We start from the raw sequence: 72089 nt of genomic DNA on the forward strand, positions 1-72089 counted from the left end.
AATAAATCATTTATCTTCAGTAGATCTAGAACTCTTTCTAGATCTAATCTATTATCACAAAACAAATTGTCAGCTTAGATCCTAGGCCCAACGTCATAAGAGTTAAGACTGACAAGTTAAGAGTTTACAGAAGTCTAACGATAAACCTAGTTTCTAGAAAGATTCTAACATTAATAGAACCTAGTGACAGGCGTGATTGTTGTGGACCCTACTACTAACGTTAGTACTAGAATGTCTAGAAAAACTAGTAGTAGTAGAGTGACCCTTCGCTAGCGGTCTAGACAGTCTATTCATTCAGTGTTGTAGAAACAAAAAAAAAAATAAATAAATAAATACCCGTAGTTATGGGTAAACTCGGCCTAGCGGGTACAGTCGGCCGCCAGCGCGCACAGTACTGTGCGCGCTGGCGGCTGACTTTACCCGCTAGGCCGAGTTTACCCATAACTACGGTAAATGAAATGCCACAGCAGTCCCACTCCCAGTGCTAATGACGAACCTTTTAAGCTGTCAAACATTAGACTAAAACATTAGAACTCCCAAGATCTAGAATTAACACTTATTGTCTATAACAGTTAGTATTAAGACCCAACTACGTTGGAACGTCAGAGCAAGCCCCTAACTAACGTTAGGGCTAGAGTAGAAGTAGAACAAGGTCTAACATATTAACTAGGGGGTCTAGACTATACACAGCCCAGTCGCCGTCTCGCACAGCGTCTGGTTGGGCTAAACAAGGTCTAATGGTTTATAGTCTAACGTTAGATCTAACCCACACACATTTTAACAATATTAACGTTAGACCTAACTTTTGAGATCTAGAGTTTCTACACTCTAGTCTACGTTAGGTTTAGTTTTCTTACACAACACTAACACTCAACAGTATTCACACTAACACTAGACTAGTAACAGTAACGACCGTTATAGAGTAACGGACCCAGTCTGTGGCATGTTTGAAGGCCTTTTCAAGGGTATTCAGATTCTAGTAGTATTCTGGTAAAACGGGAAACAGAAATTAAATATATATTTTTTTTTTATTGGAAGAGGTACCATATTGGAAGAGGTACCAAAGGCCTCTTGACACTGCATCAAAATTTTATGGTGGACAATTACCCTAGTCAATCAATTCAATGCAGAAAATTTGCAACCAAGAGGACCCGGTTTGCAGCACCCCACACAAAAATGTCCCCTGATTTCTTCACGAACATTAAAATTTCGCAAAAACAAAATATTTTTTGATGGTCCAACTAGTTTTCAGCTTGTTACAACACTTTATTTGGATTCATTATCTCGATCCTTCACGATTTCATAGTTTTTCAAGATCGCATGTAGACCTATTTCATCAATTTCCACCCATTTTGACATGTAAAATAGTCCCCGCTAGATCTATGTGTGTATGGTTGGGTGTTCATAATACCGGACACCTAACGTTTTTCTATCAATAGAAACGTGAAAAATCTCACAATTTGCCTGAAATTTTACTCACGTGTGGAGAAAATACTCCGGATTCACAAGCGCGCACTGAAAATGCGATCTGAGGTACGCGCTCTAGATGGCGGCTTCGAACGCGTGGGGTGTCATTTTTTCCGCACTCAGTTGCCCTGTTCATTTCAGCCGACCACCCTGACAATACGTATAAAGGGCACTTAAATGCGTTTTTTTTTCGACAGGCCGCTGTTTTTTTCTAGCCGTCATTTTTTCCCCAATAATATTTGAATATATTTTGAATCCTTCGATATTACTTTTGAAGGACTGTTTGATGAATTTGTATTGATTTTCATTAGGAAACTTTTCATCGTAATTGAAATGAATTAGATGAGTCGGTTTGTTTTTTCACATTCATTTCTCATTTCTGCTTCAACTCGTACGGTCGTAGCGGGCGACAAAATGTTTATGTCATGTGTATGTAACGTGTGTGCACTATCGTACAAGCGGCGGTGACAATTTTGCGGTCAAAATCGTCAAATTTATTACGGAAGGATACTCTACATCTATAACAACGAGTCAGCAAAGGTAGGCCTAGTTATATGTAGTTACACGATAAACCTTATTCGATTTTGCTAAATTTCGGTAATTTAGAGGGAATACTTAGTTGTTTTCGCCACATTTTACTCGGTAGCGTAGCCCAGTGAAGAATCGAACACCGTTGCGCGTAGTCCCATGCGTACATTTTCTTTCTGTACGCGCAATGCCATTATAATGCGCGGTCGGTCGTTATGGACCCGGTCGGTGGGTTGAACACCTACCATACATCCCACAGGGGTGCCGGAAACCGGACCCATCCCCAACATTTTGGTCACTGTTGCAATCCTCAAAACTGACAAAGGAAATGAATTTTAGAATATTTAACACAGTTACACGAGGAATCCTTAGTACCATGCCAAGCCTCTTTTCATAGTAATATTTTGTATAAAGATACAAACAAGGGATGATGGTGGTTGCCTAGCAACAGAACAAAATCTTAACGTTTTGTTAACTCAGTTAAGAAAGTCATACTTTTACAGCATGACACAGACGGTTTAACTTAGAATTATGAAGGCCATCATCCGAGTTAGTTCATGATTCTGGTAGGCCTATCAAAAGAAAGCTCTTCAGTTGCTCTTCAAATAAAACAATTTAACGTTAGAAAAAAAAATACCCTTCATCTACTTTTGAAGATATTATGGTTAGATATTCCTAGGGGTGCCGCAAACTGGACCCCTGCAGCAAACTGGTGCCCCGACTCTATGATCTTGGTTCTTGGTCTAACGTTAGATCTTAGTTAAAACGCTAACGTTAGGCCTATTGTATTAACGTCAATAGTGTTACTGTAACGGTGTTAGAGCTTCTAGATAACAACTGTCTATGTCTAACACTTAGTCTAGATCTAGAGTCTAACCTTAGTTGCGAATGTTAGAACCTAGTGTTTATAGAATTCTAGTCACTGTTTTTAAAAGTGTCGAGCCCTAAATAATTGCCTATTTTGCTACCCTAACGCTGTTAAACGTGTTAGCGTTAGATAAGATCTGACGTTATTGTCATGCCGTTGCGGCGTTATAAAAATGGTGCGAATGCAACTGTTATTTAACCATGTTCGTTAGAAATCTAACGTTATAACTTAGTGTTGGTGATCTAACGTTAACTGTAATGTTAGGTCTACATTCGTGTTAGAAAAGAAGGTGCTGTCAATCCGAATAGAAATTAGAATTAGAACACTGAATAGAAATTAGAATTAGACACATGATGTACGTCTAGGGGCTTAGCTACCCTGTTTGCAAAATGCGTTAGACTAGTGTTATTTAGATCTAGATTCTAGCTCTATTCTAACTAATTAGAATAGACCTTAACCAACATGTAGAATCTAACGGTTAACGGTTAACGTTAGACCATAAACGTTGTTAGAATTGAAATAGAAACTTGTCTAAAAAAAGTCAGAGCCCCATCTAACACAGTCAGTCTCTCTAACCTTATATTTTTTAGAAACAAACATAGATACCCTAGATAACAATTAACAAACATGTTATTGCTAGAACCTACGTAAAAAAATATTGTTAATAATAACGTTGTCGGGGTACCTGTAACCTGCTAAAGTGCGATGGTTTTCACAGCCACATTTGCGAAGGATCGATCCACGAGATGGCCGCACTGCCTCGCACGTCACATACGATTTGGGGATTTTGGAGCCGCCGGCGTCGTCGGCTAGCTGTCTGCTGTCGTCGTCAAAAAGTCGATGTGGTTTTTCAACACTTTTGACACGCGCGCACGTCCACAGACAGGTTAGCCGCCAGTCGTTGCAGTGAGCACACGATGAAAATAACACAGCTATCTAGGGCGGCCCACTTGAAACACGCACAGACGACATCCCCCAGCTGAATTCCCTTTCGCGCTCGTGGGCTAGGCTCGGCTGCACGCTTTATGCACTCAGCGCTAGCGCTGGTAAACAAAGCAAGAGACGCACCCGATGTCGCGTCGCACGCGATATCACACGCGCGCTCTGGCTTTATGATAGCGCGTATGATGCTAAAAATAAAACTGATACTGGTACGAACACCGAAGATCCTTAGGAGGTCATTAGAGGTTATTCACCTTGCATGACTGTATGTAAACATACCGTTAGTAGTGTAGGCCCTAGGCTAATGTAGACCTTGTAGGCAACACACGGAAACACACGTTCAACACACGGAAATGATAAATATGATATATCCTGTTTAAGCCTGAAAATTACACAGTGCGTATCGATACTAGTACCACAGAATTGAGCTCGGATAGGGTGCACCTTGCGGGGGATGGGGGGGGGGGGGGGGAGTGAAGGGGCGCAGATCAGGGGAGGGGGAGTCCCCGCCCCACACACAGTTTTCGGTCTTGCAAAAATTTAGGCCTATTATAAGTATCAACTGCCCCCCCCCCCCCAAAAAAAAAAAAAAAAAAAAAAAAAAACTACAAACAAACAAACAAACAAACAAACCCAACAACAACAACAACAACAACAAATCTTTCGAGGCACAAAATATAGTTCCATTCGAAGCCTGAGCTGCAAGCATTAGGCCAAAGTTGCAGTTTATGGTGCACGGTGGCGGACGGTGAGTTATTGGCTCCCGTCTAAATTATACTTTTTACTTTTGTCCCTGACCCGGGGGCCCGTTTCATAAAACTTGTCATCAGTGACAAGTTGTCATAGATGTGACAAGCTACTGAAATCCTTGCATCTGATTGGCTGAGAGCAAACTTGTCGAAATGTGGCAGTTGTCACTGATGACAAGTTTTATGAAACGCCGCATGGTGGGTAAGGCCATCTTTATACTGTTGGGACAACTTTTTTGGTACTTTTGCAATGGTCAGCGCGGTCACGGAATGCGCTCGGTGACTATAGGGAAGGGGGGGGGGTTCGGGGGGGGGGCATTTCAGCAAGCATTTCATCAGATATTCTCAATCTGAATAATTTGCTCTAAGCCAATCAGATGCAAAGATTTTAGGAGCTTATACAACAGAGTCAGGAAAAAAAAAATCTGGACAAGCGCTCGTTTGATATGAAATGCCCCCTCTCCCGGCCCTGATTGTATGCAGTACTTCGTAATTTTGATGAAAAAAAAAATCCGTGATTTGTGTTTGTATTTGGCTAATGTAGTCTACATAAATAGGCTAGTTTAGTCCCACATAGGACACCTATAGGACCTTGAGGAAATTAGCGTAATACAAATCTTAAGATTGGCATCGCGATCGTTTACTTTTCCCGCTACTTTGTATTCTAATACATACAGGGCCTAAATTGTCATACGTGTGAATCCCGCTACCAGTAAGTATCTGACCAGTGTCATCTAATCTGTTAACGCTGTAATTCACTTTAAAGTGAAAACTAAGTTTCGGTTAGTGCTTGAGAACCCGTCTAGCACCATTTCATTTTTGCTTGCAATATATCGAAAGAGTCCACTAAGAAACTTACCTGGCTGACGCGGTTTGCCGGAATGATGAGTCGGTTTGGAGTATTTTGAGAAAAATAATAATAGTAGGAAAACCGACTTTTATTCCAGAAGGCTCCAGACTAACTCGGTCTCGGGAAAAATTCGACCCTACTTCAGACAATTCACACGCAGTTCGTGATCGCTACATTCTACTGGCCCACTGCATAATACCAAATGAGGCCTAACTGAATGGACAGGAAAGTGCGTGCTAACGTAATCCTGTACAAAACAAAACAAAAATGACAGCGCGCGGTCCTCAGTTGCTGAGACGCGCGGTCTTTGGAGTTTTTGTTGTTGTTTATCAAGCGCCTATGTTTTAGAGGTGCTTGATAGGCGCACACTAATTTTGCATGCGCGCAAAAAAGGTTTTTGATGCGCGCGTTGTAACAACTCGGACCATTACTGCGAGTAGCCAGAACACGAAGCGCTAGTTTATACAGGCCGCTCCCATAGGACAACACTGTACAATCAGAGGGACAACCATTACAGCTCATCCCGCCGTCAAAGCGAAGCCGAGTTATCCCCGAGTCCGAGTTTAGCCTGACCCCGTTCGGGTAAGTACCGAGACTGAACCTTTTTGGTTAATATTTCGCATTTTCGTCGTTACCCATCGAATATCTTGTTATAACATCGTTATCCTGCACATTTCCTAAGCATACGTTCACATTTGGGAGCGAAATTTGACAACTTTTTAGGCGTACCAGAACTTAGTTTGGGCTTTAAGCCCTAAACGACTTCTGAGATAAACCACGGTGTTTTCTCGTCCAAAGAGTTAAAAGTGCCCCCCATGTGCCTACAAAACCCACATTGACTGCCATTTCCAAAAAAGACGGTCTAATCTGGTACGAATGGAATCAATAGGTCTTTCCGCCAAGGGAGGAGGTTATGTTTTCGTTAATACAGGTACCACTGTACCTCTACCGTTGGTTTGTTTGTTAGTTGTTTGTTTGTTTGTCTGTGTGCAAAATAACTCAAAAAATTGCGCACGGATTTGGATGAAACTTGCAGGAAAGGTTGAGAATGACAAAAGGAACAGATAATTAGATTTCTGTAGTGATCCGGAAATTTTTATGGATCTTATGAAGGATTTTCGATATTTTGGCAGGTAGGGTCAATGACCTTGGGAGTTCAAGATGCGCATTTTTTAGGTTTTCATGCGCGCGCTAAAGTGCGTGCTCTAGTTTCTGCTAGGGCGAGGTGCGACGCGCAGATGAGGATTTATGACGTAACAAAGGCTTCTATATTGGGATATCGGGCTATTTTTCAACATGCGTATGTATTGATGAAAATCACTGATCACAATCGAAGAGAAAGATCATCGGTGGAATTATAAAGCCAAAACATAGTCATCGTCGTCATCGTGAGTACAGCTGCTTGGCGGAGATCTGCACTCTCAGAGTGCTTTTCTCGTTTATCACTATAGTAGGCCTGAATGGATTTGCCGAAATCTTCTCACAGCTTCAAGTTGTTCAAGTTCAAGTTGATTTATTTCACTTCCAACTAACAAATAATAAGAAATACAAAGAAACGCTCATATACACAGACGTCATGAAATCAGTACCACAATGCGATGAACAGAATAACATTGTAAAAGAGATACAGGTAAATTATCAACAGAGATACAAATAACTGTTACGTCACTGTGGTAAATGCATAAACAATATTGCTGGAAATGGAGGGGACTGCTAAAAAGCAGAGCTTGTAGAATGCAGTCCCCTCATAGAGAAAAAATATAATTGCAAAAAACAACAACAACAAACAAAAACAAACAAAAACAAACAACAACAAACAAAACAACAACAACAACAAACAAGCTTGTTATTTTGATCACCCTTGCATTTGTATAACTTGTCTTCTTTCTGTCAAGTGTCTGTTGTAGACATGAATGAACTGCTCATCTTTCGGCACAGGACTATCATTATGAAACAAATTACTCAGTTGACGAGAGCCACTCAACCACGTTCATATCAAATACCATACACTGTACTCGCATACTCGATTACTGGATCGCGCGCATCGCCATTCGTTCTTTCCGAGAACGGGATTGTGATTATTGTGATTATTATTGTGATTATTGTATATTTTGATGTACAAAATACACAATAATCTACTGGTACTCATCTTTCGGCACAGGACTATAGTATCATACAGGTTACTCAGTTGACGAGAGCCATGCAACTACATGATCAAATACCATACTCGAGAACTGAATTGCATCGGCATTCGTTCTTCCGGGAATAGTAAGGAGATGGAAAAGAATTCCCTGTCGTCGGAAATTCTCAGCGCCAATTGTGGGAGCATTCCGTTACCGGTAACGGTTGATCAGTGGCTATAGTCTTGTTTCTTCATAATTATTTGTTATGTGCATTGTTGTAAATATCTGTAAATAAATTGTTTAATAATGTAAATAACACAGTCTGCAAGAATCTTCAGCTTATTGAAGGAGGCAGACTTAAAGGGGCATAGTCCCGGTAGTGTAGATGGCGCTGTTGATGCTACTGCCGATCACCGTTAGCATTGATACGAAGATTGCCGAAATTGAGCTGTTGCTAAGTAACGTTGCCTTCGTTGTCTTCTCTGCGCATCACGCAGTCTGTAGTAATGCCAGGGTGCGTGCATATGTGCTTCTTATTATGACATCACAAAAGAAATTTGCTAAAGCTGTCATCGCCATGAGCCGAATCATGAGCCGAACTGTGATCGGACCACTGACACAGTGGATCGGACTTCTTCGGACTCGGGAAAGTGGGCCAAAGCGTAAGCGCCCAAGAGAAGTAGATAGCATAGGTCTCTATAGGAAACTTGCGCCGTGCGCCCGCGTACGCATTTGACTAAAACACCGGGACCATGCACCTTTAAAGGGGCATAGTCCTGGTAGTGTAGATGGCGCTGTTGATGATACTGCCGATCACCGTTAGCATTGATACGAAGATTACCGAAGTAGAGCTGTCATCAAGAGTAAAGTGCGTAGGTGTTGCTAAGTAACGTTGCCTTTGTTGTCTTCTCTGCGCATCGCGCAGTCTGTAGTAATGCCAGGGTGCGTGCATATGTGCTTCTTATTATGACATCACAAAAGAAGTTTGCTAAAGCTGTCATCCCCCTCAGCCGAACTGTGATCGGACCACTGACTACAGTGAATCGGACTTCTTCGGACTCGGGAAAGTGGGCCAAAGCGTAAGCGCCATAGAGGAGTCGATAGCGTAGGTCTCTATAGGAAACTTGCGCCGTGCGCCCGCGTACGCATTTGACTAAAACAAGGGGACCATGCACCTTTAACCAGATTAAAGTGAAAACTAAGTTTCGGTAAGTGCTTGAGAACCCGTCTAGCACCATTTCATTTTTGCTTGCAATATATCGAAAGAGTCCACTAAGAAACTTACCTGGCTGACGCGGTTTGCCGGAATGATGAGTCGGTTTGGAGTATTTTGAGAAAAATAATAATAGTAGGAAAACCGACTTTTATTCCAGAAGGCTCCAGACTAACTCGGTCTCGGGAAGAATTCGACCCTACTTCAAACAATTCACACGCAGTAAGTGATCGCTACATACTGGCCACTGCATAATACCAAATGAGGCCTAACTGAATGGACAGGAAAGTGCGTGCTAACGTAATCCTGTACAAAACAAAACAAAAATGACAGCGCGCAGTCCTCAGTTGCTGAGACGCGCGGTCTTTGGAGTTTTTGTTGTTGTTTATCAAGCGCCTTTGGTTGTTTTAGAGGTGCTTGATAGGCGCACACTAATTTTGCATGCGCGCAAAAGAGGTTTTTGATGCGCGCGTTGTAACAACTCGGACCATTACTGCGAGTAGCCAGAACACGAAGCGCTAGTTTGTACAGGCCGCTCCCATAGGACAACACTGTACAATCAGAGGGACAACCATTACAACTCATCCCGCCGTCAAAGCGAAGCGCCGAGTAATCCCCGAGTCCGAGTTTAGCCTGACCCCTTTCGGGTAAGTTCTGAGACTGAACCTTTTTGGTTAATATTTGGCATTTTCGTCGTTACCCATCGAATATCTTGTAATAACATCGTTATCCTGCACATTTCCTAAGCATACCTTCACCTTTGGGAGCGAAATTTGACAACTTTTGCAGGCGTACCAGAACTTTGTTTGGGCTTTAAAGCAAACAAACAAAGTTCTGGTACGCCTGCAAAAGTTGTCAAATTTCGCTCCCAAATGTGAACGTATGCTTAGGAAATGTGCAGGATAACGCTGTAATAACAAGACATTTGATGGGTAACGACGAAAATGCGAAATATCAACCAAAAAGGTTCAGTCTCAGAACCAAAGAGATTATACCACAAGAGGGCGTAGTCCAGTGGGGAGGCAGCCGCGCGAGGGAGCTGCCATTTCGCGTTGTGGGAGCCGCCATTGCACAGATCCTGTACAGTTATTAATCAGTAGATGGCAGCGCACTGTTTTATGCGCTCGACTTGAATATTCGGCGCAGTGACCGTGCGTTGTTTTATTGTGACGTCACAATGGTCATGTTTAAGCGTCATAATGGTGCTGATGTTGTTTGATTTTATGGCATGAGTGGGAATGTACGCGAAACAAACGTCATAATGCTCAAGTACTGTCTAGTCTACACCCAAGTTTCCACTATTTATTTTGCGAACAACAAAAAGGTCTGGACTCTACCAAATGGTTCAAATGATATGATATCATCGTAGAAACTAATATCTAAATAATTAACCACATTGTGATTCTGAAAATGAAAATGTGTAATAAAGAATAACAAATCATTCCAGATATGATATGAGAAGATATGACTTGAACGGAGACTTAGATCCAGTGCCAGGAGCTGAGTGTGCGCTCCCTCTTCAATTTTGGACGCACTATTTGTACGCACGCGTATGGCGACTACTTACTCTATAGGTATAATCTCTTTGCTCAGAACTTACCCGAACGGGGTCAGGCTAAACTCGGACTCGGGGATAACTCGGCTTCGCTTTCTTGACGGCGGGATGAGTTGTAATGGTTGTCCCTCTGATTGTACAGTGTTGTCCTATGGGAGCGGCCTGTATAAACTAGCGCTTCGTGTTCTGGCTACTCGCAGTACTAATGGTCCGAGTTGTTACAACGCGCGCATCAAAAACCTCTTTTGCGCGCATGCAAAATTAGTGTGCGCCTATCAAGCACCTCTAAGGGTGCGTTTATAAGATTTTGCGTGCCTAGAATCACTGTTTTGAAACACTGTTTTGAAACACTGATTCAAATCACACTTTCGTCAGGAGAGCGTTTATAAGATTTTTTCTCCGAGCGTGTTGGGGCTCTCGCTCACACTGTGCCATTGCGCAACTCACTCTGCGTAGTTTTTCATCGGCAAAAGATCAAACAGGGTGCGCGCAAGGCATTGTGACGTCATTATAAACAGTGTTTGCGATCGCGGTTGCGTTTATAAGATTTTTGAAACACTGATTCTACAGAAACACTGTTTGTAAACGCACTATTTTGTGCGTTTACAAACAGTATTTCAAAACACTGTTTCAAATCACGGCGAGCGTTTATAAGATTTTTTTTTTTTGAGCTAGAATCACTGTTTGGCTATAAACAGTGTTTCAAAACACTGTTTCTGGCCAGAAGAAAAATCTTATAAACGCACCCTAAAACAATCAAAGGCGCTTGATCTTCTTCTTCTCGAGTCACTACGCAGAAAGGAACGTTAGATTCGTCCAGTCCAATGTTGGATGCACTGCCTGGCACAGGGCGTTAGAGCTGCCAGATCCTCCTTTGTGCAAGGCTCTGGTAGAAGTGGACAGACCAGGAGATGTTGCATAGTCTGCTCCTCTCCACACAGGCAGGTGGTGTCATCATTCTCACTATACCCCCACTTTGCTAGGTTAGATTTGCAGCGGCCGACAGCACTTCTTAGGCGATTGCAGCAAGACCAGAAAGGCCATGCCTCACTGGCACCTGATGGTGTAGTTTCCTTAGGGCCGGTAGTAGACACTGTATGCGGTGTATGGGTAAGACGTTCAATCCACATGGATACACGCTGCTTGTCAGGGCTTTTGTTCAGGGCCTTTACAGAATGCATGAAGCTGCGCCTGGATTTTAGCCTCTTTCTTGAATGATCATGATTGAAGAGAGGATGGCGAGGGTCATTTTCTTGCTTCAGCTTTTCCTTCTGGGATGCAACGGTCCTACGGATGCTTGGAGGAGCAATCCCACTCAGTAGGTAGAGGTCTTCAACCTTTGTGGGCTTTAGGCAACCAGTAATAGCACGACATGAAGATTTTAGAACAGTGTCAATCTTAGTGGCATGAGCTGATCTACTCCAGACAGGTGACGCATACTCAGCTGTAGGGTAGCATAAAGCCAGTGCTGTTGTACGTACCGTCTTCCCGTCAGCACCCCACTTCGTATAAGTGAGCTTTCGGAGGATACTATTCCTTGATGCCACCTTTGCCTTGGTCTTAATGATGTGATCCTTGAAAGTGAGGGACCTGTCAAGTGTCACCCCCAGGTAGACTGGCTTGGATACATGTTGCAGGCGTTTCCCATACCAACTAATCCGTAGTTGACGGCTGGCTTCCCTATTCTTAAGATGAAACACACTGATTTGTGTTTTGTCTGGGTTAGCTCTTAGATGGTTGTTGGCATAGTAGGGAATGAGTAAGTCCAGTGCACTGGAGAGGGAGTCCTCTACTTCTTCGAAGGTGTCCTTTTGAGATGCAATGCAAAGGTCATCAGCATAGAGGAAGCGTCTAGTGTCTGGTTGAGTAGGTTGATCGTTTGTGTAGATGTTAAACAACAAAGGGGCAAGCACACTCCCTTGAGGAAGTCCGTTCTTCTGTGTCCTCCATCTACTCTTTCTACCACCGAGGTCTACGAAGAATCTGCGGTTTGATAGCATGTTGCAGATCAACTTTGTGAGTCTAACATCTGAGGTCATCTCATACAGTTTCTTGGCAAGGATACGGTGATTGACTGTGTCGTATGCTGCAGAAAGATCGACAAAGGCAGCACCAGTGATTTTTCTGTTCTCAAAACCATCCTCGATGTACTGCGTGAGGTTCAGTAGTTGTCCTGTACATGATTTTCCCGGTCTGAAACCCGCCTGCTCCGGGATAAGGTGATCATCAACGAACAATGCTATGCGGTTCAGGAGGAGGCGTTCAAACAGCTTGTACATGTGGCAGAGTAGGGATATCGGCCTATAGCTCTTAGGGATGGCAGGGTCTTTGCCAGGTTTCAGTAGAGCAATGACTTTTGCTTTCCTCCACATCTTTGGGATCTTGTTGGACTTAACACATTCGTTGACCATATCAAGAAGCCATCTGCGTGCACCTGGCCCGAAGTGTTTGATCTGTTCCACTAGGACATCATCAAGACCTGCAGCCTTGTTGTTTTTCATAGACTTCATTGCAGATTCCAGTTCACTCCTTGTGAATGGCCTTGTGAAACTTGTGGCGTCTTGTGAGGATGCATTAGCAGCTCTGGGAAGTTTAGCCCTCTGAGGACGGTGATTTGGATTTCCCCGGCTATTCAAGAGGAGTTGGTGGGCAACCTGGTCAGCGGTGACTTGCGGCCTTGGCTGCGGCTTTGTGTAGTCATTTCCTAGGATGCGGATGGTCTTCCAGGCTTTCCTGCTACTATGAGTCATATCTGTGCTTTCAATGAGCTCTTGCCATTTCTTCCGCCTTTCTTCAGTGATGGAATTAGCTAAGGCTTCACCAAGCTCAATGGTGTCATCACTAAAAGGGTCATCCTCAAAACGCAAGATGTAGTCATCATATAATGCTTTAGAGTCATCAGTCAAGCCCTGGATGTACCTTGTGCGGCAGCCACGAGGAATGTTATGGCGCGATGATGATTTAACTGATTCTACAAAAGCATCATAATTGTCAGGGGTAGCGGGAAGATCTAGAATAGCAGAGTCTAGGTCATCAGAGAAGCCCTTCCAGTCGGCTTTCTTGAGATTGAAACGTCGCCTGAAGGGAACAGCACGGGGAGAGATGACTGCAGTGATCTTGAGACCTATTGGCCGATGTTGTGTGTGGGGAATGGGATCCAGAACAATCTTCTCACACTGATTGGCAACAATACTGGATGTGAAAATCAGATCTGGGTTGTACCCCCGCCTCCATCGTGAGCTGTTGAATGAATGGGGGAGCTTGGCATCATGAATGAGAGACAGTTGGTTGGAGTCTGCCCAGCTCTCGACTAGCTCACCATCTTCATTAGTTTCAGCATAACCCCAATTGACATGATGGCTGTTAAAGTCTCCGATGACAACATTGATGCGACCGCTGGTGACATCAGGGGGAATGTCAAATATGATGGAAGGAGGTTTATACACCGAACTGACAGATACTCCCTTGGTGTTGATGGTAATGATTTCAATGTTATCCGTATCAGAAATAGATATCTTGTCAGCAGACAGCCCATTACGTAAGAATACTGCACTTCCATACTGGTCATGTGGCCTCTCAGCAATGAGGGTCATACCCGAGATGCGAGGACGTACCCGTGAAGGTCCGCGATGAGTCTCTTGGAGACAGAGGATATCACAACTATGCTTGGTGCATAGATCTGCCAAAAGATCTTGTTTGGCGCCAGTTAGACCTTCGATGTTCGATGATATTATACTCAAGGCCGGCCCTGACAAGGGCCCATGCTTGATAAAACGCTTGATAAAACTCCAAAGACCGCGCGTCTCAGCAACTGAGGACCGCGCGCTGTCATTTTTGTTTTGTTTGTACAGGATTACGTTAGCACGCACTTTCCTGTCCATTCAGTTAGGCCTCATTTGGTATTATGCAGTGGCCAGTAGAATGTGGCGATCACGAACTGCGTGTGAATTGTCTGAATTAGGGTCGAATTTTTCCCGAGACCGAGTTAGTCTGGAGCCTTCTGGAATAAAAGTCGGTTTTCCTACTATTATTATTTTTCTCAAAATACTCCAAACCGACTCATCATTCCGGCAAACCGCGTCAGCCAGGTAAGTTTCTTAGTGGACTCTTTCGATATAGGGTGCCTATTGCAAGAAAAAATGAAATGGTGCTAGATGGGTTCTCAAGCACTTACCGAAACTTAGTTTTCACTTTAAAGAAGAAGAAGAAGAAGAAGAAGAAGAAGAACAGCAAAGAGGCGTTGCAGCGCCATCTGTGCAACATGTGATCACAGTGGCTAGTCTTTGTTCTTCATATTTTATGTGCTTAAATATATATGTAAATAAACTGTACAATGAAATAACACAGTCTTCAAGAATCTTCCGCTATTTAAGGAGACATACTTTTAATAACCAGACGAAGAATAAGAAGAAGAAGAAAAAGAAGAAAATCATCACTCGGAGAGCGGTATAAGGACCTCCGCCAAGCCAGCAACTTGCACCGGCGGCACCCATACACGCAGGTACGCATGCAGTTTCCCAGTTTTGAAAAGAAGTCTTTTGTTTACGTCATCAGCTTACAGCCTCTACTACTCTCTTACAACAGCCGGGTTCACACGTACAAATTAGCGGGATGACGATCGCGATGCTCATCCCGAGTTTTTTTTTTTTTTTTTTTGCGAGCGTCCACACGTACCAAATTAGCAAGATAGCGATCGCGATCGGTATCCCGCTAATTTGGCGAGCGTCCACACGTACCGAATTATCCCGCTAATTGCCGATAGAGATAACAGCAAAGCCTGCAAACTGGGTCACACAGCGCCCTTTTCTATCACTGCCTGCGCGCACTTACCTTTGTCCATTGTCTTTTACGCGTCAGTGGTGTGGTTCGCGCGCTGTTGTTGTTGTGCTCCAAAGAGGTGAAGGACCTCTTCGCAGAGGCCTCGCTGTTGTGATGTGCGCATTGCATGATGGGATGTAAAAACTCGAGATTGTAATCCCGACCGTTCACACGTACCAGCGTGGGGCCAATTATCCCGCTAATAGGCGAACCAGCGCAAGATTTCTTGGGATTAGCATCGCGATGCTTATCCCGCTAATTTTCGGGTTTTTTTCTGTCCACACGTGCAAAAAACTTGGGATGACGATCGCGATGCAAATCTCGAGATTTGTATTCCGCTAATTACTGCACGTGTGAACCCGGCTAACATGTCAGAGCACGCGCTTTAGTGCGCGTGCGCGTATTTAAACCTCCAGTGTGCGCAGCTCTTTGAAATCCAGATTCATTGACCATCTATATGCCAAAAGATAGAAAATCCTTTAAAAATCCCAGGATCACTACCAAATTTTAATTATTGTTCTGTGTCACCAGCGACTTTTCCTGTAAGTACCATTTAAATCTGTTCACAACTTTTTGAGTTATTTTTGCAAACAGCCAATCCAACACCGATGATCACTATGATAACCTCTTTCATTTAGCTACGTCGTGCGGAGTTACACTCTTGTAATTTGCTCTTCTTCATTTTCTGTATGTCTCTATTTCTTGGCTTTCTAATATAGGTATCTGCTTTGGTCTTCTCTTCCCCTCAGCTTCTTCATCTTGATAATGGTATGCTGTTTCTCCTACAGTCGACATAATTTTGTCTCTCTTGAATCGCCTCATGGTAGACATGTTTGGTCGGAAGAGAACCGAGGGCATTTAGGCTACACCCAGCCAACATTTCCAACGGGGTAAAATGCGGGTTGTTCAGCGGGCTGCCTATGCATGATGGGCACATGTGGGCAATCTATTATGGGCAACTTCATTGGCCCCACCTCCATACGATGCATTAGGCATCAGATTATTACTGGTGAAAATACTGTTATGATTTAGCAAGTCACACTGTCTCTGCTGAATATTCATTTTTCGTATATACTTGCATGGGATTACGATTTTTTTCAAATATTTCGCCAAAACTGTGCACCTGGGGCCCGTTGTCATCTGTGACAAGTTGTCATAGATGTGATAAGCTACTGAAATCCTTGCATCTGATTGGCTGAGAGCAAATTTGTCATAGAAATGTGGCTGTCACTGATGACAAGTTTTATGAAACGAGCCCCAGATCGCTGAATTTCAATTTCTCTAGTTCGGATGACGGAGATTCTTAAAAACTTCTGAAATAGGGGTTGCGGACCCCTTACCCCCGTTTCCTCCAACCCGCCCTCCCCCTCCCCTCCCCCCACTATAGGCATCCCGTCGACCGCCATAGCGAAATTAGAAACAGTTTACTAATGTACTTAGGCCTATACTATTTATTATATTAACTATATCACTTCCACTTCTGGTTCTATATAAAGGAGAATTTACACTAGCTCCACCCCCCCCCCCAAGTTCTTTATATTGGGGCCTGCATGTGCTCCGCTCTCCCAGCCCCCCCCCCCCCTCCAGGGCATGATATCCGTTGAACAAATTAAGATCGTAATTGACCCGAGAGATGCTATCTGCCAACTTTGTTGAAATCCGTCTATACGGTCATGAAAGAATAGGGGTCTTCAAGAATATGGGAGCTGAAAATTTTGTCCAAACCCCCATCGTCCCTCGTGCACTACCCGGGCACCCCTGGATTCGCCATCGGGTAGTGCAATTATTCAACTCTGAACTACAGTCGTCACATGGTCTTCACTTACTTATAGCTAACTTAGCTCTGTCTTTTTTGTTGTTGTTATGACGAAGAAGATAAAGAAAAAACAGTTGATGGTTTTGAGACTTTGAGACACCCATGCTGGGGGGGGGGGGGGGGGGGGATGCTCATTTAAACCAAATGGTCCATGTTCAAACAAACAGAGATCCTATAAATCACTGTATAGCTATAGGGATGCTATACCTGCCAGGGCGGAAGATCTGTCATAAATCTGCTTTCGAGAAAATGAAAATGGTAATAGGTTTATAATCTCAGTTCGCGATACACATCTATTCAGCCTATTCTATCTGGGGCCTATTTTGAATACGTGCTAGTGACAAGTAATGCGACAGCTCCGGTCTTATTTCCTCCAAGGACTTATTAGGGTTTGAGTTTGGGTTGTGATAGGGTTTTAGGCTTAGTTTAATTGATGTGAGGATTAGGGTATAGGCCTATGGGAGCATTTTCGCAGCGCAAACACATGCAAATGGAATTGTCATGGAACCAATAGATGTTATACGTAATACAGGGTGTATCGTTGAAGTAAATTATTATTTGCACATTTACCGCATGCGTTTGCACATAATTATCCCGCATAGATATCGATATACATATTTCCCGGCTCCACCTCTACAGTGCACGCAGCACTGACTATCCCCCCCCCCCCCCCGTAGGACTATTAAAAATGCACTGCAGCTGAAAATAATTTTATGAAACAGTACGAAAAAAGACTACTGAGTAGTACGTGAAGCACGTGTGATTTTACCACCGAATTTCGGTGGATTTTACCGAAGAGTGACAGTACTCCTAGACAACTTCGATCCTCTACAGTCTCGACCGTACACCGCGGCGATCAGTTCAAGGGTCTTCGCAATACATGTACATGTATTTAAGCTCGAATTTGGATTCGAGGTCTTTCTTCTCGGTATATATACTCTCTCTGTATATAACGGCTTTGATCGAAGCAAGCTTTGCTCATCTGCACAGAATTTATGTGTATTAGCGATGAAACAGAAACTGCCTGAGCAAATAAAGCACTTTGCCTAACCCGATCAGGCGCCGTTAGAAACAGTCTTTTTTTTTTTTTTTTTTTTTGCGACAGGGCTGTGCATTAAGGTTTTATGACATACAAATGCATGCTGATTTGTGTTGATTCATGATACCCTCAACATAACTTTTGCGGTGAAACGAATATCTAGAAACAATCTACACATTTTTTCAATTATTTTTTTTTCTATTTTTCTTCAGATTACTTGGATACACCACAACAGAACAGAACAAAACAAAACAAAACTTCCAAACCAAGATTCTGGTTGTGACCTCTTCTGTTAATCATGATCATTGCTAAAGTACGTATGACTAACAAAAGACATTGGAATGCGCCATCCCCTAGACGGAGCGTACCTGGATCTCTCCATGTCTTTTGTTAGTCATAGAAACATGCAAGTTATATGATGAGGGAAGGTGCATTCTTTAATGTCTTTTGCTGTTAGACATAATTTAGCAATGATTAACAGATGAGGTCACAGCCAGTGGGTTCGGAAGTTTTTTTGTTGGTGTATCCAAGTAATCTGTAGAAAAATAGAACAAAATTATTAAAAAATATATGGAATGTTTCTGGATATTCGTTTCACCGCAAAAGTTATGTTGGAGGTATCATGAATCAACAACAACATGCATTTTGTACGTCATAAAACCTTGAACTTTGCCATTCTGCGTACCGACGAGATAGGTAAGGGATTTTTAATATGTATGGTTCAATTACTCTGCTTTCTCATTAAAAAAAGAGAAAACGGTTATAGACAGCATTCAAAACAATATTTTTCGAATATCATACGTGTCTGAAGGGTTTCTGGGACGAACACTGAACTAGGGCTTTCTGTAGCTGAGTTGGTAGAGCAACCGAGCTAGTATTCGGCGGTCTCGGGTTCGAATCACAATGGAATCCCATTTTCTTTGCTCAATTTTCCTCTAGATAGATATAAGGCTTGTAACACACAAAATGTTTTCCTTTAATTTTTGTTTGTTTGTTTGTTTGTTTGGTGAGGTCGAGCTGTTGGGGTGTCCTGTCAGTTTACAATCGAGTTATTCTGAGGTCGAGTTGTTTCGCCCCTCCGTAATTCCTACGAGCACGATCGACTGTGCAATCAATGCAATGGGTGATTTCAAGTTCGGTGCTAGTGCTAGTGCTAGTGCTATCTCAGCACTAGCACCGGCAATAAAACCGAACTTGAAATCACGTCGGTGTTGGGAGTTGACCTCAAAATTATGACGTATTTCCGGTTGCTGGTGCTGGGCTTGGTGTTGAATGTCGTCTGCTGAACCGAGCTCCGCCGATTGTGTTAGCGATTTACGTGCTTTTTCGCCATTGACTAACACTAGCCCCTAGGGATTAACATTTTCGTCATTTCAAGTTCGGTGCTGGTGTTAGCGTTGCCGTGCGAGACTCAAATTCACGTCCATAATAGATGCACGTTTTACGTGCAAAGTCTATGCTAATGCGTGGTCGCCCACGTAACGTATACGAACACTCTCGACATGGCTTCATAAATCTGAGCCTGGGAGCAAAATTAAGATAGTTGTATTTTGGGGAGTGGATAAAATTTGTGGCATTTTAATATTTCTTCCCCACTATGTCCCTAAAACTAAGCAATTTTGGCTACATCTTTTAATATTTAACTGTAATCACGCGCAATCACTTTTTTCGTCGCGCAATTCCCGCGGAGCTCGCGGTGCTGTGATTCCAACACCTAGTGCTGGTGATCGATAATTTTGATCGGTATCGCCTCGTTAATCTGACCGTCGGTGTTGGAGCTCGATTTAACGCTGTTATTCGGGGGCTAGCACTAGCACTAGCACTAGCACCGAACTTGAAATCACCCAATGGTACGTATGGTGCAATGCGGACACGGTGCGAACCAAAGAGCGCTCTTTGAATGGTGCGAACTGTCCCTGTACGACGCCACGCTGCTAGAGTAGAGAGTTTCTGGAGATTCTTATTACGATTTCACGATTATGGCGTCCATAAAGCCAAGGAAAAGAGGAGAGTCACCGGGTCTGAACGCCCTGGATGCAGAAATGAGGCGATCGTTTAGCACGAAGATGAGAAAACTGAAGCTCCAGGTAGGAACTTAACTTTGTGATTTCTGAGGCCAGTTCCATTCACAAATCGTACTGTCCATTCGTACATTTAATACATTGTGGCTCTTGTATGGCATGGGTCCATTGCCATGATTGCAACTCAACTGTACACAGTCCTCAGCAAGACACGTGTCGACGCGACGGCGTCCTCTGCTCCGGCTCTGGTCGGGCAATGTCTTAGCTGAAGTCTCAGGGCTACTCTCATTCATAGTGTGTAGTGTAGTCTACAATTTACTGGTCGTGTCCATGCCATGTCCAGCACATCGCATCGACACTATTTTGTACATTGACACCAACACCACCCTCTATCTTTGTAAGTCATCACTCAATTTGTCTCAGTAGGCCTAACAGAAACACGTTACAAGTAACGTTACAATTGTATTTAAAAAAAAAAAAAAATAATGATGATAGGTAAAACTGATGATTTATTCTCTAATGATCCCATCATAAACCTTTAAATTTACTAGGGCTTTATCCATAAATTTGTGAGTTGTTTCCATCACAAACTGCATGAAAGAGAAAGGCTTTCTCTTTCATGCAGTTTGTGATGGAAACGACTCACAAATTTATGGATAAAGCCCTGGTAATTTTATATGTTTTTGCCATATCTTCCATTTCTAATCTGGCAACCGGATGAGGGAAAGTATGACCGTTGATTCACCGGCATGCAGTTTGATGCAAGTGTTAATGTTGACCGAAAGATCGGTCTGTATCTGTCCGTCGGGGAATGTTCCGCGGAGACTGCGTCTGGCTTCACGGATCCCCTCCGTATACAGACTGAAGTCAATGATCCCAGCTCCTGTGTGGAGCAGTCGCGCACAGATCAAACGTTACGATAAACCAAATTTCAGACAGCTTTTTTACATTCAAACAAGTATGACATGACATGACACATTATGCAGCAATATTTGGGATAAATTTCTCACATTGTGCAATCGAAATACTCACATAACCTCGGTTATAATGCAGAAATTTTATCGATATCGCAACATCGCCGTTCGCGAGCAGTAAGTCGCCATTTTGAATCTGTAACAATTGCTAAGCCAATCACATGCGAGGTACGTGTTTTAGTAAAACAAACACGTAGAAACTACCTCGCATGTGATTGGCTAATAGATTCATAGTGTATGTTTCTGCAGTTTGAATGTGACGACGCGACAGGCTGTGTTTTACGTTGAAAATTCTCCTAAAATGTTGGATTATTCATTAATCTGGTGAGTGTAATGTATTCTTAAAAAAATAATTTCACCATACAAGCTTAAATTTGCCGACCTAGGGCCGTGAATTAGACGCAATCGAGAAGGGTGAGGTACATGTACCTCACCCAATTTTCCATATAGACAGTGGTTAAGAACATCCACACAGCAATGGGTACTGCAACCTTCCGTCTGTCTACGGAGGACAGCGTTAATGGCAAAATATAAAAGAGTCCTCCGGACAGACGGATCTTTCTGTCTAGTGTTAATGCACCTGCATCAGTAGACAGAAAGATCCGTCTGTCCGGAGGAGTCTTTATTTTTTTGATGTTATCGCTCTCCTCCCTAGACAGACCGAAGTTTATAGTACACATCGCTGTGTGGATGGTCTTAACCACTGGCTCTATGGAAAATTGGGTGAGGTACCTCACCCTTCTTGATCACGTCTAATTCACGGTTCTACGTAACTAGGTCGGCAAATTTAAGCTTGTATAGCAAAATCAACATTTCAAGAATGCACTACACTCACCAGATGAATGAATAATCCAACATTTTGGTAGAATTTTCAACGTAAAACACACATCAACCAGCCCGTTGCGTCGTCACGTTCAAACTGCAGAAACATATGAATCCGTTAGCCAATCACATGCGAGGTAGTTTCTACATGTTTTTTTTTATTAAAACATGTACCTCGCATGTGATTACCGGTAGCTAACAGATTCAAAATGGCGACTTACAGCTAGCGAACGGCGATGTTGAGATGTGGATAAAATTTCTGTGTTATAACCTAGTTTACTTTTGAGTATTTCGATTGCACAATGTGAGAAATTTACCCAAAATTTTGGGAAATTTGGTTTATCGTAACGTTTGATCTGTGCGCCACCACTGGCAGCGCATCCATACAGGAGCCAGCATCTTTGACTTCGGTCTGTATAAGGAGGGGATCCGTGAAGCCAGACGCAGTCTCCGCGGAACATTTCTCTGACGACCAGATACAGACCGATCTTTCGGTCAACTGCATCAGTTGACCGACAAGTATGTCTAATTCTGCAAAAAAATTTCTCATTTATAATAATGACATTTGCTAGGTCAGTTTTTCGCTTCTTAGACAGACACCATTGAAACATACACTATTGCGATGGTTTCAACTGTTCTGGTTAACGCAACTTCGACCCAGTTCCCCCCGCACAAAAATGGTTGTTATTATTTTTTTCAGCTTGGTTTTCAAACCAATCTGGAAAAAATATATACAGGATTAATCAGTAAACATTTTGACTCACCTCTTCCACCGTTTCCTCCTGTTTTCTGGTCATTTCCTCCACTTCTTTACAGCGCTCCCCAATTCATCGCCGCCTTCGTTTGAAAAATGACCGCACAAACGTCTATGGCAAGCCAAATGCTCATTCACAATATTACGAAGTTAAATTTAGCGCTCGAACAACTTACTAGTACTTTAGTCAATAAACGTAAGTGTACCGATATAGTGATTGTATGGAGCATTTGGCTCGCCATAGACGTTCGTGCGGTCATTTTTCAAACGAAGGGATAGCCTCTTACTGGTGTGACGCCTTCCCTTAGCTTTTAACTTCAGACTTATGACCATGCGTAACTTGAGAACAGCTCGATCATAATTCTCCATATTGTGCAAAATGTTGAAGACTTTAATAATATTTGCGTGATCATGTTTACTACTAGTCTTAGGGATGGATTTTCCAAAGACTTGAGTCTCTCAGAATATGTATAACAAAGGTCTAACTTCAGTCTTTCAGATACCAACTTGGTCACTGATCTCTGAACCAGTTCAAGGTTTTTTGCGTCACTCTTTGTAAAGCTCATTCCATGCCCAAGAACAATATGCTGAAATGGGTCTGGAAAAAAAAAATGCAAAGTGAAGTTTTGAAATAAAAATGGATGTCAAATTTTTCAACAAACTTGGCAAGTATCATTGGCAGTGTGATGGAACAAATAGACACCATGTCCCCAGGAGGCCCCCACTTATCCCCAAATCTCTCAAAGTTTGCTAAGCTACATATATTTATTGGTGATACATGATCTTACAAACTACCGTTGAACATGTCTTGAAAATTTGATGCTGTACATGGTTGTATTCCTGCAGAACCAGGAAATTCATGAAGAGGATGAGGACTCCGGAGTGGTATACATCTCTCATATTCCTCATGGGTTCTATGAGCCACAGATGAGGAAGTTCTTCTCGCAGTTTGGGCATATCAAGAGACTGCGTCTGAGCCGCAGTAAGAAGGTACAACCCATGTCCGTGGGTGAATGACACACACTCATTTCACCTTCATCTCATTTTCTTTTGTATTGTTATGAGAGGTAATCAATGAGCTTTTCTTTTTCTTAAAGAAGAGCTGTGTAATCATTTGTCAGAAAATGTAGGGTTAGTTGCCTGGGTTTAGATTACAGTGTACTCAAGGAGATTGCAATTGTAGATACATGTAACAATGCAGAACATCTGTAGATTATGATTCAAGATAAACAGAAGCAAATTAAATACATTGCATTGTCATTAGTGCACACAAAGTAAATTCTCAAGGAGTACTCTTTCAATAAATGTATGCGTTAAAAACACATGTGACATCTCATCTAATTGATACCTGCAAATAAAAAAACTCAGTGAAGAATTGTTCAAGGTGTGTAAAAGAATGGTTGTAATTGGTTCCTTTCCTCTTACTCTCTCAGAGTGGAAGATCCAAGGGCTACGCCTACATCGAGTTTGAATTCAGTGAGGTGGCCAAGGTGGTAGCAGAAACGATGCACAACTACCTCATGTACCAGAAACTTTTGAAATGTGAGTAGACGTGATTGTCACCTACCAAATACTACATGTACTGATGAGTAAGGCATTATTGCGGAGTACAAACTGTAGGTACAATGTAGTTGCAGAGGTTCAGTTACTGGACCAGTAAATCAATGACTTTTTAGCTTGTGTGCTGTGCCTCAGTTTCAGCGTGTTGTTCTCACATTCTTTTTGTATTATTTTTGGTATTACTTGTGTTCTTTAAAGATGAATTGCTTGATTCATTTTGTTGTTACCTTGAACAGCTACCATAAATGCCCAATATTTGCCCAAAGTCCTAACATGATTGGTAGCAGCTTTCATAAATTTCTACACTCTACAGTATGTCCCAAAAAAAAAATTACAAGGGGGCCCTATGCAATGATATCTTTTAAGATGTTGCATCAATCTAAATACAAATTCAGGGTATGAAGCTATAACTCATAGCCCACATCTTACAGAAAACCCCATTTGATTTGCTTCAGTGGTCAAAGAGAAATGAGGAATTTTGTAGAGGATGTCGGGAATCTCTTTTGTCCAAGTTCTGTCTATTGTTCACCCGCAAAATCATCGAAGTGCTAAACTTGGAAAAATCAGACTCATGACACGCTTTACTACAATCTACATTTCTCTGTGACCGCTTAACCAAATTGAATGGGGTTTTCTGCAAAATAGAGCTGAGATGTTATATTTTTAGACCCTGAAGTAGCACTTAGACAGGTGGATCATTTTGGATTTTATCAATTTGAAAAATTGATTGTAATTTTTGGGGGACATACTACAGTATATCACACGAAAATTACAATCAGATTTTCGCATTGATAACATCCAATATGATTATTTTTTTTTCAATGCTACTTCAGTTTCTTAAAATATAACATCTTAGGTCTATTTTGCAGAAATCCCGATTTGATTTGGTTAAGCGGTCACAGAGAAATGTGGATTGTAGTAAAGCATGTCATGAGTCTGATTCTTCCAAGTTTAGCACTTCGATGATTTTGTGTGTAAACAATAGACAGAACTTGGACAAAAGAGATTCCCGACATCCTCTACAAAATTCCTCATTTCTCTTTGACCACTGAAGCAAATCGAATGGGGTTTTCTGGAAGATGTGGGCAATGAGTTATAGTTTCATACCCTGAATTTGTATTTAGATTGATGCAATATTTTTAAAGATATCATTGCATAGGGCCCCGTTGTAATTTTTTTGGGACATACGGTACAGTGTAGTTTAAGTACTTCAGTTGTCACCAACTTTCAAAGATTTGAGAGCAGAACTCTGTCAGATGTTGCAAGTTACCTATCTATTCTAAGGTAAGTAATCATGTGAGGCTCAACAATTTCCTGAATTTTTAAAGTGTTGATTGTGTCTAAGCACACATGTACTCGTATATGACCAGCCAGCTCAAAACACACAAAAAGTTGCAGATTTGGATTCTCCATAATGGACCAATAAATGCCATTTTGGTTGACCAAGATAAATTCTTAAAGTAACGCTGCACACTGGCACTGGTCCGATGATCCAGGTCAAGTAAAAATAATTGTTGGACCAATAATTTTTTGAAGAATGGACCAGTAAAAAAATAAAAATAGAAAAACTTGATACCTACTGGTCTGACAGATACCTAGGTTGGACCAGTAGAAAAAAAAGTGTGTCAGTGTGCAGCCCTGTTTAAAGTTTGTCTTACACTTGTCAAAATTTTGCAGCTCAAAACAAACCCCAAATCAAGATATTAGCAGTTTTCTGGACCATATTTTTTGTGAATAGATGCTGCTTTCACATGGAAATATAATAAAATTTCATTTATACAGCGTACTTCTGCATAGCACGCCTGAGTGACACGAAACTTTAAATCCTCTTTTCTCTCTTTTCTATGAACTGTTCCTCCTAACTCTCTTTCGTATCAATCACTCTTTGAATGGATTAGAATGGTCCAATTTTAAAATTTTGAAGCTTAGAGTTTACTCTTTGTGGATTTTGAGCTTGGCAGTCAGATAAGTAGGCATTGCCACTACTTCTGTGCCTGTAAATTGTCTGGTTTGTTGCCTTATATGACATTTTGTTACTAATTTTGATAAAAGGTTTCTACGTGCCGAAGGAGAAACTTCACCCGGAGACGTTCAAAGGTTGTTTTCGCCGGTTTAAAAAGCCGCGACGACGAGAGATCGCGGCCGACAGGAACAATAGTCTCCTTGGGAGCAGCAATGAGCACATTCTGGTGAGCCAGAAGAGGAGGGTGGAGAACCTGAAGAAGAAGCAGGAGAAGCTGGCCAGACTAGGCATCGATTTCAAGATTGACGATGTGGTAAATATGTTTGTATGTGCATTCTTATATTTATTTTATATTTATGTAGCATGGCTGCTTGAGAAGCCTGAAGAAGGACAAGTTCACACAAATGTTTGAGTGAATTGAGTGAATGCAGCAATATTTTTAGAGCACAACTGTGGAAGATGGATGAAATTGGACAATCCATTCAAAAGTGATGAATTTTTAAAGATTTGTTGCACCCATTGCTCAGTGAGAAGACTACAGGGGAAACTCGGTATAACGAACACTGCTATAACGAGATATCGGTTATTACGAGGAAATTTTCCCGGTCCCAAATTTCCTTCCACACAAGTCAATGTAAAATGCTACTCTTACAGCGAGATCGGCTATAACTTTTACGAGATAAATTTTGTGACTTCCAAACTAAGAAAAACATAACCAATCAAACCTGTTATAGCGAGGTAAAGCAGAATGTCCTCGGGTAAAGCTTTACTTCGCCTGTGCTATCGCTATCACCTTCCGAGATTGTAAAGCTCGATGCGCCAAAAACTGTCTTATATACACACATTCTCTTCAGTGCACTCCAGCTAGCACCGCATGTTGTACGTGTATGTGTGTGTGTGTGCGCACACTGCTACATGCAGAAAATGTGGTGGGACGGCCATATGTATACATGACATCATCATGACGTTTAGCAGGTGTGAGGCAATCTTATGCTGTGATTGGCTTTCTACGTAGGGAATTCCCCATCTTCACACACACACGCAGTCATAATGTACATACAGAATGTGTCACATACACACACAGCATTGTGCAGACCATTCCACACACCCATACCATAACCACATACTAATCCACAGACGATCTTGGCACAATCGCAAGCTATATAATTTAGAGATTCAAACATCTACAATTAATAAGAAACACATTCTTGATATTGGATTTCATTGGCGAAAAACAGCTTCTTACCCATAAAGGTGAGTAATTCCCTCACATACATTATCAAGTTATCAGTATTGATTGAAAGATGATGGGTAGTCCCACATATGCAAATTGATATCTTTATGTTATGCTTTCTTTTATGCCTACTGATATAACGAGATATCGGCTCTAACGAGGAAAATGACTCGGTCCCGACCATCTCGTTATATCGAGTTTCCACTGTGCAACATTTGTGATGTCAGGTAGGGAAAATGACTTAGAGAAGATATAAAGAGAGTGTGAGAAAGTTTCATTTGTAATGACAAGTACAAATTTTCTCTACATGATATGAAGGAGTGAACCCACTCTGAACGTACGAGGAACATAATGATTTGTCCTATGTGGCAGAATTTTACAGTCCACAAACAGAAAAGTTCTAAAGAAAAACAAAAAATTAGAAATTAGTGAGCACAAATCAGACAAACATGTTTTTTTGCCAGTGAAGTCAGTGTTCAGGTTACAAAAAGAACTATGACAGGAGTAGAGTGTTTCAATTAAATTGTATTTGCTCTCTTTTATCTGTCTACTTTGCTCAAGTCTTCACTGTTACTCAGTAACAGTTCAGTAGCTCTTCAGTTACTGCTAGTCTATGCAATCTGAAAATCTGCATGTGGTGTATCTTCAGTAGCCAGGCAACCATTGTTTCCTCGGGTTGAAGCATATCCTCTCGCAGCAAAGGGAATCTTGTGCAATGTAACCCAAAACGTGCATCAGTTCAGGATTGTAATTGCCATCTCCTAAGGCGCACCTGGTAAACTAGGGACTGCGAGCGACGGAGAGCGACACTCAGCGACGGAGACTTATTGCGAGAACAATGAAGTGCGTCGCAGTATGTTTTTACTCCGTCGCTAAGCGTCGGTCAAAGCAGTACGCGCCATCATTTTGATGATACCGCGACGCTTGCCGACGCTTGCTGACACTTGCCGACACCCTCAGAAGAAGCTGTTGATTATTTCTATGTTGCGTGACCTCCGCTCACGCAAGTGTTCGATTTAATAGTGCCGACGTTTCGGGACATGGCGCTTGAGATGTAGCGAGATTTCTGAATGGTCACGGCCAGTGCTCAAATTGAATAGCGAGCGACGTGTCCAGACGCACCTCTCCTGATTACAAATGATGCTCGTGATAGCCCGACGATGAGCGACGTGTCCCGACGCTTTCCTTTGTCTCAACATTGGTTATGAGTTGATTTGCGTTTCGTTTGGCTATAAGATGGTGAAAAGAAAACGTAATTATGGGGTGTGATCTCACTGAACGGGGAACACTTTGAAAGTAGCGATCGAAGAGGGTTTATGAAAACACATGTAGGTCTACACTCATACGCGAATGTATGCCTTAATTAGGCAGCTCCATACATGTAAAATTTTGCATGCATGAGGTGAGATCTTTTTTATCTGTCAAGTGACTCAAGAACTGAATACAGTGTATTACGAAGTCGTCCTGTTTCTCCCGTAGGAAAAAGTCAGATGTTTGCCTTTACTTTTGGAAATGAACAGCGGCAACAATCGGCTCCGCAAGATGCTAAAATTAATGTCAGATGTTTCATCTTAATTTTGGAAATGAATAATGATAATATTCGTATGATACTAAAATAAACGTCGGATGTTTGTTTATATTTATATAAATGAATAACGGTAAGATTCAGCTCCATACGGTGCTAAAATTGATGTCAGATATTTGATTTTGCGATCGGAAATGCATAAGGATAACATTTGGCTCCGGAAGATGCTGAAATAAATGTCGAATGTTTGCCTTGACTTTCGGAAATGATTAACAATAATATTCAACTCCGTACGATGATAAGATAAACGCCGCATGTTTGCTTTTACTTTCGAAAGTAAATAGCAACATTCGGCTCCAGAAGATGCTAAAGTAACTATCACATGATTGCTTTTACGTTCGGAAGCGAATAGCAGTAATATTCTGCTCCATACGATGCTAAAATAATTGTCGGATGTCTGCTTTTCAAATTTCGAAATGAATAACAGTAACATTGATTCATTAAAATTGATGTTTGATGTTTGCTTTGACGTTCGGAAATGAATAACAATTATATTCAACTCCGTACGATGATAAAATAACTGTCTGATGTTTGCTTTTATGTTTGAAAGTAAATAGCAATAACATTCAGCTCCGGAAGATGCTATAAATGCCGGATGTTTACTTTAACGTTCGAAAGTAAATTAGCGATAACATTCAGCTCTGGGAGATGCTAAAGTAAATGTTGAATGATCCCTTTTGCGTTTGGAAATGAATACCAATAATATTCAACTCCGTGTGATGGTGAAATAAATGCCGGATGTTTGCTTTAATGTTCGAAAGTATATCAATAACATTCAGCTCCGGAAGATGCTAAAATAAATGTCGAATGATCCCTTTGACGTTCGGAAATGAATAACAATAATATTCAATTCCGTACTATGATTAAATGAATGTCGAATGTTTGCTTTTACTTTCGAAAGTAAATAGCAATGACATTCGGCTCCGGAAGATGCTGAAATAAATGTCATATGATTGCTTTTACGTTCGGAAGTGAATAGAAGTAACATTCTGCTCCATACGATGCTAAAATAGATGTTGGATATTTGCTTTTACATTTCGAAATGAATAACAGTAACATTCAGCTGCGTTTGATGGGAAAGTAAATGTCTGATATCTGCCTTGACGTTAAAAATGAACAACAGTAGGCCCTACTATTCGGCTCCGTACGATGCTAAAATAATATTGTCAGATGATTCATTTCACTCTCGGAAGTGGACAGCAGCAAATAACATTCGGCTCCGTATGATAATGAAATGAATGTCGGATGTTTGCTTTTAAATTTGGAAATGAATACCGGTAATATTCTTCTCCGTACGATGCTAAAATAATATGAGATTGTTGCTTTTACATTTGGAAATGATTAACGGTATCAATCGGCTCAGTTAGATGCTAAAATAGATAGCGGATGTTTGCTTTCACGTTCGGAAATGAATAAGGATAACATTCAGCTCCCTAAAGATGCTAAAATGAATGTCGGTAGTTTGCTTTTACATTTGAAAATGATTAACGGTAATATTCGGCTCCGTAAGGTGCTAAAATACTAGTAAATGTTGCATGATTGCTTTTACAATCGGAAATGAATAACGGTAACTTTCGGCTCTTTATAGTGCTAAAAGGTTAATGTCGGATGTTTTAAAATGTCTGCAAATGCTCCCACTTTCTCATTTCAAACGTAAGTTTTGACCACCTATAAATAGGCATCAACTTTTAACTAACTAACAGTGTGTGGAATTATTCCGAAGGTGCCTTAGTCTGAAAACTCTTAATCCGGCACGAAAATGTATTTATTTATTTATTCATGTATCTATTTATTTATTTATTTATTCATTCATTCATTTATCTTTTGAGTTTAACAACGTTGAGAATATCGACCCCCGTTTCGTTTTCGAGTCGACGATTCTTCAAAAAACGAAACTTTTTTCCCCCCTTCGTCAATTGGGATTTACGAGCCTTTGGAATGACTGTAACTATGTTTATTTTTTTTTTTCAGTCGATTAGTTGATGGGGGGGGGGGGGGTAATTCAGAAAATAAATATAGAAGGGAGTGAAAATCTTGAGGCAAGAAATACAAGTAAGTAAAATTCTCAGTTTGATATCGTTTATTTTTTTTTTTGCGTGATGATTGTATTCTGGAAAGAATAATGTACTTATTCCGTTGGTTCGTTCTTCCGAATCTATAGCCTTCGGAATAACGAACTTTAAGTAACGAACTGTAACTTTATGTTTTGTTTTGTTTGTTTGTTTTTCAGTCGAGCAGTGGAGGGGGAAGGGTAATTCAGAAAAGAAATATATAGACGGCATCAGGGAAAATTTTAAGGCAAGAAATCAGTTTCTCAGTTTGACATTGTTAATTTCTTTGCGTGGTGGTTGTTATTCCAAAAAGAGTCAGGTACTGATGATGATACTAGGTGTACTTATATTCCGATGGTTCGTTCTTCCGTATCCGAAAAACGCAAATTCCATGTTTGTTACTATAGTAATCTGAAAATGTACTAGGGTTTGTTAATCCGAACATTAATTTTGTGACATTCCGAAGGTTCGTTAATCTGAAAATGGGAAATACGGTTCGTTAATCTGAAAACGAATAACGTGGTCAAAAATTTGTTTTGTTTTCGGATTAACAGCATTTAGAAAACCAAACCTTCCTTCGTTTTTGAATTGACGAATCTTCAAAACAGCAACACAATTTTTTGTTGCTTTTATTTTTTTTTTCGAATAACGAGACTTCGGAAATTGCAAACTTTCAAAGTATAACGAACAGTTACGATTTTTTGTTAATAATTAAAGCGAGCAATGGAGGATAATTCAGAAAAGAACTATAGACGGGAGGAATAATCTTTGATTGATGATGATGTTGGTCATGTTTCTGAATGTTTATAGACAGAGGCTGAGTGATCCGAGTGATGGTGATGATAAGTTATTACTAATGCGAGTGTAAAAGACAGCTTGCTGAACATACTTCTTTCCCTTCCGGCCCATGAATGATGAAAAAAAAAAAAATACATACACCTCACAACAAAAAGAACCACGTGCTAGCAACCTTCGTAAAGTTAAATCTAGACGTTCATTACCAGCAAAGGGAAAAAACACAACAGTAACTGAAGCAAAGAGATTGTGTATGCGGTGAGTCTCTGGCATTACGAGAAACTTGACACCCCACCCTTCTCCCCTCCTTGTGGAAAATTTCCACAAAACCAGGTGCCAGACCCAAGGTGCCAGACGAAAGAATGCGCGCACTGGAATAAACCGCGTGTACATAGCCTGGAAATATCGATCGAAGAACTAGCTCACGAGTTGTCATCGCAAAGATCATGATTCTGATTATAGCCTTTCTTTTGACCGTTAGTAGAAATATCGAACAGTTTATTATTGTGTGCTTAATTGAGTATTTTAAGTGTTTACTGAACTACAAATTGTATAGGAAGGCATTTATTACTCACAGAAATATACGAAAGGCCTCGTATGCCCAGACAAATTCACTTGGATGCAGCCACTATACCCGGTTAGACAGCAAAATCCTGACAATTTCACACTCAAAACTACGTATTACTTTGGAAAGTTTGAAGGAACTTCACCAACGAACTGTGAAGTTATTTGGCTATCAACATTCGTTCGTTTTTGTTTTTTGTTTTGTTTTTGTTTTTTCCTCGATTAAAAGACGTGATTTCTTCGTATATGGAACGTAAACTTTTTAGCGAACATCGTTGTGGCAGACTTTGTGATATCAGTCAGTGGGAAAAGAAACTGGAATAGTTAAGATGTTTAGAATCCAATAAATAACATGAAAAAGCCTGAAAAATAACACATGACTATGTTTTATAGTAAACAATAACTAAATATACCCAACCAATTTTTGCATTGAAAGAAAGATATTATTCAGAGGGGTGAAGGTTCAGATGCGAGTTTCTTCACTTTGTCTCCCTCTACAAATTAAATTTGTTAAGATCGCAACTGCTGATCTGTAAATCAACAAACATGTACATCGCTTACAGTAGCTCAGTACACGTAGTATTCGAGAATTTTTATAATCGTGCTGCTGGTACACAAGCTGGACGATACTATTACTATGTCGTTATGTTTGTTTAGTCAATTTTTTTTTTTTGCGGACTAGCCAAAATTGAATCAGGGTAGTGATATGACAACTTACTATGCTATAACAGTTCAAGTTTTTGCGTTTGTACACGGCATTCACTGGTGATTGCTTGTTTGCTTGCTTGGTACATTTCTGTCATGCGGCTGGCAGTTCGTGACTTATAATCTCCACCTCTCTTTTACGGTCAGCAACGAGTTGATAAACAAATTCATACGGTTCATCAACAAGATGGTGCACATAGCGTGATACAACGTGTACAATGCGTATTCAGCGCATTGGCGTGGTGGCCTAGAAAATTAATGAACAAGCACTAATCTTTTGGGTTTTTTTTCACGCATCGCACTGTGTCTTGCCAAGGAAGGTGTCTCAATGACCCTACACCACAGACTTTCAAGTGCATTGTACAGAGTAACTTTGATCAAAGACAATGGTATTAAGGCTTGCCGATTTCAAAACAGAATGTCCATGCCATGCCTCGTGCGAACAAAAGACGGATTAGGAGGCAACTCATTGCACTATAACTACCCAGCCCTGTCGCTGCATAGAAAAGTCGGGCTTACTAGCAATTCCCTCAGAAGAAGGTGACGGGGCACTCTCCACAGAACTCTAAAGAAGTTCTGTGGCACTCTCCCGTTTCGGGACAATTTTCGCAACAATTTAAGATAATTTGTGACTGAAAAAAAAAATCAATTTTGGGAATGAACTGGATGATGACACATTTGCTCCTGCGATAATTGTTCTTGCATGTATTTTGTGCATGTGAAAAAGCGTTCGAACTTTGTTTCCAGTGTACCGTGGAAACTCGATAAAGGCATAGGAGATCCTGATATAACAAAATAATACCCCATATAACAAACTAATTTCTCCGGTCCCAACGAATTCATTTTCTGTTTTGTATTGTTTATTGTCTACTGACAAAGATTACAAAGAACAAAATATGTCTGTCTCAAAGATCTCGTCAAAGCGAGTTGCCACGTGTTGACTTTTATAACTTTCGCGTGGTGTTCGGTGCTGCAAACTTCGGCGAGTGCCTACTCATTGTTTTATTTCCGCTGTTTCTCATACCTCGTTTGGTACGATTTCTTTCGTTTAATGTCACTCTATTCGTTCCCTTTGTTTCGAAGTACCGGTATGTAAAAATTCTTTCAGGTGTCTCGTTGACTGCACATGCATTTTCGTAACGGCGATTTCTCCAATTTGCTGTAGTGATAGTATTTCGAAGGAAGTTCGATCCCAGCCTCTTCGGTGTGCTGTGTGGTATTTTGTAGTGTTTGTGTTGTTGTCTGAGAGGTTGTTGGTATACTTTGTGATTAGTTTGCTTATCTCGAGTGATGATGGTGGTCGTGTTCCTTAATTTTGATACGAAAAGGGCCAAATGATCTGAGTGATGGCAATGATAATAACTGATGCTGGTGTAAAAGACAGCTTGTTGAGCTACGTGTCCCCCGTCTGATTTCATTTCTCCCTCTTTCACTCTTTCACTCTTCTTCTCTTCCCATGAATGATGGGAAAAATACATACTCTCTAAAAAAAAAAATCGAGTGAAAATTTTCACTCTAAAAAGAGTGAATACAAAAAAGAGTGAATTTCGAGTGAAATTGGAGTGAATTTTGAGTGAAAATGCTCATTTTCACTCATTTTGGAGTGACGTCAGGGATCACTCCAAAATCTTCGATTGATCCCTGACGTCACTCCAAAATTCACTCCAATTTCACTCGAAATTCACTCTTTTTTGTATTCACTCTTTTTAGAGTGAAAATTTTCACTCGATTTTTTTTTAGAGAGTACACCTCACCTTCGTTAAGTTAAAACTAAATGTTCATTACCAGCAAAGGGGAAAAAAATAAGGGGAAAAATACGAACGGATTGTATGCGGTCGACACGCCCCCCCCCCCCCCCCCCCCCCCCCCCGGCCCCCGTTATAGGAAATTTCCAAAGAAGCATGCACCAGACCCCAGGTGCTGGCCAGACGAAAGAATGCGCGCACTGAAATTCTGGTAGTAAACAACGTGTAAATACAGTAGCCTGGAAGTTAAATCGATGGAACAGTGCAATAGCGGTTAGTTTCGATTCAGAAGTATAGGGATATAACGAGACCAAATTGGTTAAAAATTCATTTATTATGACTAAGCTACTCATTTGGAAATGCTATCATAGCTGGATAAGCATATCTCTGCCCGATAAGCAAAACGACACTAAAAAGGTTTTGCCACCTCAGGTGGTACCAATATCTGGCCTGGCCCATGGACTAGAAGAACTAGCTCGTGATCTCATGATTCTACGCTACACACCCCTCATTTTTTTATCCTTCAAACATAACTTTGTAATTCCAGTATGTGTGCATATCTTTGTAAGTTTGTTGATTACCATTGATCGTTATACTTTGTAATGTATATATGGTTATGATTGAATTTGAGATTTACTTTGTGCTATGTTTTGTGGAATGAAAGAAAAAAATGAAAATGAAAATGAGAATGAAATAAATCAAATCAAATCAATTCAAAATTCAGAAGGTTCGCTATTCTGAAGGTTCGTTATTCCGAAGGTTCGTTGATCCGAAACACGCAAATTCCCTATACATAGAGGTTCATTAATCCGAACATTTGTGGCGTTATTCCGGAGATTCGTTAATCCGAAAATGAAATTCGGGAATAACGAACCTTCGGAATAACGAGCTATAACCTACTTAGTAGCACGTAAGGGACTATCACAATTTGCTGAAGGTCTCAAAGAACGCATTTAAGAGAAGAAAACTAATCACGTTTTACTTCCAAATCCGTAGTATTTAGAGTAACTTTACACTTCATTAAGACATTGTAAGATAATGATTAATCTTCTCTTCTTTGTTTGCCAGTACAGTAGCGCTTTCTATTCATTAAAAAAACAGCAGTCGCCATTCAGAGAGGGACGCCTCGGGACGCATGATGACGCACATTCTGCAGAAAGCAAAATAAAATGTGATGAATTGTATGCTGTGGCGACGGACATCCAGTCGCTGGTAATCCAGAATGCGTCCGGCATGCAGGCATTCTCTACTTCATTCCCGGTCCACGCATTCTGCCTGCTCTGAGAATGCCCTATTGTTACTCCCCTCAGCCTTGTGAATAGAGGCATTTCGTCGTATTCCGAGAATGGGGATTATAAAATCCTCTATTCAAGGCGTCCGGAATGCGTCCGAGAATGCAGACGCGTTACTGAAACCATTCATTCACGAAGAATGATAGCGGCCTCGTGCACCTCTACGATCGTCTTTGACCTTCAAAAGAACGACACGCCGCCCTGTTGCGTTGTGAGAAAGAAAAGTCGCGCCATATTATACACGTTGTATTTCAGTTTCAGTGTGAAAAAAATGAGTAAAAGTGTCTCTGGAAACGGATTTCTAACACCGAGATTTTGTTTTTGTTCAATTTTTCTGTATGTTGGTTAGTTTGTTTTTTACGACATACTCGTCGCCTAAAGTTGCGTTTCGTACCGCAGTTCGATACATTCGTATTTTTTCTTGCCAGAATGAGACGCCAACCCTGCTGCTAGGAGGTACCTATACCAGGTATACCGTCAGGTCTCGACACTAGCGGTGGCCCGGGGCCATCAAAAAACGCACGTCGGGCACCAAAATTTCATATACAGAAGATTTTGGTGGACCGATCGGGCCACCAAGAAAAGTCGGATGTTTGCCTTTATACTTTTGGAAATGAACAGCGCTAACAATCGACTCCGTAAGATGCTAAAATAAATGTCGGATATTTGTTTTTATTTTCGAGAAATGAATAACGGTAATATTCGACTCTGTATGATACTAAAATTAATGTCGGGTGTTTGCTTATACTTTTGGAAATGAATACAGTAAGAGTTGGCTTCCTAAGGTGCTAAAATTTATGTCAGATATTTGATTTTGCGTTCGGAAATGAATAAAGATAACATTCGGCTCTGGTAGATGCTGAAATAAATGTCGCATGTTTGCTTTGACGTTCGGAAATGAATAATAATAATAAAATAAAGAATCAACTCCGTATACGATGAAAGTTAAATGCCGGATGTTTGATTTCACGTTCGAAAGTAAATAGCAATAACAGTCAGCTCCGGAAGATGCTAAAATGAATGTCGAATGATCCCTTTCACGTTCGGAAATGAATAACAATAATATTCAACTCCGTACGACGATGAAATAAAATAATGTCTGATGTTTGCTTTTATGTTCGAATCTGTAGCAATAACATTTACCGCCGAAAGATGCTAAAATAGATGTCGGATATTTGTTTTTAATTTTGGGAAATTAATAACGGTAATTTGACTTTGTATGATACTAAAATAAATGTCGGATGTTTTCTTATACTTTTGGAAATGAATAACGGTAAGATTCAGCTCCGTACGGTGCTAGAATTAATGTCGAGTATTTGATTTTGCGTTGGGAAATGAATAAGGATATCATTCGGCTGTGTAAGATGCTAAAATAAATATCGCACGTTTGCTTTGACGTTGGGAAATTAATAATAATGATATTCAACTCCGTACGATGGTAAAATAAATGCCGGATGTTTGCTTTCATGTTCGAAAGTAAATAGCAGTAACATTCTGTCCCGGAAGATGCTAAAATAAATGTCGAATGTTTCCTTTAACTTTCGGCAATTAAGGACGATATATATTCAACTCCGTACGATGATAAAATAAATGTCACATGTTTGCTTTTACGTTCGAAAGTAAATAGCAATAACATGCAGCTCCGGAACATGCTAGAATACATGTCGAATAATTTTCCTATCTGTAATTTGTCCGTTTGCTTCATGGTTGTTAGGGTAGCTCGTTAGCCACGCTGGTCAGTAATTTCATACACAGCCCTGTCGCTTTAAAAACGCTTTGTAATACATTATAGGTCCTGCCGTATAGATCAGTAACTTGTAATCATTCGTAGTGACGTAGAATGCGTTTGTATTGTAGCAACAGCACTGATTTTCATATTATTATTCATATCAGTTCAATTCTATTTGATCCAAATCCGGTTAGTTTCACATGATCGGCATTCGATGACAATTTATGGAACTGTGCAAAAGTATAGGAGACAACATGCTTAGCAGACGATTCCTCCTTTTGATTCCCCTCTCCCTGTCTCATTCCCTCTCAGCTCACTTTGATCTTTCCTCTCCCCAGCCCACCCGACAAAGAAGGAAGTTCGGTACAATACAAAAACAAAACAAAACTAAAACTAAAACAAACAAACAAAGGAACATGTGCTAGCTGAATAAATGGGATACCTATGCCCCAGCCAGGCCAAGCTTGTGGAAATTTCCATGAAAGCAGAGTGGATCAATCAATAAGTTACAGTAGTGTTGCCTGCCAGCAAAGGAATGCGCGTATGCATTCCTTCACACCCCACCCGTGTTGTAAACCACGTGTAGATATCAATTAGACAGTCTGGCCTGGGAGTGGGAGTGAGCCAGGGACATGTCTCTAGCACTAGTCTTGAGTAAAAGCCCCTTTTGAGTTCCTGTAAACGTCATATGATACTGTTTTGTCTTTCTTTTCGCCTAAAAAAAGCATATAGCGAACAGACCTCACCTCCCTGATATCACAAATGTTCACGTAGCCATGCAAAAGGATTGATTTATCCCTTCTAGGCGAAAACTGAATTAAATGTCCTTTGATAGAAAATTAAAAAATCTAGCATGCCTGGATAAAGACTACCTTGGTACCTTCGCAATGTATCCAGGCCAGCTAGAGCCACATGTTCGATCGTTGAGAGCTAGCGAAGGAAGCAAAACGGTGAGCTAGTAGCGGCATGTACGTATACAAAATGCACGTCATTGGTGAAAGCGTGGGGCTGGTCGAATGCATTCTAGAAGACAAAGGCTGTGAACCCTGGCAAATATTAATCCTGTTGGTAGTGTTACCGTTAGGTTTTAACAGACAATAGAGAGATTAGACAAAGTCACCCTCATTGTTGATGCATTCTCGGTTTCATTCCGGAATGCCCGGCTTATTTCTAGGCCCTGTTAAGCTGAGCATTCCCAGGCTCGCCGACGGCCGGAATGGGTATAGAATGCGCGCATTCTCGAGTGCATGCCACTGAGATAAAAGGTATTAATCCCGAACGCATTCTGGAATACCAACGAGTGGATGTTGGGACCAGGGCTCGCTGGCCCTTTGAGAGATTTGACTTGCAACTGCAAATAAGTAATACAGTTTTGCCTGAAACTTTGCGTTGAATTAGAAACAAACGCAAATTGGCATTGGATTAGTCAAGGTTGCGTTCGATATTTTCCCTATGAATCGAGCGTCCGCTTAGCAATGAACTTGCTTGCAATAAAATGCAAATTTGCGTACGGCTCGCTCTCGGGCGGGAACTTGCATTTATTAATGCTTTAGGACTACCTCTCACAACTACCGTTGTACAGGTACTGAAATTTCCCAAGCTCAGTGCTTAGATGATGTGCACTATACCACACGCTATAACACATAATACTTTATGCGTATCGGGGATTTTCGGATCGATATCGGGAGTTGTAGCGAACGAGTAGCGGCAAACGGTAAATTCGCGATTTTTGTGAGCATCGGGCAGCAATTCTACCTTCATACTTAATGCCGAATTTGGTTCGAAACTGCACTACTGAGGAGCTGAATCATGTCAGAATTCATTTCTGTAACCTAGAAAATCAGTAAGTGTAATTTTCAGGTCAAAACAGTGCGTAGTCCAAACCCTCCTATTGCCGATGGCTTCTCCGCTTTGTCTGCTAGTAATATGTAGCACTTTCTATTCCATTTGATTAGTGAAGGTTGCGTTCGATATCATGCCTACGGAATCACGCTTCCTTTTAGCAATGAACTTCCTTGCGTTTAAATGAAAATTTACGTAGGGTGCGGGGACTTGCATTTGATGTTTTAGCTCTCACAAGTCACAGCTGTGCTTCATAAAATTTCATCTCAAGCCCAGGGTGCAGATTGTGTGCCCAAGTATACTCGGACGCTGCACTACGTACACGCACGCGTATCGGGGATTCGGATCAGGAGTAGCGAGCGAGTAGAGCGCGAATTAAACGGTAAACTCGCGATTTTTTTAAGCATCAAGCAATAGTATATTTATGGCATTTCTTCCTTAATACTAATTGCCGAATTTGGTTCGCAGTTGCATTGCTGAGGAGTTGATTCATGTCACAATTTATTTCTGTAACCTAAAATACATTTGCACATGTATCAGTAAGTGTAATTTCCATGTCAAAACAGTGCGTGGCCCCAAATCCTGGATTGCCGATGGCTTCTCCGCTTAGCACTAGTAGTAGCACTTTAGCTTTCTATTCATTACGAAACAATAGTCGCCATTCAACGAGGGACGCCTCGAGACGCATCGGGACGCATCGGGAGGGTAGAGGGAAGGAGCTTATTTTGCGGACGCAGCGAGACGGCCACCAGGTAAGCTCCTTTTCGTACATGCAACGGTCCATTTGTGACGGCTCGTGTTTTACAAGTATACTTGGGAGTTAGCCGACGCTTTGCGACGCTCGGCGGCGCCCGCCGACACGCAGTCTAAACTAGCGATGGTACGCCGTCGCTAACCGTCGCTAGGTGTCCTTTGACGTCGGAAATTGAAAGAAATTTGCAGAAGCGTCGCACCGCGTCGCTCGCCGTCCCTACTTTACCAGGTGCGCCTAAAGTGATTTGGTACTCTGTGCTCCTGTAAAAGTGGATAGTTTCGTGTGAGTAATTTTTTGTGCCTGGCTGAGTAAGACATATTTTGTGTGTTTTTAATTCTGCGGAATCAGGACATTAATTACTGGAACAAATGGCATGCAAGAATATTTGCATACTTTTTTTTTTCATGCTAGCTTCTGGTTGCTCGAAATGCGCAAAACTTCTCACACTGCACAAATGTCAACTTTTACAGTAAGTACAAGACGACCACTTGGTGACACCTACTCTGAGAATCTAATGTGCTATCTCTTGCTATGTCGTTGTCTCAGGACAAAGAATGGGAGAGACTGAAAGAAGCCAAGCCAAAGGAACCTACGCCCAAGCAAGGAGTCAAGAAACTGACCAAAGCCAAGGGACGCACCACAACAGCTTCTGGCAAGAAGCAGAGCAGAAAACGTGGGGCAAAAAAGCCATCACAGAAGAAGTTAACGAAAGGTGACGCCGCTAGCAAGAAAGGAGGAAAACCTACGAGAGCAGCAGAAGTGGGGTCACAAGGTCAAAGGGCAGGGGCAGCCAAGGGGAAGACAGCAGACGGTGAAGATGGAGTTGTGGAGAATACATCGAGCAGGAGGGTGACTGAGAAAAGATCTAAGAGTGCCAAAGGAACACCAAAGGCTGCCAAAGTGACGCCAAAGGCTGCCAAGGTAACACCAGAGGCCACCAATGCAACACCAGAGGCCATCAAAGCAACACCGAAGGCAACCAAAGCCAAGGGGAAATCAACTACAGCTGAAAGCGCTGTCACGCCAAAAGTGTCAGGCAGCAAGCTGGGCAAAAAGGTTTCAAAAAGTGCCAAAATGCCATCAAAGGCAGCAAAGAAAAGGACCAAGAGATTGTCAGTTTGATTTCAAAGTGGAGAGAAAACATTGTATGGACAGCAAGTCATCAAGCTTTCCAGTGTTTGCCTTTGCCTGTCATCTGAAGCCAAGGAAATTGCTGTCACATTTCATAATAGCAATATGTCCTGGAAAGAGCTGTTGAATGATTTTTTTTAAACAGGAAATTGAATACCTGATGGACTATCAGGTGTAATTAAGTGAAGTACACTGTGCATGTATATCTTCTGGGCCCTATTTCATGAAACATGTTCAGATAGCAAATTTTGATGGAATGGCAACTTCTCGTAGCAGCAACTACAGCTGTAATCATGAAGCCGGATTCTTGTTGTAACCATGACAGTTGCCGTTGCAGCAAGAGTTACTATCATATCAACTCTTTGTAAAATGGGGCCAAGGTCACATCATGACATTGTGTGCTTCAGGGGGAATGGGTGTGCACATACACGCTAGGGAAATCCTCCCAAGCAATGGAAATTTAATTGCTCCTACAATAGAAATCACAGTAGCATAATTTTAGCTTTCAACAACTAATATTGGTTTACACAAATATTGAGGAAATCAGATTTTTTTCTTTATAATTTTTATTTTTATTTTGTTTTATTTGTGTGTGTGTGTGTGTGTGTGTGTGTGTGTGTGCATTTCCAGAGCCACCCTGTCCAGCTGCTATATAGCATAGTACATTACTTCATGCAATGCTGCCAAACTATTTGTTCGCATTGTGACATTCACTATTTCCTTGAAACGTTTGTGAATGAAAGGAGCCTTGATAATATGTAAATCATGTGTGAACATGTTCAGAACTAGTCCTTGTACGCTTAGCTAGGATCTGTAGAAAATTTGTGTTAAGATGACTGAAAAAGAAAAGGTCGTAACTGTCAGTAATGGGTCAGGAAGTCACACATTTTCCTGATTTGGCTTACTTGGACATTAATGCAGAAATATGACTTCATACAGCTCACTACACATGTAGGAACTTTGTCACAAATTGGAACATTTTAGAATTTGTGATTCAACCAAACTTCCAATGTGGCAACAGACAAAGTATGACCTGTCATGGAATCGTTTCCAAAGTTTGCCATGCAGACACAATAATCTGTACTGAAATGTCCTCATTGATAAAGGATCAGACTGGTTCTAATTTGCTCCAAGCGGGGTAAAAAAGTTCATCAGTATAATCAATGTTAAGTATTGTTAAATAACAAAATGTTAACAATAGTTATAATACTGTAGGATTGTTTCCAGACTAAACCGTTAATAGATATGGTTTAGTGAGAAGTATCTCCATATATTCTGGGCTTTATTGCAAAATTTTTATATGGTAGGATGTTTTGTAATACAACTGACCTAAACATATCATGCATCAAATGTGATAACTCAAATATTTTTTAAATCACTGCTCCCAATGGTAAACAGTACCTTTGAAATTTTGCAGTGTAGTTGACCTTGCCTCACTTCCCAGTTTATCAGCAATAATTATAGCTGGACCCATTGGTCTATGTGTGCTGAAAACCCAACCTACCAGATGTACTGTGTGGACACCAAATTTGAGTGGTGCATAGAAGCATTATTAGTGGCATTGACTCTTATTTTTTTTAACAAATTTTTATTCAGTTCATTTTGTTTTGTTTTTCTTTTCTTTCTTTCTTTTTTTTTGCTCATTTTCCTGCTTAGAAATGTTCTGCAGGACATGGAGTAGTGTACTGTATAATATCATTCTTCTTTTATGCTGTAAAATGTATTCCATATCTAAGCACTCATGTTAACCGTTTCCTCCCTTTTTTTTTTAATGTGAACTTTTGTTTGTGGATTTGCAACCTGAAAGTTTCAATAACTTTTTTTTGTATAGGTTTATGAATTTCCACACCAGATTTTTAAGATTATCATGAGAGATATCACATACATTGTATGTGGAATGAAATAAAGGTGTTTCCAGGAACCCTGTTCTCTGACATACGAATGATTGCTTATGATACTCTGTGTTTCAGAGTATTCTCATTCATCAATAATGAAAGATTAGGGGCCTGTTGCATAAAATGTTTAACTTGAGACAAACTCTATTAAGAACTAAAAACTCATGTTAGTGTGATCTTCCCCTATTGAATTTACATAGGAAAAACTCTGTTGAATATCAGCCAGAGTTTTTCTCAGGTAAAAAAGTTTTATGCAACAGGTCCCAGAAAGTTTGGGAGAATTCAGTGTACTATTATGTGTGTTTGTACAATGTACAATGCTTGTGTTGTGTATCAATTACACATGTGTTCAGGGAGAGACAGCATTTTGCAAGGAAATAAGCATGTCGAATGGAACTGAGAGATTGACTGTTCTTACTTTTTGGCTGTGGGCCATCACGGCCCAGACCCAGTCATACCTTGCCTGTAGACCAGGGATACACTACATGTGCAACAGTTGTATTGTCTCTTGGCACCATTGCCCCAGCTCAGTTTAAACAGGGACAGATCCAGGAATTCTGTAAAAAGGGGGTGGGGGGATGTCTTTAACCACCCATTTTTTTCTTTTGTTTTAACAATAATAAAGGGGGGGGGGGGCAGTGCACCCCTGCCTGGATCCGCCACTGGTTTAAATGGGAATCAAATAAAACAGAGCAACTTCCTTTTTGGGTCCCTTTTTTTTTCTGCTTGGATATTAATTTATACTCCTGGACTAACCATACAGAATGTGAAAATCCTTAAATAAAACTGAAATGATAGACAAAATAAAAATGTAGTCCCATACCTCAGAAGGGAATGGAGAATAGCTGTGATGGAACATATTTTGGTTTACTTTGAATGCCATTGCAAGAGTAAGAAATATCTTACACCTGATGTGAGCAACATTTTGTATTTAGTGGCAAGAGACAAAGAATATTTCTCTTCTTCTTGCGTGATTGTAAGGGTGAAGGGGAGGGGGATAAATAAAGTGTAATACATTGACTAGCAGAGAGCAAAACAGTGTGTACATGTATAATGTAAACTAACTTTGTAAAAGTATTTCATCATGAAACTCAAATTCAATTGATGCTTTGAGAACAATTTTGAATTTTTAACTAGAAAGAAGTGCTCTGAGAGCGCAAACCTCCGCCAAGCAGCTCACTTCCACCACTGATCTTGTTCTTCCTTAGGGATCAGTGATTTCCACCCATACGTATGCATGCTGAAAGTCGCCCGATTTCCCAATATAGAAGCCTTTTGTTTAACGTCATCAACCTCCAGCTGCGCGACGCGCCTCACCCTAGTAGAAACTAGAGCATGCACTTTTATAGTGCGCGTATGCAAACCTCAAAAATGCACAGCTTGATATCTGAAGTTCATTGACCCTGCCAAAATATCGAAAATCCTTCATAAAATCCACAAAAATTACTGGATCACTACCAAATCATCTGTTCCTTGTGTCATTCTCAACCTTTCCTGTAAGTTTTATCCAAATCCGTTTGCTATTTTTTGAGTTATTTTGCACACGGTCAAACAAACGCCGGAGAAAACATAACCTCCCATGGCAGAGGAGGTAATTGTGCTAAGCATTAATATGCACATGGGTATCATTGTGCATGGATTGAAGGGACTTGGTGACAGAAAGACTCTGAACCTGATGCACATTTGTACTGTGCACTATTTCATCATTGAAAAGTGCAAAATGACTACCTGGTACTCATTTTTCCCAGTCTTATTCGTTGATAGGTTGCAGTCAGTAAGGATGTACATTACACATGTTTTGTATGTTATGAAAATGCATGTATGACTATCATATCAAAATAAAATTTTTTGTCTCTCTGACTTTTAGCACAACACTTTACTAATGTGTGTATAATTATGTATGCAGCATAGAGGAAGAGAGGGGGGGGGGGAAAGAGATGTGGAATGTGCATGAGAAGGGTCTTGACGAGGTATACCGGGTGTCCCAAAAAAAGCGAAACGGTGGATTTTCAGTACCTTGCGTTTTAAAAGTGATACATTTTCTGACATCATCAGAAAGAGCATCCTCTGCAAAAGACCATGATAACAAAATCAGTAAATTTGGTTCAGTACTTTTTATTCTACGCTAATTTCTGTAAATGCAGTCATTTTCATTTTTTTGCTACTTATGAGATAATAATTTGGGTGCGACACGCGTTCCATACGGTGAATTGTGTAAGCTCGTTGATCCATGTCAACAAAAGATAACGCTTTCATATTGGGAGAGCGCGCACACACACACACACACACACACACACACACACTGTTTTTTCCTGGCCCGTGCCCAATGTGAAAGCTGGATCTTTTGTTGACACGGGTCACCAAGCTTACACAATATTCACCGTATGGATCGCGAGTCGCACTCAAATTATTATCTCATAAGTCGCAAAAATCCGGCGAAATTTGACAATGACTGCATTTTCAGAAAATGGTGTAGAATAAAAAGTACTGAACCAAATTTAATGATTTTGGTATCATAGTCTTCTGCGGAAGATGCTCTTTGTAATGATGTCAAAAGATATATAACTTTTAGACCGCAAGGTACTGAAAATCCACCGTTCCACTTTTTTTGGGACACCCGGTATATGTACAGCATCAGTGTACAAGTAGCTCTTTTGCTTTTTGTACTTACACGGCTTTAGGGGAAGTCCAACCTGATAATTTTTTTTTGCTTTGTGTGAAAATGGAAAAGTTTGAAAGGTAGATCAGTGAAAATGCAGGGAAAAATTAAGACCCATGAAAAGATTTATGAACTGATAAAGTCTTAGAGAGTAAGACAAATTTGCAACTCTTGTGTGCAGTAATGGTTGTCGAGCAGCTCTGCGTTCCTTTGTACTAAAAAATCACAAATTTTCATCCGATCTGTTCTTGGTATATGATAAGAGTAATAAGGTTTTATATGTCCTCAGTGGATATGTTCTGTTAGTGCCAAAATATTTGAGAAATAATGAAAATGAGTGAAATTTTGTGTAGGAAGAAATTGAGAGTTGCTCTTATGTCACAGGGTGGCACATTTGTCGTACTCGCTAAATTTTAGCAGCATCAATTTCACACAGGAGTTTTCCAAGATAGAGGGTGTACATATTATTCTCCAAGTGTGAGTTTATAAAGATGCGGACTATAATTAGTATTTGATTCTGAAGGTCCATCAACATATTGAGAGAAAAAATAACATCAGTCCTTTGATATTCCCTGATTATGTTGCATATACAAATACTGTATATAGCTATCTATCTATCTATATACAGCGTATATGTACATATGTATGTATGTATATATATATATATATATATATATATATATATATATATACATAGTTATATATATTTAGACCTAAAATCAATTTGAGGTTGAGATTTCCTGTAATGCTAGTCGGCATGAAATTTGATTTACCAGCAGTGTAAGTCAAATTGGACTTCTATAACACAACAAAATACAGGTGTATACACATTTTACATCAAAATATATTTGCATTTATTTCATTCCATTGTATATGGGAAACATTCAAATATATTTCTTTCTCTTTTTGCTCATTTCAAATCCATATTTCATTTGGTTTCCACATATACACAAAATTGAATACAAAAGGAAAATACATGTGTATAGAAACTTTAAAAGGAAAGTTACAGGGGAATTTTTACCAAATATGTGCATGGATAGAGTAAATGCAGCAATATGAGTAAAATACATCAGTGAAGTTTGAGGAAAATTGGACAATCCCTTCAAGAGGTAAGATTTTCTAAAGTTCCAGTGCCACCATTGCTGGCTGAAGATTTCATTTGTTACATCACTGCAGTGACTGTAGAGCAACGATATAACAGAATACTTGCACATGTTTAAAGGGTTACATGGAATTGAACCCAAACTTTACTGATGTGTATGACTAATATTTTTGTTTTCCCTGAATATGCATTCTATTAGGGCAAATTCCCTTTTAAGAACATGTACCTCCAATGTGACAAACATTTTGATATTTCAAAAGATACTACAAACAGTAAAGCTGTTAGTAGTCTCGCTGCATCAGAGGTATCACTTAGCAAACCGTCTGGCGTTACAGCAAAGACAATAGCTGCATCCTAGATTAATAGGCTAAGGCTACAGTGGAGGAAGACGTTATTTACATATTTCATTTTAATACAATTAAAAAAACAGAAAGGACAGTGTATAATCATATTCAGTGTTCCCCATATTTCAGAATATTGCATAGCTCCACATGAATGTTGCCATTTCTGCAGTCTTCCTGGAAATATCTTGTATTCCAGGCTTGGAGAAGGTTTCAAATATCTAACCTTTAGTACAGGTTACATCTAAATTAGCAAGTTTCCAGGACGATTGATGTATGTGAACTGGAAATGCTTAACGACTTTTCTGCACCGGCACAAAAAAAAAAAATCAACAATAATAATCATCATCATCATATTGAAAGATCGCTCAAATAATGAACTGTTAACTTACAAACATCTGTCCATTCATTTTATAACAGTTTTCACTGTTACTGAGATTATGGGTACATAGTAATACTGATGAAACTTGGCTCAAAAATGTTCATTTCTTACAATATCCTGCACATCATCAAATTTGATGCTAAAAAAAGAAGAAGAATACTATGTAGATCTATGAAAACTATGACAGTCACAAGAACAGTGATTATTCTGGCAGTTAGAATAAAAAAGATGATTGCACAAATCATTGAATAATGACAATACAAATATTCAAACATGCATCAAATGGCAGTGATTACTGCAGCTGTTAATTCATTATTTCATGTCATCAAATTGAAGAAAAACAAATGAATAATAGCACCCTCAAACAACAAAAGACCTGCTTTCTCCAGAACACCCATTAATTAAATAAAAATCAGGTTCATAGTGCAGTGCACTCCCGTTATAACAAACACAGTTGTAATGAAATTCTTGTTACAATGAAATGAAAATTCAGGACCCTAAATTATGTACTTCATTGTTCGGCTATAATGAAATTTCGATATAATGAAAGAAAATCGCTGGTCACAAGGACTTCATTATAATGGGAGTGCACTGTACACATATATATACAAAGTTCAATCTTTGGCAAATTACTTCAAGGCACAATTGATAATTGTGACAGAATCTGTATTCAGTTATGTAGAGGTACTTTTCATAAAAATTGTACAAAATTTTACAAAAGACATTGTTTTTGTTTTTATTATACGACAAAGAACTATTCTACCACCACATTTTGTACTGACACAAGACATGATGCTTGCCATTCTGTGTTGAAAGCTAAACCAAGCACTGGTTGTCAACATGCCTTTGTGTCATTGTGTTCTAACCAGTGCCCAAAGATTAATTGCTAAAGAACATAGTATCCAGGGTACATTGCACAACTGCTCTAACAGTGATGGCCCTGAACATCAAATGACATTATGCAAAAATAATATAACTTTATATTGAATTCAAACACATAATTCCAAATTGAATTCAATGTTGTTGTTTTTCAATCATGAGTATTCAACATTTCTTGGTATCTGTATTTTAGGGTAAAGTTCTAGGTAAAACCTCATATGCTGCCATCCATGAAAACCCTATCAAAATGTGTGTATCTGAATGACACATTTAGGACTGAAATCAAATTTCTGATAAACCCTACTCAGTCATACAATTTTATGTCATATTACAATGCACTAAATTCTCCTTTGAGATTTCTCCTTGACTCACATCAATTAAACTGATAATGACTTTTACTCATAATTGATAATACCCTTTGGTGGCATCAGCAATGAATTTTCTGGTTCCACAATACTTGAAAAATCTTGTTTCAGAGTCTCATAAAATGTCCTTGGCAAAAATGTCAGCTCTTCTAGTACATGAAAAATCAATAGTCCAAAGAGCTATCTCAACTCTCGAGAAAAAGCGTTTATTTCTGCAGCCTCATCTCTTTGCAATACTTCCACTGAGGATCCAATCAGCAAAATCCATACAAATATTTAAACAGACTTTCAAGACATAAAATTCACATGTTGCTTTGGTTGAATATTTGTAGAGTTGTTGATATATATCATATATATTTCTATCTCTCCCTTCTCGCTTTTACTTCATTATGTATGTAACTTGCTCTGATTATATCCCTCAGTGCCTAAAAATATGTCAATAGATCGACAGCCTATCACAAATGGTGTATTTATTATCTATCATTATAAATGTTTACAAAAAGGAGTAATACTGTATATCCTTCATTTCAGTAAGTTTGCCATAGTCACACAAGGTCCACCTGGGATTGATGATCCAGACATCTTACGCTGGAGGTTGATCTCTGCTTTCTGAAGTTTCAGGAATAGGAACGGTCCTGTCTGTGCTGTGAGTGACATCAAAGTCCAGTCGGTTGTAGTGCTCTTTGTAAAACAGCAGGAGTGGAACCGTTATCACCACGGACGCCAGCATGAACCAGTTCAGCCAACCAAAGTTTTTGTCTACAGCAGTAATAGACATTGCAAAAATATCCTCCTAAACATCATAGTACAGTGCAATCCATTATAAAGAACACAGTTATAACAAAACTCTTGTTACAACGAAGTAAAAATTCAGGTCCCTATATCATTATCTATACCTTATATTCATATACTTTTTTGTTCAGCTGTAATGAAATTTCGATATACTGTAAAAGTGGTTTCTTTCGCGTACAGAAACTTTTGCGGTTTCCATCGGTGCCGACTTTTTCGCGTGTGTTTAAATTCGCGGTCGGTAATGATAGCGTTGTAACAAGCGATGAGTTCAAAACATATTCGTGTGATGTTAAATTTGCGGTTCAACCTCAAAGCGCGAAAATAAAACCACCGCAAAAGAAATCACTTTTACAGTAATGAAAGAAAACTGCCAGTCCCAAGAACTTTGCTATAATGGGAGTCAGCTGTACAAGTAAAGAGTGGATCACACAACGACATTCTTTTTTCTTTCAGAGTGGCAGAAGCTGGATTTACACATAATCACAGCAGGCTAATACAAGTGCAGTTTTAAAATCATGCACATTGGTTACATGAGAGTAAGATAGAAAGAAGGAGAAAAGATTTAGAGTGAAGAGACAGAGAGGACATCTCACATCTTTAGTGGTAAAAGAACAACTTTAAAGGACAAGTTCACCTTCATAAACATAAGGATTGAGAGAATTCAACAATATTAGTAGAACACATCAGTGAAAGTTTGAGGAAAATTGGACAATCGATGCAAAAGTTATGAATTTTTGAAATTTTTGTGTTGGAACCGCTGGATGAGGAGACTACCACAGCTTGTGAGTCATATGCGTACAACAGTATAAAGAAAATGTAAAAGAAAATTCAACATATTTTCACTTTTTTCGCGTAATAAAAGAGCTCTTGACTTGCCTCTTTCTAAAGGCAGGGGGAATAATATTACCCATAACATTTGTCGGTAACGAGTCAGGGGAATGTGTACTTTTTTCAAAAGATGGCATTTTGTGAAATTTTCTTTATATTTTCCTTATATTGTTGTACGCATGTGACATCTAAGTTATTCATACACTGCAGTAGTCTTCTCATCCAGCAGTTACTGCACAAAAACTTCAAAAATTCATAACTTTTGAACGGATTGTCTGATTTTCCTCAAACTTTCAATGATGTGTTCTACTAATATTGCTAAATTCTCTCAATCCTTATGTTAATGAAGGTGAACTTGTCCTTTAATAACCCGTTGAGGACAGGCTGATTTTGCTACAACACGCATTTCCCATAGACATGTGCCCGAGTATACTCCGGACTCGTCCTCAAAGGGTTAACATCTTAAACACCATGCTGAAAAGGTTTGAACCGTTTCAACTTGTAACACTATGCCCAAGCACTGTTGATAGTTACACTTTGTAACTATATTATGTCTGACAGTTTATATGCTCAATTATAGTTTCTTATTAGAGTAAACAGTTTCTTATTAGAGTAAACGGGGCGGTGAGTTGGCTCAGTCGGTAGCGCGTCTGCCTCACGATCACGCGGCCCGGGTTCGAACCCGAGTCTGGACTGAGCAATGCTGTGTGTAATCATACCGTCCCCTCTAGCAAGAGGCAAAACACTCTGTCCCTCGGATAGGACATAAAATGGAGGTCCCGTGTATGAGAGAGTCACAGCTCATGCACGTAAAAGATCCCGCTTCATTCATTCATCGCAAAGAGCAGGGAGTCTAACCCAGTGAAGTGGTCCTACCCCACATCCAACTGGACCCCATGGAAGACCAGCTTAGTGTAGCTGAATATGGGCTATCCAGCCATCTTCACAGATGGAAAATGAACAACAACAACATGCATACTTTTCACTTTTTTATGCCCCTTGAATGAAATAGAAATAAAGTACAAGCATGAGTAATGTCTGTTGGCTCAGTGATGCCTGAAAGCAATATGAGAAACTGAACTGTAGGTCAGTTATTACTTGACCTCTTCATTCACTATCAGAGACAGATTGGGGGCTAATTCTCGGTACCGCTAATGTGCAGAAAACTTCTGTGCACACTGAAGAGCCCTGTCACAAATGCACTGTGGGATTCCTCGGTGCCATTGTTCGCTTCCGGTTGTCTTGTGCAAGTTGCAGTTCCCATACAATTCAATGGAGTTATTGGTCTGTTTTTCCGTTGTTACCCCCTTTTTTTTCTTGGCTATGATTCAGCTTAAAAGACTTGAAAGTTTCTAAATTTTGCTGATTTGCGGTCACTAGAGTCATGGTTCACTACCGCACGGCTTCAATGTGCTGGTCACATGATGGAAAGTAAAGAAATCTTCCACAAAAAATACCCCTGGATAAAGACAGAGCGTGATCTGAGTGCATGTGCAGCCAAAACCGGGGGCAAGTTTGTCCCTGATGAGCTATCCCATAATGCATCTAAAATGCTGCTCTGCGCATGGCAACTAGGTATTGGCGATACCGAGAATTGGATCCGTTCTCACCAAGGGCAGGTATCATCGGCATGATGAGAAAGATCAGAGCCCACACGTTGTTAAGCCAAGTCATGAAGATGGTGGCCGTCTCTTCACCAACGGGGAAGGCGCCCTCTACAGTAATCTCGTAGAAGAGTGGCACGCAAGAGTTGAGAAAGAGCCCAAACATGATAATGGAAACGTACACACAGGCTGGAGGGAGAGAGAGAGAGAGAGAGACAAGGATGATCATTATACGACTGCATAATGACAACTAAAACAGGGTGTCTTTTAGTCTGAACTTTCTGGGAACCAGGGGTGGTATTCCGAAATCCTTCCTAGGAAGAAATTTCTTCCCAAGTCAGGATTTTTTCGTAAATGGTATTTTGAAAATCTTCTTTAGTTCCTAAGTGTCTTTTTTCCTAAACTTACGAAGAAACTTATAAAGATACAGTATGTTAATGAGGATGAGATATGCAAATTTCTGACGAAGGAAGAAGTTGGTATTCTAGAATGCACTTAGGAAAGAATTTTAGAAACTATTTAGGAAAGCTCCACCCCTGTCCTAAGTACATTGTTAAGATATAGCAAGCTGCAAAACATTGTGATAGGCGCTCGTCATTCACTGTGCGCAACATATACTTTGATGCGTGAAATGGGCATGAGAAAGGGGACATGCCACGCACACGTGTATTTAACCCTAAGTCATGGTAATATGCAATTGTCATTGGTTGGTTCCTTATAATACGGCATTTTGCATTGGCTTAAGAAAGGACATGGGCGGGGATAAGGATCGCCTGATTTGCATTAAAAAGTTCCTAGGAAGAAATTTCAGAATACCAATTCTGTCTTTCCTAGGCACTTCCTAACTTTCAGACTTAGAAAGAAACTTAGGAAGAAACTTAGGAAGATTTTCAGAATACCACCACAGGTTGTGTGCAAAGTTGCAAGAGGTCAAGAGCCCCTTTGGCTTGTCTTATCTTTCAGTGGAATTTGAACTTTGAACAAAATTGTATGTTCACGGAGAGAGATATTTTGAAGAGAAACTATGTGAAAGAGATAATTTATATTTTCAAGGATCATGACAGTGTTCAATCTCTATTAAACCGTTCCTCCCGCAATTCTTTGAGGGCCTTTACTGCCCCAAAACGAGATTCTTTTTGAGGGCAACAGAAAACAGACAGGTTGGTAATCCACCTGTGCAAAAGCAGTGAAGCAGTACATGTATCCCCTTCCATGGTCAACTACATGTGCCTTCGAACAATGGAAATATTGATCGGGCACAAGGTGTGAATAGAGTGTGCACTGATGTGCTTACAAACTCTTTTGTCACACACAGAATACGCACCTAAATAGGGTAACTGAATTCAAATATCTACTGAGCACAACCCTGATGGCTATGTATCTTTATATGAGTTTTACAGCAAAACAAGCACACACTACACAGGAGAAAAGTCAATACTGTGATACATGCAATTTTCATACACAAAGAAAGCAGATATTGATAGAAAAAACTCTAATCTTTCTATTACAGCTACTTTTGTGGGCAACACAACACAAATTAACATGAATTTATGCCACGAATGCAGGCATTCCTGTCTACATTTTGGGAACCTGGGTCCTGTTTCATAAAACTTGTTATCAGTGACAACTGCCACATTTCTGTGACAAATTTACTCTTAGCAAATCAGATGCAAGGATATCGGTAGCTTATAACAACTATGACAACTTGTCACTGATAACAAGTTTTATGAAACGGGGCCCTGGTGTACCAGGTTCCCGTAAGGAACAGGTTAAATGACTTACTCTTGCTGTAAGGGATGTAGTCATTTACCAGCAGAATGGTCCAAAGGAGGAAAGCACATGATGTTGTGACGAGGAAGAGAAGAATGGCCTTCATCTTTCCCCCAAGGTAGTCAGCACATCTGATAATTATATACAATGTATTGCTGTTTTATCAAAAATCTACCAAATTAACTTCAACTAATGAAGTCTACTTTAAGCCGATCTTATTCAACTGTGGTAGTATGCAATGACTGTATTAGGATGAAATGTGGAACAACAACTAGACTTGACATGATTTAAATATTTGTTTTTGTAATTGAAAAATCATGAGGATTAGAAAGTTGCTTTAAATTATGTCTAATTAATGGTATTGTATGCATATTGTTCAGATGAATTTAAGCAGCTGATGGTCAGCTCAAGTAGTCTTTGTTCGATGCTGTTAATAAAGAGAGAATGCATACACAAGCCCATTATTGAATAATTGTTGCTACTGTTGGAGACTTTGATTTGACATTGACATTTTTAGCTATAAAATCTGTTACTCTGTTCAAATGCACTGTGACCACTACAAAATCTTTCTCTAAACGAGAAAAGCACTCTGAGAGTGCAGACCTCCGCCAAGGAGTTACTTTCCACCGATGATCTTGCTCTTCCACAGAGATCAGTGATTTCCACGCACTGAAAATTCGCCCGATTTCCCAATATAGAAACCTTCGTTACGTCATAAACCCTCAGATACGCGGTGCACCTCGCCCAGCAGAAACTAGAGCACTCACTTTAGTGCACACATGAAAACTTCAAAAATGCCCAGCTTGAACTCCCAAGTTCATTGACCCTACGTGGCAAAATATCGAAAATCCTTCATAAAACCCATAAAAATTTCCGGATCACCACCAAAATTTAATCATCTGTTCCTTGTGTCATTCTAAACCTTTCCTGCAAGTTTCATCCAAATCCGTGTACAACTTTTTGAGTTATTTTGCACACGGACAACAGACAAACTTACAAACTAAAAAAAACCAACAACAACGAAAGGAAAACATAACCTCCTCCCTTGGCGGAGGTAAAAAAGCAAGAAACTTGTGATAAGGAAGCAACATACATGGTACACCATGGATGAATACACCTGTGAGATATATCAAAATGGTACCAGTTTAAACTGAGATCTCTGCTATTTTCAAATGAACTGCTTTTTGCAAATGAACTGCAAAAAGGACTGGCTGAATTTTTACATTTCTATTTTCTTGTCTTCCACAAATGAGAGCCAAACATCTCACCTTCCAGCTGTTATCCCACCTACCACTGCAGCCAAGTTGGTATAGAAGCCTATCCATGCTATGGAAGTCTACAACACAGTACAAAAGAAATATTGTGTAACTGCAACCCCCAAAGGAGGTATGATGCTCTAGTATCAGTGAAAATAGTGTAAACAGATTTATATCGAAAATAAGGATGATGGCAACAAAATGAAAATCAAGAAAAATAATATGATACTGATGAAAACAACAAATTACAGATAACACAAAATGATAATGATAATGATAACAATAGTTTAATATAATGAAATGGAGAATGATAATAATGACAAAAATAATATCAAAATGTTAATTACAATCTTTAACAGTGAAAACATAATAATGATAACAGTGTGATCATGACTATCACATTGCAAAGTACACTGTAACTACAACAACGCGGGAGCCCTGTTCCCATAATGAGGAAATCATTGAAAATTCCCTCCACATCACAAGGTGCTACATAATTCCTTGCCAACTACCTGGGGCAAGTGAAAATCAAAGTTGGGCAAGTGCTTTGGTTAATCAAGAAAAGATGTTTGCCTGAATTGGGTAAGCGAAAAGTTTTAAGGTCACTTTTTTTCTTCTTTTTTTTTTTAACTCTTCCCCTTTCAAACCCATGAAGTCAACCACACAGAAGCCCAAGGATGACTGTTTAGTGATCAATGCCAAGCATTTTAAAGGGGATGGCTAGTAACTGATCAGTGGGAATCAGTGGGAATGCTGGGAGATGATTGTTCCAATCCTTGTGGGATTCATTTAAGAGTACATTATGTATCTATTGTTGTGTAAAAATTATTTGCTTCAGGATGGTCTCATATTCAAGTAATGTGCAGTTCAGTGTTTCCAGGTTAGCATGCCTGTACAGTGACGGGGCGATTAAACTGCACATTACTTGAATATGAGACCATTCTGAAGCAAATAATTTTCACACAATAGATATATAATGTACTCTTACATGAATCCCACAAGGATTGGAACAATCATCCCCCAGCATTCTCACTTTTTCCAACTGATCAGTTACTAGCCATCCCCTTTATCTGATTTCAGCAACTTTCCAAAACTTCTGCGAAGAAGCCCCAATGCAATGCAATACCAACACTTGATCCAACCAAGTTTGTTACTCCAATGTGTTTAAACATGTGAATCAATGTGTGCTGTTTACTTAAATGATTGTGTTTTATAAAGCCCTTGACTCATTACGTAGAATGTAGAAAAGTGATTTTCTATTTCAGATTCATTCTTCTTTTTTTCATATTTTTGGACCTCCTTTGGGGGCAAGTGGAAATCATGTTTGGACAAGTGTTCTGCAACAATATAAAAATCTGCTTGCCTGACTGGGCAGGAGATTTAAAAAAACAAGTTTATGTAGCACCTTGCACCAGTAGTAGAACTAATGCACAAAAGTGCCGTTATAGAAAGAGTTTGTGCAAATAGATACAAAGAAATATTACACAGAATTCTTACAAAAACAATTGAATACATATTAAAGAATCATCTGAAATGATCATCCTGTCATCATCATATTAGAATTCAATGAAAAGGCCAAAGCCCTCATCAGCTTGATTCAGGGATGGGATTTCTTTTTACAGAACTAGGTATATTGTATCATAATGTACAACAACATTCACTTAATAAACTGATTGTCTTGTCTTTACCTGATCTAATTTTTTGTCAGTGAATAGGGCCACCAGTTGGGCGGACCAGCCAGCAAACACACCTGTGGTGATGGCATAGGCCAGGGCGGGGACCCAGAAGGACATCTTCCTGTCAGTTTGAGAAAGTGAAAGAGAGTATTAAAAGACAAATGATAGATAAAAAGACAGAAAGAAAGATAGTTAGATAGATGGATTGAGAAATAGATAGATAGATAGATAGATAGATAGATAGATAGATAGATAGGTTCATGTAGGTAGATAGAGAGACAGACACCAACAACAACATCAACAGCAGCAGCAGCAGCAAGAACAAGAACAACAAGAACAACGGCAGCAGCAGCAACAACAACAACAACAACTTGTATTTGTGGAATAGTTATACCAGGCGCTTAAGCAGTATGGTAGAATGGATGAGGCTCCGGACCCCATCAATACGAGATTATACTTTTTTTTATAAATAGGTTCAATTTCTGACCAGCGTATCATAGACCCATGGCTATTAAAGGTGTTCAAACCCAACTTTGTCCCTCTGGCCAAAGGTGTATAATGGGTTCCTGCTAATGCTGGGATAATAATTATGGCAGATAACTTTGACAGGAGAGGAATCACAGATCAAAGTGTTCCACTGACTCACAAGATCACAATATTATTACTATAATCATCAAATAGGATTCTTGAAAGGTCGACATGAGGCAAATATAATCCTGTCACACAGAAAAGTTGAACTGCATAAGACAAGCAAGATTGTGAACCATTAAAAAAAAAAAAATCATATTTCTAACGACAGTGTTCTAAGATTCTAGTGATGATGTTGCTCACTTTACTATGGCAATGAGACCAGCCTTCATGTCTTCTCGCTTGACAAAAGCTGATGCAGTGGGTGGAGTTGGAGGTTTTGAAGGGAAGTAGATCACAGCTGACACAAACACCAGGGCAGTCAAACTGAATTCTATGCAGAATGAAGAGGAAACAACACGTCCTCCACAAATCTATTAAATGATTGCTAACCAGTCTACAGACTCATTAATATTATACGACAAGACTGAGACAAGTGCAGAATAGAAACTTGAACATTGGGAATCAAGGAAAGTGGATAATGAGCAAATTAACCCATTACATACCATGTTATCGGATTGGATCTACCAGGATCCTGTGGTAATGGTTCAAGAAGTAAATTTTACATCAATTCATTTACTGGTGTATCACTCCCAGTTTGGATTTATATGTTTATTAGATTAGAAATATATTGCAAACCAGTGAATAACTTAACCCTTGCTCTGGTTTGATTGCTAACTGACACATCAGCAACCATTCAATTTCTTTGACAGTCAGCACAGAATTGTTTAGTATATAAGGAGCACAAAATCTTTCTTACCCTCACTGCATTACAGCTACCTTTGTCTAGGACTGCATCAATGTTACACTTCTGTGGGTTTTCAAAATTCAATTTATATCCAGGATTGGGTAAGAATTAACCAAACAGTAGCAAAACTTGCCTCAGTTGGCATAGTACAGCCAGTCCAATGAGTACTAGTAGGGTGAAGTGTGAACTGCATAATTGCATTGCCTTGACAATGTAAAGATACATTTAATGAAGCATTAAGTATTTTTCTTTCAAATTCCTGAAGTTATAAATTTATTCCAATGGCCTGTGTAGTGAGTGAACATCTGTTCAACTTGTCCATTTCTGCTTTCTGCACAAAAAAAAAAGCCCAACACTAAATGCCACTACCAACAGCATTCTGACAATTGACTTTTGAACTGCATACAGGTAATAAGTATGATAAAAACAACAATCATGAAATGATCTGCTTACCAATGAACATGAGCTCTTTGATCTCTGTTAGATGTTGGTTGATTTCATCTTCATCTGAAATGAAAAGAATGTAACATACAAATGTATCCCTGCTTTCATAATTTTGAAACTCCTGGAAAGCATTACATTTCACTTGGATACATACATGCACTGGTAGACAGAAAGATCAACAGGTAGAGAAATAAATGGATCAAAAGATCAAAAGATAGATGAATAGATGGATGGAGATAGACAGCTGGGTTGAGAGATACATGCATGCATGCATACATAATGTGACCCGCTACAACAAAAGGATCCTAAAGTCGCTGACGGCTGAGCAGAGAAAATCGAGTTTGAAGTTACATCATCAAAACTGGGCAAAAACAATCTGATTTCTGTTTTTGACATGATTTTGTAGCCTAATGTCTTGTTTATCATCTACCGAAATTTCAAAGCCAAATGATCAAAGGAAAGGCAATGAAATCACCATTTTTCTGGGCCATGATTTTCCGACTTTCAAAGTAACAGAAGCGTGTCCGAAGATTTGGATTTAGCGCCGCAGTTAGACTCCGCCCCTAGCAATGAGGGAGTGATCTTATTGTTCAGTGCGTGGCATCCTGATTACTGACTGGTCGTGCGTAGACCGCTGGCACTAAGCTTAAATGAACATCGCTTGGAGCATGCCTTCTATTGTCAAGCGGTGAAAACTGTTTCGCCTCCCCTTGTCGGAAAGAAAACTTTGAAGGTGCTTTTCCCGAAACTCTGATTTCCTCAACCACTTGACATGCGTTAGTAAAATCATTAATATCTCCGCAACCATGTACTTTTATGAGTTGTGCTTTATACGAAATTAAAGTAGAAGAGTAAGGGAATAATCTCATGCCATTTTCTGAAAATTGTACTCCCCCGACTTTCGGATCCTTTTGTTGTAGCGGGTCACATATACTGCAGTAGGGCCTACATACAAACATATGGACATACATGCATAAACACATGCTTGCAACCATACCTAAACATTTACATGGATATATTTAGATAGTATTGAGGGATAGATAAGGAAAGAGAGAGAGACATAGATTGATAGTTCTTTTATATACACTGTAAGTTCATTAAAACAACACAAACAAAGTCTGTACCTGATTCAAAATCCTTTATGAGTACTGAGAAGTTCCCTCCTGATGTGAATGTTGGAACACTGTAAAGAACAAGATAAGATGAAAAGTGAGAAAAATAAAAGAAGAAGAGAAATCTGTGCTACCCAGGAGCGGATCCAGGATTTCCCTAATAGGGAGGCGCATTTACAAAATCTGGATCCGCCACTGCTACCCCTTCAGATCAAAGATTTTCTTCCCTGTAAACATACACATACTTAATATCACTTTGTCCTCCATTCTGGAAATGATCAGTTTCAATAATGATAATAATAATGGGACTATAAGGTGCCAAATCCATCTAATCAATAAATGCTTAAGGCTCATTCATAAGATCTATCCATTATTTCCTAAACAGACCTTTCAAAGTGGATATTCAAATTTAAACAAATAAGTTTGACACAGAATGAAAATATTATGAATTATCTGACGATTGAAGATTTTGTGAGTTGACAATTACTGATGACATTATCAATTCTCATCCTTATGCCACTGTCTCTATGACCAGTACGAGACAGAGTTTTCAAAGTTTATGAAGAATGTTCACTCGAATATCCTTCTGCAGCCTACATCCTTGAAAACAAAAGAACTGCTAGAATGCCCAGAGCACTATGACTTTAACATCCCTGAATGAGCAACTTTAAAATCCAATAAATAACATTAATGAAGGACAATTATAACAAAATGCAAGAAGACTGAACGGCTAAATAATCTTATATACCTTGAAACTGTCTTTGAACTGCATGTAATATGGAATAGTGGATTATATTTGAAACTCGTAGTGATGCAGTATTTGTCACCTAAAAGACTGTAAATCATTGCATGTGGATGAGTTGTGAGCAAATGATGCCAACTTGACAAGCTATCAAAGTTTAGAATGCTGAGAGTTGGAAACAGTGCTACAGATAAAAGCACTCAATGCATTGGTATGCAAATAATGCACAGGTGAGAGAGTATTTGTGACCGTGTATCACAAAACAAACAAAAAATCGCACCCCTTGATTTTACGCGAGGACTCAAAATAGGTTAAATGGGTCAACCCAGGCACTATATGAGTTTTTCATGTTTTCTGAAAGAGCTATACCTCTTCTACGTTATTTTTTAGTTTGGGATCATAACATTGATGGGAAAGTGTGTTTTCGGCAGATTTTCTACAACCCTTTTATGGGGGAGAATAGAATGATTGGGTATGTCTTAGAGTCCCCTTTTCATTTCTTGAAATCCTTTACACACTCCTCACTTTCAAGTTTAATAACTTTTGAAAGGATACCACTGCTGCTTTGAAAGTTAGGATTAATCATGGACAGAATGTGCTAATAGAACATGCTTAATTTCAGTTTAATCTGATAATCCCTTCATTGTTGTTGCTCCGGTGATTTACATCCTGTGTTTTGTCCCTTTCATCACACAGCTAGCGCAGTTGGTAAAGATTAAGCGCTTGAATAGACCCTGTACTTCAGAGCCTCTTTTCTTAGTTCACACTTTTCAAGAGTGTGTGCTTTCTTTCTAGTATTTAGATAGGTTATACTAGGGGAGTCCATTTGAATTGAGTTATACATCATTTTAAAGCCTAGAGTCTGCTCTTTAAGAATCTGCCCTTAACTAAAAATCTATGTCTGGCGACTTTTTGTTGGTTTTGTGATGCAGGGTCACATTTAATAGTGGAGATGCAGCACAGGAGATTATGTGTACATGCACAGGGTGCAGCCGAGTGGACGATGTAGGACATCGTGAATACTAGAAAGTAAGGGGCATCTCCACTAACATCACAAACTTAGAAGTGTGCATTATTTGCTATATAAAAAGGGTCAATGAATTATTTTTTGATACAACAGGGTCACTCTTTAAATGGCTGTGCAGACACCATGTGAATCAAAGCAGAAGACTGGGTTCCTGCTGCACACTCTGTGATCAGTAATCTGCCATTAAGATAACATGCTGTTCATTATCATTATTATTATTTTTTTTTTTTTGCTGCACATTTTTTGGCAATTAGCAAAAAAAAAAAAAAATACAAAGTGAACATGTGATAAATTTCAGCACTCCTAATTGGCTGTACTCTTGAACCCATTTATAACATACATAACACACAATCCGACTTGCTTACATGGTGCTGGTGCTGGTATTGTTTCCACTGGTGAAATCACCAACAATCTGGGGTCCAATGAGGAAAGACGCTGCTATGCCAACAATCTGGAATGTAGCTGAGATGGCAGTTGCTGTAGTGCGTTCCCTGACTGGGAACCAGGCTGCTGAGATGGTGGTTGGGGCTGCCATGGATACTGGTCCAGCAAGACCAATGAAAACATGGCCCAAGTTCATGGTCCTGCAATTTAGAGATGACAGATATTACTGATGTGTACAACATAGAACTTTCATGGCTTGAAAGTACAAATCAATGCTTGTTACATGTATCATATATAAACACAGAATATGGATGTAAATACCAGAAAAAAATCAATAGGAAATACATATATCTGGTGCAAAAAATGAGTAAAGTTATAAACAAGTGGAGTTCAATGACATTGTCCCAGAACTAGAAAATGTTTGTAGCTGTCCAAAAGTGTCCATCTTGTAAGTGCCAAGGTACGGAAGGAAAGACCTATATATGGAACGTGACAATGTTTAATCATGGAGCTGTTGCAGTTCCATGGCTAACTTTGGAACAGCTTAACTTTCTAATCATTAACATTTACATGACATCTTCCTCTCCTTGACACAACATATTAAAAAGTATGAAAATCATAAGAAAAAACTAATTTCACCACATGTGACACTCCTTAAATAGAATCATTGTTTGGTCCTTACCATTTCATCATTGATACAGGTACAGGAATACATCTGATGGCTAAACCCAATGTCAGTAAACCACCTGTAAGTAAGACTGATGCTCGCAGACCTGTGTGCATGGAAAATAGAAATAATGAAAGATGAAGGTGTCATCTAACCGACCAGCTAGCATGAAGGTAATACCATGCTGGACACTGGATAAACATTTAGTTCAAGTTGGAAAAGGAATATTCAGCATGCCATTATGGCCTCCGCAATGAACAAGCCACATCCAATAAAGATGGACTGACCAACAAGTTAAGGTAATTCATTATTTATGGTAGGGAAAAATGAACAATACTAAGAGCGACATCTTATCATACTTGGGCAATCACTCTATCGAAATCAAATTGGATACATCTAAACTTCAGAATATGCACTTACAGGAGACACCAAAGAAGATATTTGAAGATATTTAGAATGAAGATTATCTAAAATGCATTGGCTTACTTAGTGTCTAGATAAACTTACAGTCAAATGTCTGTGTCAGTCATTTCTTGTTGATATGCCCTACAGAAGTATGTGAGCATTGATAAATTTCAGGCAGGTATACACAAAGGTGTAACTACTTAAAATGTAGCTTAAATCTAGGTCATGGGTTAGCATTGTACAGTTTGATCGTGTAAATGCATGTGACACATTGCATACACCAACAGACGCTGACCTTTAGCATGTAGAAGCCAGGAGAAGAAGAAAGCTGAGATGATAAAAGTTATTGGACCCCAGTTAGCAAGGAGAGCAAACTGGCCTGGATTCCAACCAAGAACTACGGCAGCTGCAAAGAAAGAAATGGATGCTTCACAATGATTATACCATGACAAGTCCATTGCTAAGCTGAACACAAGTCCAATCCAAAGAATACCATATTTTGGTTGGTTTCTTTGCTTCTGGAATAGGGGAAAAATAACCACAACACAAAAATATGGTAAAGTAAAAGAAGAGAACTGAATCTTTCCCTCTAGATAACATTTGAATTTCAATTATTAAGAGAAAATGATTCATCTTTGTCACTTTTAGTTAAAAATTGAATTGCTTTGTATCATAGCTTACGACAAAAACTGAAAAAAAAGGAAGATTAATGAATTTGGCACAATGTACTGGTCAATTTAAAGCTACATGCTCTACAGCTTATGAGTCATGTTTTCTATACTAGGAAAATAATAATTGGTAAACTTTCTGGAAAGATCTTCCTATGTCCCTCTCCCACCCCAACTTGTGTATTTTGCTTTAACACTCTACATAACCCCACCCTTGTTCGCACAGATGCACGCACTCACACACATTTAGCAAGTGGTGGGGTATGGGGGGGGGGGGTGGAGGGGTGGGGGAGGAATCAGAAAGTCTTGCCACTTTCTATTCCGGATTTCATGGTTGGTTTTGCTACAGATCTTTGGTGCAATCCTCAAAACATGAGTGGTACTTTAATTTCATGATGTGTATAAGAGAACCAAACATTATCAATGAAAACTGAAGAGAATGGTGAAGTGTCTTGAGTGCTAGCAGACTTTTCACCTGTATCCTCAATTGGTCCCCATGTGTTCCAAGTGCAAGCCTGAAGAAAGGCTATGAAGGAAAAGATGGCGAGGATGTACCATCTCTCTGAGTACACCACATAATCACTGACAGTTTTTGTCTCTGCACTGTCTGATTGGGTCTGGTTCCTCCTGCACACGTTGGTATCCCTTCCAGATATCTCCTGGTTGTCATGGAGCTCATTTTCATCTTTGTCATCAGTTTCCTCGTGGTTGGTTCCTTGGGTGTGGTCCAGAAGAGAGTTGATTGATGTGTTGTCTATTTGAACTCCAAGGGAACACTGGGAAGCTGGCAGAAGGCTCTCTCTATCAGGATGTTCATTGTACAGTCTGTCATATCCAGCCATAGTCTACCTGTGTCACATGACAAGAGAAAATAAGTAGGCATACAAATGCTTGCATTATTGAGTCTTTGGGCGGAGTCCTTTGGTTTAAATTTAACTTTCACTTAAACTCATTGCCTGGGAACAGGGGGGGGGGGGGTGCTTGGTCCTGAACAAAGTGGAATAAATTACACAGAAAACTTTCACTGGCTGGAGAAATATACTGTAGTGTATTATTATCACCAGCACTTGCATAACAGTATCCAAAATTTGACCGCCGGCTCCTTACAACATATGCTTTTGCATGTGGGCATGATCAAATTTCGGTATGGGAGGTGGAGGTCTAACCGTCAAACCTTGGTGCGGGCTTTTTTATGTGTAAAATATCCACTTTAAATACCCAGGAAGCCTTTTACTTTACCAGCAATCAGTCTCCTTGCCACTAGACTTATATGCCCTTTGTGCTCACCATAGCTCTGTGGATTTATATTATAATTTCACTCACACAGATTGCTCAGCTGCAGGACTTTGAAACAAATATGTGTATTGCCCTTTCGACCTTTCCAAAGAGTAGAACCTCAGGTCCTTAGTGTCTTTACTTCTCATAATGAAACACTTATACCACCAATGCAATTCAGCTTTCTACTGTACTAGCTTTCAGGGTATTCTAGCCCCGGAGACCGCGCCGCAAGGCGCGGTCCTGGCGGCTACCTCGCAGCTGAGCGGGAGCAAAAATCCATTGCCACATTCACGGCGACTTCACAAATAAAGCACGGCTAAATTTCTATCATAAACACAGTGACAATAAAAAATGAAATATACATTACCTTTTCGACATTTTTTAGGAGTAATAAGCGGCCTGCCCTAGTGCAACAGTGGAGAGACTTGCTGCTATATCCATATCAGTCCGGGACACCCGCTCATGAGGACCGCCCCCGCGTACGAGGATGGTCCCTCCTCATGAGGACCTCCCCCCGCCTCATGAGGCCCCCCGGGGAACGCCTCATGAGGCCCCCCATTCACTTCTTATTCATCTCACATCTGACGTACAAATTGTCGCAACTTTGCACGGTGATTTTTTGTTACACACACATGTCCACTATCCATGATGAAAGGAAGAAAAAATCCTGTCTGTTTTTTTTTTTTAAATCGAGTTTTAATCAACCGATGCAGAGCGCCCATCAAAACACGGGCGCCAGCGCGTTCGCACAATGCAAGACTGCCGCACCTAGCGGCCTGATCCGACTAAATATTTTCGATGCTTTTTTCTGCGGCTCTCACCTCTCGCGCACGAATCAGCCTCGTGAAGCTGAAGTCTGACATCTTTTTACACAAATTCGTAACGAGAAAAATTAAATCAGTACTAACCTGATCTTGTCCATATATTCCAAATTACTATTCCACACTGATAGAGTTGGTGGGTAGATGACATACTCCAGTTTGTTAGCAAAATAATCACTTTGTAGGTATGACGACTTCACTTTCTTCGTCAATTCCGCCCACGATTCCGCCACCCACTTACCGTTTGGGCGCTTTCTCTGGAATCATCCCGCGGCGCGACGTACGTCGCATCACATCACGCATCCAGCACATACCAGTCTGGTATGTGCTGGATGCGTGATGTGATGCGACGTACGTCGCGTCGCGGGATGATTCCAGAAAAAGCGCCCAAACGGCGGAATCGTGGGCGGAACTTTTACGAAGAAAGTGAACTCGTCATACCTACAAAGTGATTATTTTGCTAACAAACTGGAGTATGTCATCTACCCACCTACTCTATCAGTGTGGAATAGTAATTTGGAATATATGGACAAGATCAGGTTAGTACTGATTTAATTTTTCTCGTTACGAATTTGTGTAAAAAGATGTCAGACTTCAGCTTCACGAGATTGATTCGTGCGCGGAGAGGTGAGAGCCGCAGAAAAAAAGCATCGAAAATATTTAGTCGGATCAGGCCGCTAGGTGCGGCAGTCTTGCATTGTGCGAACGCGCTGGCGTCCGTGTTTTGATGGGCGCTCTGCATCGGTTGATTAAAACTCGATTAAAAAAAAAAAAAACAGACAGGATTTTCTCTTCTTTTCATCATGGATAGTGGACATGTGTGTGTAACAAAAAATCACCGTGCAAAGTTGCGACAATTTGTACGTCAGATGTGAGATGAATAAGAAGTGAATGGGGGGCCTCATGAGGCGTTCCCCGGGGGGCCTCATGAGGCGGGGGGAGGTCCTCATGAGGAGGGACCATCCTCGTACGCGGGGGCGGTCCTCATGAGCGGGTTTCCCGGACTGATATAGTACGCATTATGCATGCTGTCAATGCACTGCACTGCATGCATGCTGTGCGCCTGCGCAAGTGATTGTGAGTTCCATTGAGCATCGGTAAGCTGAAGATATTCACGTTATAAGACAACATTTTCTGCATCATAAGCAATGAAATGCATCAAACAGTCGCCGAAATTAATCATTTAGGTTTAATCGACCCATGTAAGAATTCCTAGTACTTTTTATTGAAAAATTAAGGAAATATAGCGCCGAAACGGCACCGTTTTGTACAACTCCCTCGATCTGAATGCGAAAACGGCACAGCCCCAATGCTGCACGTTGGGGCTGATCGCAGTTAAGGGTATTCCAAAAGTATATACTATAATTGTAAGATTGTCTGGAAAAAATCTTAAAACTTAGATTTTCACTTGAATTTGTGTAATGTCTAAATCTGAAATAAGTCAGAGCTGGTTGCCTATTTGACTATAGCCATGACTAGACATATGCATGAGCTCTGTAGACTGTACTCTGCATATTTTACGTATAGAATTTCTAGTCTAGATCTACATCTAACGTTAGATGATTTTGTCTAAATTTACTACTACCAGCCGTAGTAGGGCCTAGTCTATAAAGTAAAACCACTAAAAGTACTAAAACTAACTTAAGACCTAAACACAGCCCTGCGCAGCGCAATACGGCTGGTTGGGTTAATAAATCAAACAGTGGGTGGGATATTAGGAATATTAGGAATATTAGGATATTAGGAATATTTACATCTCTTGCGCATGTGTCTAGTCGCACACCACATCTCATCATGCAGATCACACAAATTTACGGCATGAAAAGTTTGCAGGACACAAATTTTACATAGCATGGGACTAGCGGAATAGCAGAGTAAATTTACCGCAATGTGGTCTTCATTTCATTTTTCTTGCGAGCAATTACGAAGAGAATGTTACAGATCCCCTACACAACAGCATTGAATTTGAAGCTGTTAGCAATACTTGCAGTGAAAATCATAATAAATGGTGTATTTAAAAAGAAAACCCTACCTAAATCTTCGCTGTTCATGGAGCGCTGAGCTGAGCGGACGTTTCTGCTGTTTACGAGGGTCGCGATCGCAGGTAAGAGTTCTGTAACCGCGGTCCGGTCGCGTTTTTTTAAGACGGCACAGATTGGGGCATGGCGCGTGTTAAACCTACGGAAAAAACGTTGGGTTAGGGTTTTTGGTTAGGGTAGGGTTAGGGTTAGGGTTGGGGTTAGGGTTAGGGTTAGGGTTTGATGGTTAGAGTTAGGATTAGGATTAGGGTTAGGTTTAGGGATAGGGTCCCCAATAGATTTTGAGGGTCCCCAATCTGCGCCGTCTAAAAAAAAAAACACGCTGGCAGGTCTGCCTCGTCGATCGATCAGCTGACTCTCGATCACGTGCCACGCCGGTCCTACTAATTGACGCAAACTAATGCAAACTGATGCAAACTGACGCAAACTAATGCAAACTCAATGTAAACTCCATGCAAACTCAATGCAAACTACTAATTAATGCAAACTAATACAAACCGCTAGCGGTGAAAATTAGGGTGAATTACAGCACCTGGACCTGGCTCTTCCCAGACCACTCCAGCCCTCTCGAAACAGATATCCTTCAAGTAAATCCATCCTATCGAAGAATGACTAAGTAACGTCACGTTTACTTCAGTATATCACACATCTCACCTCAAGAGTCAACAAAAACTCGGAAAAAAAAGCCATTTATTGAAAAATCATCAAATTCATATTTTTGACCAAACAGATGTCGTTTAGATTTTAGTTTGCTTTCAAAATTCAGAAAATGTAAAACAGAATGAAGCGCAGAAATACGGGCTGTAATGATCAATCATTGATGGCCGACCTACTAATTAATGCAAACTCAACGCAAACTCCAAGCAGGAAGGTCTCACCCATAGCTCCCTGCTAGGATGCTCCAAGACAAAACGCTATCCTAGGGTCTATCCTATGTGAACACCAAGTAATATCGATTACAAAATGACATCCCGAAATACTAATTAATGCAAACTCGACGCAAACTGCAAGACACAGCGCTATCCTATGAGAAAACCACATAAATCGATTGTAAATTTCGGAAAATGACACCCCGAAATACTAGCGTAATTAATTCAAACCCCAACACCCAACGTTATCCTATGTGAAACTGACCTAAATTGATTACAAACATCGGAAAAAAAGAAAATGACACCCTGAAATCTTAATTAGTGCAAACTCAAAGACAAAACGTTACTTGTAAAAACGTCCTAATTTGATTACAAATACACATATTAGAAAATAACACCCAAAAATATAAAACAACTGTAGATTATTAACAACCTAGGCCTCACGGAAAGTTGGAACAGTCAAGCATTAAAGCTCACTCTAGCAGAAGCAAATGTTTAGTTAGCGACATATTAAATTACATTTATAAGGAAGAGTGGCGCATAGATACACAGAAAAAAATTTAATCCCCAATGTTTGCACCAACCTATCGAATTTTCAACCGGGAGCTTCATTTTAAGAAATACCTCAAGCACTTGAATGTTTTGCAAGGAAATTTTCATGCAAATTCCGTTGTGCTAATCACAAATCCCAACTGTTTTTTGTAGATATAATCAATTCACTTCACTTCAATTCATTTCATTTTTATCGTTCAATAATAATGATAAAAAAGAATTACAGTAATTTCAGCGATACGAAGCATAACAAATACAATACAATATATATATATATATATATATATATATATATATATATACAGAAAGAGAGAGAGAGAGAAACACGAAATAGTACATGATAAACTTAATAATAGATAATTGAACATGCATGCAAATTCAAACTGAAAAGAACAATCGTATAAAAACGTGGCATAAAACCGACTCAATTGGCATGATGTTCAAAACTCAAGAAACCTTCCTTGTTTCTATGTTCCCAGTCCCACCCCCAAACTGAAACAACTCAAACCAACTCGCCCTAAAATACGACACAACAAGCAAATTAACACATACAAAAACAATAACAGTGATCGATTATATTATCATCTACATTTCTTTCTACATTCCACCATTTGTATTGCACATAATCGCTTTACAATACTGAGATATACAAGGTAACAAATATACTGCAATTATACGTCAATTTGCCAGAAAAAAAGAATATGAAGGGAGGAGTAACGGTAGAGGAAAGTAAGAAAAATAAGAATGGAAAAGGAAGCGGAGGTATAACAGCTCATTTAATAACATAATCTATATCAAATATCATCAGCTAATACATCATAAATCCAAAAACTGTAAAATCCCAAGATGGTGATCCCAGGTGATGATACTCAGTGGTGATGATGATAATGACCCGTATGTGGCAATGACTGTAAAAATGACAATGATTATGATGGTGAAGCTGATAATGAAGGTGGCGATAATGTTGTCGTTGAGATGATAATGATGGTGATTAAAAACAAGCAAACGTGGGATTTCCAGTGCGGTTTCACTGTTTTACAATACCGTCCCAACCCGACAACTTTCCAAACCATAAATCACAGCAAATTTGTCCCCTATCTATCACAATTCGTCCATTTGAAAGCCTTAGACTCCACTAAAACACCCGCTCATCACAGAAACAATTCCGACAAACTCCTGCTGACCCCTAACCTCCATCAAATTACTCAATGACAGTAGTATTCCACGTTTAAACAGTGGAAACAAAATTATCAGATAACGGACAGGCAGGCCTCTGGTAGCCAATTAAAGGGGGCAACCTCACGGGCGGCCTCGGGTAGTTCAGCTATTAATGAGTTAACGGGTACTATTAAAAAGTCTAATTGCAAATGGAATGAAAGAATTCAGATATCGGTTTGTCTTGCATTTTGCAGAATGCCGTCGTTTGCCAGATCTCAACCAACAAAAAAATTGATGAAGGGGGTGTTAGGGGTCCCTCAAGATATTCACTATACTTTCCTAAGAATTTTTCCTTTAATTTCTAGGAATCAAATTCCTATAGAAATTAAAGATTTTTTTCCCATTGCGATGAGAATGAAAGTGGTGAATTTCATTACCTTTTCATTGCAGCCTCCTATAGTGAACATCGAAAGAAATACTGAATAAGATATCACAGGAAATACCCGAAATGAAAGTGGATCAATTATTTATTGTGAAAAGAGGGCAGTCATTTCCAGTTAAACCAAGTTTTGTAGTTATATAATGACACATGTTTAGATGACTATTGTCCCTTTCTTAGTTACTGCATAAGCCTTTTCCAGGCCGTGACTTCTTTATCTGTAACGTGTCTTTTTACTCTCCCCTCTTTCTCTTCATTTCTCCTCCTCTCGCTCTCATCTCCATTTTCCTTCATTCTTTGTGCACTTATTATATGCATATATTTCCGTACGTCTTTGTTTGTTTGGTTTTTTTTTTCGCGTTGTTTTTCTCAACTATAATATGTGACTCGTATTTCTTTCATTCTAAATTTGTACAGCTGTGCTCATGTCATCAGTTTTGGGTCCTTCTCACTGTCCCCCTCCCTTATATTCCCCCCCCCCCCGTCACATTTTCCTTTTTTTTTGTTCCCTGTATCGTGTATTAATAGTTCTGTTATTTTTATATTTCTGTACATTTTCTTTGTTCTTTTCATCAATCGTATTTCACTCTCATTTACTTTATCATAGTTATTTTGTATAATTCCATATTTTCAAAGTTACTTGCAACTCTTTTTGCATTATTGAATTGATAACGTGAAATATGACTTGACATTAGACTCCGATACCCAGAATATGGGTTGTCGAGTGAAGTAAAATACTAACTTTCCACTAATCACAGCACTGCAAACACGTGAAAGGAAGGTGTCGATCGATTAACAGGTTCTGAAATGCAAACTCCTGAGCGCAGTTGGTCGTAAAATATGTCCCCACAAACTACTGACAGTTGTGTTTGAAATGTTAAATCCTTCTGTTCGATATTCGCTCCCCTCTTCATCTCTTCTTTTCCTTCTAATCTCAATTTGTGTCATTTATTCCTTCTCTTTCTTATTCCTTCTCTTTCTTATCCATCCATCACATTTTCTGTTATCAAACGGGGCTTTAGTTTTAGTTGTTATTGTTATTGGCTTTTTAAAAATACCATTGTGGTATCA

At 39.9% G+C, this 72089-nt stretch overlaps 2 protein-coding genes across 2 annotated transcripts; one reads left to right on the forward strand and one right to left on the reverse strand.

The window, feature by feature from the left end:
* The first annotated feature begins 19884 nt into the window (after positions 1-19884).
* On the forward strand, positions 19885-42019 carry LOC139739086 (uncharacterized). The gene is made up of 5 exons (XM_071649702.1): positions 19885-20055; positions 23386-23529; positions 23973-24081; positions 26152-26375; positions 40905-42019. Exons 1-5 carry the CDS (start codon positions 19948-19950, stop codon positions 41478-41480), a joined length of 1161 nt encoding a protein of 386 aa, XP_071505803.1. The 5' UTR covers positions 19885-19947; the 3' UTR covers positions 41481-42019.
* A 6653-nt stretch (positions 42020-48672) lies between these two features.
* LOC139739087 (solute carrier family 49 member 4 homolog) lies at positions 48673-68041 on the reverse strand. Its single transcript, XM_071649703.1, has 13 exons — positions 67994-68041; positions 64338-64711; positions 63490-63600; positions 62805-62895; positions 62104-62322; positions 59982-60040; positions 58867-58920; positions 57870-57999; positions 57051-57159; positions 55375-55442; positions 54119-54237; positions 52343-52525; positions 48673-49871 (listed from the first exon to the last, which is right to left on the reverse strand). The coding sequence occupies exons 2-13, from the start codon at positions 64702-64704 to the stop codon at positions 49696-49698; spliced, it is 1686 nt and encodes a 561-aa protein (XP_071505804.1). The 5' UTR covers positions 64705-64711; positions 67994-68041; the 3' UTR covers positions 48673-49695.
* Positions 68042-72089: the final 4048 nt, after the last annotated feature.

The sequence above is a fragment of the Diadema antillarum genome, unplaced genomic scaffold (assembly GCF_040938485.1).
Source record: "Diadema antillarum isolate AM-2024a unplaced genomic scaffold, OU_Dant_1.0 seq00000782_RagTag, whole genome shotgun sequence".
NCBI classification, from domain to species: domain Eukaryota; kingdom Metazoa; phylum Echinodermata; class Echinoidea; order Diadematoida; family Diadematidae; genus Diadema; species Diadema antillarum.

Bases quoted from the DNA above. Each gene is read 5' to 3' on its own strand.
- LOC139739086 (XM_071649702.1), top strand. From the start codon at position 19,948: ATGGCGTCCATAAAGCCAAGGAAAAGAGGAGAGTCACCGGGTCTGAAC. The intron at 20,056-23,385 runs GTAGGAACTTAA...GTATTCCTGCAG, and splicing joins TGAGAAAACTGAAGCTCCAG to AACCAGGAAATTCATGAAGA. The intron at 23,530-23,972 runs GTACAACCCATG...TTACTCTCTCAG, and splicing joins GTCTGAGCCGCAGTAAGAAG to AGTGGAAGATCCAAGGGCTA.
- LOC139739087 (XM_071649703.1), bottom strand. From the start codon at position 64,704: ATGGCTGGATATGACAGACTGTACAATGAACATCCTGATAGAGAGAGC. The intron at 62,896-63,489 runs GTCAGCGTCTGT...CCATGCACACAG, and splicing joins CTGGCTTCTACATGCTAAAG to GTCTGCGAGCATCAGTCTTA. The intron at 62,323-62,804 runs GTAAGGACCAAA...TCTAAATTGCAG, and splicing joins CCTGTATCAATGATGAAATG to GACCATGAACTTGGGCCATG.